At 42.7% G+C, this 71536-nt stretch overlaps 2 protein-coding genes across 2 annotated transcripts; one reads left to right on the forward strand and one right to left on the reverse strand.

Annotated features, from left to right (window-relative positions):
- Positions 1-7283: 7283 nt before the first annotated feature.
- On the reverse strand, positions 7284-8394 carry GSX2 (GS homeobox 2). Its single transcript, XM_037383135.1, has 2 exons — positions 7907-8394; positions 7284-7724 (listed from the first exon to the last, which is right to left on the reverse strand). The coding sequence occupies exons 1-2, from the start codon at positions 8367-8369 to the stop codon at positions 7384-7386; spliced, it is 804 nt and encodes a 267-aa protein (XP_037239032.1). The 5' UTR covers positions 8370-8394; the 3' UTR covers positions 7284-7383.
- A 16054-nt stretch (positions 8395-24448) lies between these two features.
- CHIC2 (cysteine rich hydrophobic domain 2) lies at positions 24449-56118 on the forward strand. Its single transcript, XM_037383148.1, has 6 exons — positions 24449-24759; positions 31879-31933; positions 32077-32232; positions 45691-45747; positions 45914-45973; positions 48932-56118. Exons 1-6 carry the CDS (start codon positions 24641-24643, stop codon positions 48980-48982), a joined length of 498 nt encoding a protein of 165 aa, XP_037239045.1. The 5' UTR covers positions 24449-24640; the 3' UTR covers positions 48983-56118.
- Positions 56119-71536: the final 15418 nt, after the last annotated feature.

Raw genomic sequence — 71536 nt, forward strand, 5'->3', positions numbered from 1 at the left:
CCGTGAATTACAGCTAATTATCATCTGGCTACCAGGCTGCTACTTCTGCCCGTCGATTGGCACTGTTGCCTTCAGAGTATCTTTTTTCCCCCCCTTCTTGTTTCTTGTTTTGACAGTTTAAATCCAGGTCTATGTGACATCGAAAGCTAATAAAATCCTCGTTTCATTGTTAATCTGATTTCATCGCAGTATAGGTTTTTACCCTCACACCTGCGTAGCAGGGTGTAATTCCATTAATAGTAATAATAATAACAATAATAATAAAAATCAACATATTCATTGCGTGTCTTTGCCCTGATGATATATTGTGAGCAGTGTGAGTTGAAAAAGAGCCATTTATTCTCACCGTGAATGAGTCTGCCTGGAACTGAAGACTTCACCTGCCTCCTCAGTCAATTAGGAATGTATCGAAAATTCTACCAGAAAACGAGTTAAATTAACCGTTAGCTAATTTCCTTGTGTCCCTCCTACATAATCCCCCCTTTTCAGCTTGCCCCAGAAATTACCACATGTTGCAAGGTTCAAATAGTGCCTAATGAAACAGTGACTAAATGGTTCGCTCAAACCCGCAGCGAAGCCCTTTCGCTGTGCCTTCAAAGCCTGGGGGGGCTGCAGCCGTCGGGGGTCCCCATCTTTAAAAAAAAAAAAAGAAAGAAAATAAAATAAAAAATCTCGGGTTTGGCAGAAAGGCCTCACCCGGAGGGCTGCGCCCTTCTTCCCCCCACCGCACACCCCCGGGCAGGGGCGCGGTGACCCCCCAGCCTGAGTAAGGCCCCGGGGGCGGCGGAGCCGGGGACTTGAGCGGGGGGCGAGACCGGGAGCGGCCTCGCGGGTGGGAGCACGCGTGGGCTGCGGGGGGTTACACGCAGCTTTATTAGCAGCATCCCCCGTGGGTGCCTTCTCCGAGGGTGCAGGAGGCGGTGTGGCGAGGTGGCAGCGTTTCTCCCCGGCGTTGCGCCATCTCCCCGCCGCTCCCTCGCCAGTCACACGGAAGCGGAGCGGTTTTCCGTCTTCTGCACAGCGGTTCCGCGCAAATTGCGAACCTTGATTTTAGCGAGGTTCCTTAGTTTGAAGACGGAAAGAAACAAACAGCCTCGGATCGGCTATCTCCTTTGCAAAACCGGCCCGAAGGGGAGTTTTGCCCCACAGTTACAAGCTCTTGTTCCTGTCTAAAGCGGCTTCACTGAAGTGTCATCTACTAAAACTCGGTGAATTCCGCAAAGAGAGTAGAGTCACTTATTTGAAACGGTGAGGCTAATACAAAGTCATCAAAGCACTATGGTTCTTGTCTTTAAGTGACAACCCTCTTTATTGAACTGTTTGAAATACGCCTCCTGCTTTTCAATGTCTCTCTATCCATCTTTGTCTGCTCTTCAGAAAAGTAGACAATATAAAGCAAAGCCTGGCGAGCTCCCCACGCTCTGGCTTGGGCAGTGCCAACGTTAGCCTTGAAATTGTCACTCCTTCATTAATCTGAAACTAGTTATTTTTCCAGAGCACACAGCACACGCTTCCGATCTCTTGGCGTTGGCTTCCAACAGCTCCAATCCCCTCGACACGCTGGATGGGGTCGGGGCAGGGGGGAGGCGCGGAGGGGCCGGGAGCCGGCGCACCGCCCGGAGCGGGGCCGGCTGGAAGGCGCGCAGTGGGGCGCAGGGGGGCGCGGAGCGGCTCCTGCGTGAAATCGGGGCTTTCACGGCGCGGGCTGGGCTCGCCGCAGCGCGGACACACGCCCCGAGGTTTCCCGAGCGGCACGTCGGGTTTCAGGCTGTTTGTTATTCCTCTGGCATGCGAGACTCCCGGGCAGCTGCCCAGCGCACGGCTTTCCGCCCCGGCGGGGGTCCGGTGGGCGAGGGCGCCTTCCTAGGGCCGGGATCCCTCCCGGCACGCCGGGACCGGCCCGCAAACTGCCCCCGGGTTTCTCCCGCAGAGCGGCACCGCGTTCGGCCGACGGCGGGGCGCGGAGGCTGCGGGATGCGCTTGCCGCGCTCGTACTTAAAACCGTCAGTTTACCCCTGGACCTTTTCGAGCAGCTGCCAGGACTTTAAATAAATAAATAAATAAATAAGTATAGACACACTCCTGGGGTTTTTTTGGCCAGGTCTCTTTCCCGAAGGTCATCTTCGGGCGCCGGACCCAGAAGGGGAGCGCTCCCCGCCCTGTCTGCGTCCTCCGGCCCGGGGTCCCGGGGCGGTGCCAGCCGGACGCGCCCCTTCCTGGCAGCCTTATCCCCGTGGACACGGCAGAAACTCCCGGGTGGGCCTGATCCTTCCGGAGTGGCCTCGTCCCGCGGCTGAGCCGTCGGCTGAACCGTGCAAGAGGGCAAAGGGCCCCGGGCAGCAGCCGAACTCCGGGCAGCGAGGCCGGCCGAGCCCAGCGGCCAGCGCCAGGCACTCGGGAGCCGCTCCCAGGACGTGCCCCGGCGGGGTCGGCTCGGCGGTGGGGCGGGAGTAGGAAGTTCGAGCAAGCTAGACGTGGTGCCTGGGTATGGCTACCAGGGTGCTGGCGCCGTGAGCCCGCCTCTCCCGGCTGACAGGGCCGACCTCGCTCCGCTCACCTCAGGGCGGATCCGCAGCCGGCCGGGACCGCGGAGCCCTCCGGGCTGGGGGTCCCTGTCCCCCAGGCACGGACGCACGACGAGTCCTGCCACGGTGCCCCGGCCACACGGCGGGTGGGAGCAGGGAGCTGCCGCCCCGGGCTGAGCTCCCCTAGGTGCGGGGCGGAGGCGCGGGACGCCGGTGAGGGGCGTTGCGGCAGGAGCCCCGGGGCAGCCCTGGGGGCAGCAGCGGGGAGCGGCGGTGCCCTCGGCACGGCGGGGTGCGGCAGCCCCTGGGCAAACAGGCCTGGTCAGAGCACGGTAACAGGTTCAAGGAGGGGATTCACAACGGGAGAGGTGGGTGCCGAGGGTCTGATCCCAGCCCTGCAGACCAAGATCAGGGACACTCTTCAAGACGGATGTTTTCCTCCTCCAGTTTTGGGTTTTTTTTTATTGCAAAGACTTAAATCGAATTAAAGGAAGCAAATAAATAACTACGGGGGGGAAGCTTCGCTGGAGGAATGCTATGTTTGCTCACTCAAGCCCCGAAAGGTTACAGAAGGTCGGTAGCAGGGTCACTCGCACAGACCTAACTCGCATCCCTCGTGCGAATGCACGGGGTTAATTGCGCGACCTTCCCCCCGCGGGTCCCTGCCGGCGGGCGGGCTCCGCGCAGTGGCTCTCGGCGGCCCGACGGGGCGGCCGGGGCCTCCCCTTGGGGCCAGCCCACACCTGGAAGCCAGCCGGGACACACACCGCCGCCTGAAACCGCCGCGCCGGGGGACAGGCAGCTCCTCTGCCATCGAGTTAAGCCCAGATGAGTGGCTACAGCAGCAGCGGTCGCAGCTAGCTGCCACACGCTCCTCTTTTCCTGGCCGCCCGGAGTGGGACACATCTGTTGCTCAAAGCACAGTAAGGGCAGTAACTGCAGCTGGAGTATGTCGGGACCGTGCCTGGGCTATATCCGGTGCTAAAAACGGGAATAAGGCTGGGAAGTTGCATGGAGCCTCACAATGCGAGGGCAGGGCTGGAGCAGCAGTCTGAACCTCTGTGAGGCTTCGCTCTTGACCTCTGAAGAGAAGCCAATTTATTGCTCCCACGGGAGTGATAAAGATAAATGCAGTCGTGTTTCTAGTGCTCTCAAACATCGTCATGACAAGTACCAAAGGAAAACAAGAGGGTAGCATTTGTCTCCTATTCACTGCACTTGCAACAAATAAGCCTTGGGATCATGCCTAATGGTAAAAGGAAAAAGCTGTTATCTGGTGCTGTCCCATGTCCCCCAGGCCCTTCAGCCTTCTCTATGGCATCTGTTCCCAGCCCTGTTGGCTGACCATACCCTCTGTGTCAAGGTCTGCCTCTGTGACCATCTTGTTCCCCCTGCAAACATCCTCTTCTAGCAAGATGTTGGGCAAAAGACATCCCTCTGCCCCCCATTTATAGGTTACCTGACTCCTGCCAGACTGGATGGTGGCAGCTGAGGTGTCTCCCAGGTCTGTCCCCTGCAGCCAGCTGCTGAGCTCTGCAGAAGTCGTAGGAACTCGACATCTTGGAGACCCTCACAGAGCTATCATGTCAGCCCACTGATTATTATTGATCACAGGGTTTATGAGTTATGAGTGAATGAGGATAAGTGGCAGACAGATAAACAGAGCAACTGTGTAATCCTTATTTCCTTAGAAAACTAACGATAAGAGGAATATTAAATAGGAAGCTGAACACTGCCTGTCTTGGGCACAGCGGGGTGAAAAACCTGCATTTCACACTTTGCGGGAGGGGAAAAAAATAGAAAGAAGTAGTTACAAAAAAAGAAAAAGAAAAAAAAATCCAACACACTATAACGTCAATTTGCCTAAATATCTAACTGTTGAATGCTGGACTTCAAAACCCTACAACATGTTTACTGCAAGCAGGGTATGTACAACTTCCAGCATTGCTCCTGTCAGACTGGCTTGGATGCCCCAGTGCTAGGTTCAGGTCGAGCTGGTTGTACCAGCCTTCTGAGATGTGTCAAGGCATCATTCCTCTTTTCCAAAATTTTAACATGAAACATTTACTTTGAGATAGAAAGAAACCTGGTAAGGACAGCAACTGTCTCCAGTATAGCTTGTATGTGATAATAATATGCCACTATGCCCTTTCAGCCCTTGAAAGATACAGGCAAACACTGATTACTGCAAGAAATGGCAACTAATTCCATTTTCCTTTTATTTTTATGAAACAGTTAAATACTGCAATGAAGAGATCCCTTCTTGTGTATCTTCTAGAAGCAGAGGGAAATACCCGCTTATTCACTGAAGTGCATATTTCCACAGACTTAGACCAAAAAACAGATACACTTGGCCAAGGAGTATCTTTGCAGTTTCAAAATATCTTTGGGTTTTGCAGTATCACCCAGTGCTAGGCTTCAAAGGCAGCGATGTTTTTTCTGTCCCAGCAAAGCTTTGCCTTCCCAGGCTGCTGCAGGCCTGTTGACTCCCCCCTGTCAACGGATGGGGATGACACTGCCGAGAGGATGGGCAGGACTTTCTGTGATGCTAACATCTCCTCCCAGAGCTTCTAGGTTGGAAAAGACACAGTGGGATTATAGGAACAAGTTAGATACAGGTGAACTGAAGTTCCCTGCGCCCACCTCATCAGATTTTAGGGTAAGAGGAGGCAGGGCCCTCTGTGAGGTCTCCTGGGAGGAAGTTACAAGGCCCACAAGACTTTGGTTCTCTGGTGTCCCCAGCCTGGCAAGTCCAGGGACTGCTACTTGGGTAAACAACATCCTCACCTGCTTAGCTGGGACGTGGGCCGCTGGTCTCTGTACAGGCCATCAGCTGAGGCAGTGAAATGGTTGTGATATGAAGACTGAGATTTTGTATTTGTTTTCCAAGTCCAGAATAGACACTTCGATCCTGCCTTTCCTTTCTCCTCCCACTACGTTGTGGGTACTGCCTCTGCCCCAAGTCCTGCAGCTGGTCCGGACTGTGGGGCAGTGCCACACCAGGTCCTCTTCATCCTACCCCCAGACATGCCCATGCACCTGGCTCCTTCTCCAAGGTGAGCAAGCAGTGAGAGCGTTACAGTGCTGGGCTGCATCTCTCTCCAGTGTCCAGGGTGCTTGGGTTATTCACATTGCAACAGAAACCCTAAGCAGCCTTATTACTTGTTTTCCCACTAGAAGCAGAGCAGGCAAGTGAAATTGGAGACATACCTCTGAGCTGAAGCTCCGAGGTTAGAGATCAAATATGGGAAATGTAGGGATTGCTCAGGGAATTATTTACCAAAAAGGTCTTGCAACAGTTTTGGAGGCTGAAGTCAGAAGTGTGGGCTGGGTTAGTGGGAAACCCACCCAAGGAAGAAGTGTGTGGCAAATAACATAATGTGCAGAAGGCACTTCTGACCTGTTCATGTGCTGTCTGCTGGGCCTGCAGGCACTAGGAAAAAAGTTATCAAGAGGCTCATTTGAGGCTGCACAGCTCCAGCCCCATGCCACTCTGCACCAGCCCCCCGCAAGGAGCTCGGGATGGATGGCCCAAGGCAGAGTGAGGATGGGGCCGGGGGCCGGGCACTGCCCAGCGCAGGCCGCAGAGCACTTCAACCCCATCAGCCTGACCCCACGAGCAGGTTTGCTCTCGGATCTGTTCCCTGAGCTCAGCCAAGGCGCCTGAATGAAAGCAACACCGAGAAGACTGGATGCCGTCCCGGCGCCTGAGGGTGAAAATAGTAATAACAAAATCCCCTTATTTCTGATTAACATCATTCTGGGATAACATCAGCGGAGTTTCAGCCTGACGAAGGGCTGACGGGCGCAGGCAGCCCCTCGGTGAGAAAAGAGCCGGACGGTGCCAGCGGGCCGGGCAGCATGGCCGGGGGGTCCCGGCGCGCAGCCTCGCTGCCGGCAGCGGCGGCCCCGGGCCAGCGGCAGCCGGGTGTCCCGGCGCGGTGCCGCCGGGGAGCAGCCGGGGGAAAGCTGTCAGCCGCGGCGGGGGCGGGCGCTGGCTCCGCTGGAGGGGACACAAAGCTGCTCGGCTCAGAAAAGCCGGCTTCATTTGCATTCCGCTCGGCCGGAGCGGGGTCCCCCACCCTCCTCCGCCCCACAGCCGGCCCGAATCGCAGGGGAACAGCAAGCACGTTCGGGTTAGTAGCCGCTGGCATTTATTTCTAGTCTTTACGGAGGTCTGACACATATACACCAATGCTTTCACCGTACAAAGGACGACGAAGAAACGCACCCCTGCCCCAGCCAGTCCACCTCCGCTGCTTGGACTAGGCTGGCACCTGGGGGGACGCGGGGTGTGGGGAGAAGGAAAAAAAATTAAATTCTCGTCTGATGTAATTTATTTAAATAAATATAAATATAAATTTTATATAAAACTATTCACAAACAAACCGCCATCCCAAACCCAAACGACCGATCTTTATTTCTTATTTTTGTTAAGAAGTCTGTCCAGGAGGTTCTCAGCCCTACGGGTTTTTGTTTGCTTTTCAGTTTTTAATGTCTCGACTTTCGGTTCCAAATACTTTTTTTTTTTTTTCCTTTAAATTGCCTGGTGGGAGGCGGGGGGGAGGCACCCTGGGCCCTGCGGATCCAGTCCCGTGTTACATGTTAGGAAGAGCAGGTGCCCGCTCCTGGGGTTACATAAATAACGTTTTAGTTGAACTCTCACGACTAGAACATTTACATTCCAAAAATATATATTTATCTCTCTCTCTATTACTGCGGAGGGACGAAAAGCAACCCCCCGGCCGCTGCAGGTCGGCGGGCGGCTGTCCCCGGGCTGCGGGGCCAGGTGAGCCACTGTGTCGCCGTCCCGCTCCGGGCTGGGGCGCGGCGGCGGGTGCGGAGCTCCAGGCCGGGCTCATAGCGGGGAGATCTCTTTATCCTCGGTAGCCGATGAGGGGGACAGAGACTCTTCGTCCTCCGACCTGGGGTAATGCCCCTGGCCGGTGCTGCACTTGCAGCCCCCGTGCGAGTTTCGCTGGGTGCCTTTGCCTTCCTTCTTGTGCTTCACCCTCCTGTTTTGGAACCAGATTTTCACCTGCTTCTCGGACAGGTTCAGGTAGGTGGCTATCTCGATCCTCCGCAGCCGGGACAGGTACATGTTGGAGGAGAATTCCCTCTCCAGCTCCAGGAGTTGGGTGCTGGTGAAAGCTGTCCTCATCCTTTTCCCGTTTTGGATTTGGCTGGAATCGGACCCTCCTGGACGGGAGAGAAGCACAAACTTCAGTGGGACGGGGGAGGGGGCGGTGGGTGGGGAAGAGAAACAAAACACTGTCCCGCAGCTTTGCGCCCCGGGGCAACCGCTCTCCCTCGAGCACCCCCGGGGGAACCCCTTCTCCCTCTGCCCCCCCCCCCCTCCCCGGCGGCCGCGGGGCTCCTACCCATGCCGAGGCAGTGAAACCTCCGGGGGTCGCTGACGCTGTAGGTGGTGCCGGCGCAGGCAGGTGGGTGATGCGCCGGGTGGCCCAGGGCGGCGGCGGCGGCGGCGGGCACCGAGGCGGCGGGCGGCGGGTGCTGCGGAGGGTGGTGCGTGTGGCCGGCCCGCGGGCAGCACTGGGCCTCGCCGGCGGCGGCGGGGAACTGGCTCTTGAGCAGGGGGATGGCCCCGCCGCCGCCGCCGCCGCCGCGGGAGGAGTGCAGGTGCGAGGTGACACAGAGCGGGCAGACGCAGAAAGCGCCGCTCTTGCGGGACGGGCAGCCCGGGCCCGACACCGACATGACGAGGGGGGAAGGCATGCTGAGAGGGATGAAGAAGTCCTGGCCGTGGTGATGCTCAGGCAGAGACGGAGCCGGCCTCGAGGAGTCTTTGATGATTAAGGAGTCGACATAGAAAGAGCGGGACATTGCGGAGGGCTGCCGCAGCCGGGGGCGGCTCTCCCGCAGTCGGGTTTTTCCTGCTTGGCCAAGTTGCCACTGAAGTCCTGGCGAGGCGAGAAGGTGCTTATGTTTGAGAGCTGAACAAAAGGGTCCCTGGAGAGGGCTGGTCTTAAAGTCCCCCCGCCTGGATCCCCTGCGCCGGGGTTTTATATCAACTATTTAAACACGTGATGGCTGAAAGCCTCGCAGATCTAAATCTCCCCGGCTTCCCAGGCCGGCAGGAGAGGCTGCCGGAGGGGGGGGGGATGGCAAAGCGGGGGGGGCCCAAAGTGTGCGTGCTCGTCCGCCCGCCCGATGAGTTCAGTCCTTCGCCCCCGCCTCCACCCCAGATAAATTATAGGAGCGGGGAAGCCGGGGAGGGGGCTGCGGCCCCGTCACACGTCGCGCTCGCAGGCACATCCCCCTGTCAACGCACCCGGGGTGTGTATGAGTGTGTGTGTGTTTAAAATCAGTCGGAGGGAGCCTCTCCTGGGGGGTTTACTCCGAGAAGCACGCTCTTTCCCCCCCGCAGGGAGGAAAGGAGAGAGGGGAGCAGGTGATGCGCTGGAACTAGGCGGGTCAACGCGGCGCACACACACACACACACACACACCCCCCAGTAAGGGATCATCCAAGGGGCCGTGACTCCCACGGATGCGTGGGACCAACACCTTTCCCCTGTCCGGCCCTTTCCCTGCACGCAGGACTCCTTCAGGAGGCCCTTTCCGCACCAGAGGAGCCAGGGTCACAGATACAGACATAGATACAAAGTTAGGGATCGCGTGTGTGTCTGTGCACACGCAAGTCGGGTGGGTAGGTTGTGGGGTTTGGGTTGTTGGGTTTTTTTTTTTTTTCCCCCTCGCCCTTTTCACCTCGAGTGAATCTTGCCAAATTGGCAATTACTCCAACGGACAAAGCCTTCAAATTTCTGGACACTTCTCAGCCGAACAGTATCAAAACGGAAAACTTCCAACTGAACTTCCCCGACCGCTTCAGGACTGCAGCGCGCAGTGCTAATGAAAGGCGAACATGTCAGGGGGGGGATTCTTTGATCTCCACCAAGTTTGCTGAAGCAATCACTCAAAGTAAAATTGGATAAACAGCTAAATACTGTCGGTGGCTCCGGAGCATTTCAGATTGCATTAAAAAGCCAAGGTATACGCAGCATATTAAACGATTTTCCAATGACCTGTTTTATGGGAGTTTAAGAAGAGACTTATCGTTAATAGAAGGGCGATCGCGTTCTCGTTTGGCAGATGCGAAGCGGCGTTTAAAACCGACTACGGATCCCATCCCACTTGACTCGGGAGAGGGAAGCGATAATTGTGCTCTAAAGCAGAAAACCCAGAGTACGCCTGATTACCGGAGGCTGGGGAGGGACTCAATAGCCGTAACGTGTTTAGAGACGGTTGCTGTGCACAAGAGCCGGGCCGGGACGCCGACACCCTACCAGCCCTCCCGCGCACCCCCTCGCCTGCGGTTAAACCCCAGGAAATAAAATTGCTGCCCCCGCTTTCGGATGGAGACGGCGTTTCCTCGCCCCGGGACCAGCAAGGCTCAGCGGTGCAAGGGAGGAGAGGGGCCGGGGTCTGGCCCCGCTGTCCCGTCCCGGTCCCCAACCTGCCGCGGGCAGTGTCGCCGTGCGGGGCCCCCGCCCCGAGCGGCCCCGCTCGCCTTTCCCGCCACGTCCCCAAGCAGGCACGATGCAACAGTGTTTTTAGGGACGCTCCCGCACTCGGCGATCCGAGGATTTATGGATGGCAATTAAAGTTTTATGAATTGCAGCTGAGGCTGGTTATGGAGCTATTTGAATGTGATTAGAATTCAATTAGAAAGTGTTTACCGGCCGGCGGGGCTCCGGAGTGTAAACAGACAGCTATTCCAGCAATGCGCTAATCCCGCGTCTTGTGACAACAATTAGGGACTCGCGGGGTTTAGGCGGGTCGGCTCCCACCTCACCTACTTTTCCCCAAACTGCTGCCGAGGGCGCAGCCGAGGCCCCGGGCAGCGGCGGGGCCCAGGACCGCTGCCTGCGGGGCCGCCGAGGTGTGGGGACCGCGGCCCCCGGGGTGCCCGGGGACTCTGCCTCCTGTGCTCCGGTGAGATTTTAATCACCGTCACACTGCACAAGAATAGGCTTTTGCCCGGCTCTTCCCGTTTAAAACACAGCTCATCGGGCAAAGAGTTGAAATAATCTCTGTGTTTTCTTCCTCTTTTTTTTTTTTTTCCCCCCTCTCCTTTTCCCTTTATGAGAGGCTATTCTGGAAATGAATAACAATAAAAAAAATCCCCATCGACCTCAGTGGAAAAAACTGTCTGCAGTGATAGAGTGGATCTGGGGAGGGGGCTGTCGTAAGGGAAGGCAGACAGAGCAAGAGTCGGATCAAAATTGCAATTTGTAATTGTTATAATAAACCAAGTGCAGTGATAAAGGGGGGGGGGGGGGGAGGAGAGGGAAACCCACAAAGAAAAACACACCGCTGAAAGCCAGAGCAAGAAAAGAAGTCATTTGAAAGCAAAGATATCCCAAACCAGGCGGAATGATGCAAGGCGTGCGCCCACATCACATCGGCCTCGTTACAATTTTATTTTTCAATAATTCTGTCCGATAAAATTTCATTGTCCATTAAGTAATCCCCGAAATGAGAGCTCTTATGAGCCTATAATGAGCTCTAATTGCTACGACTGGGAGAGCCACGTGGAAGGATTTAGAAGGTATTAAGCAGTTGGGTACAGAGCACAGGCTGTTACCTAGCCATTACTTTCATAATTCAAGGAGAAAATTAGTCCTTTTAAGGGAAAATCCTTTGATTCCCTTCATTCTGCTCGGGGTGACAGAGTATAGCTTTGTCTGCCTTTAGTTCAAGACAGTGTAACAAATGAGAATGTAACGAAATTGCCCCCTTTTGAAAGTGGAGCAGTTCAAAAAGAACATCAGAGCCGCTCCCCTGGTCCGCCGAGCGCAGGACTGGGTGCTGGTCCCTCTTTTCTTCCAGATGTCTCTAACACCTTTATGTAGAAGAGATTCACGGCTTAAATGACAAAAGCAACTCTTTCTCTTCCCTCCCCCAACCCCCGCAGCTCCCGGCAGAAGAAAAAGCCGTGTCCGCCCGGGGAAAGCGCCGGCTTTCAGCGGCGCATCTCCGCCGAGTTCACGGGAGGAGCTGCCTCCGTGGAAAGCGCCGCAACCGGCGGACACGTTTCCACCAGCCAAAAAAAAAAATAAAAAAAATCCAACCCCCAAACCCCCTCTGCAGAGCAGCCGTGGTGGCCAGCATCGCGCCGGGGGACATGCGGTGGCGCTGGGCAGAGCGCGCCCCGGGCTGGGTCGGTTCCCAGGCGGGAAAGCGCCGCTCGGAATAAAGCCGTGCGTGGGGAGGCGAGGGGCCGCGGGCTCCTGCGCTGTAATCGCATTTATTCGCTAATCTAACATTGATTTCCTATTAGTTTCCAAAACGATCGGAGATCTTGAGGCCGGATTTTGTGAAGCGAACGCAAGCAAAAGACAGGACTTGCCCCCAGCTCCCATTAAGGAGGTCATTATAAAAGCGTGAACAAGTCTATTAATGTTTTATTGAAAGCGCATCGTTAACTTGTATCCATCCTTTTCTGAAAGTGGCATTGTGATATTGCTGTCTGTGGCACATCTTACCCAATATAGCCCGAGATTTCTCCATTATCTGTAACCAAGCAACACTTTCTGAATACCAAAAATTGAAAAGAACCGCTTAGTCTTCAAGAAAGTCCTCAATAATAGTGGAAAAGAACAAAGATCCAGGAGACAACAAAATGCCACAGGGGTGACTTTTCATGAGCAATTATCTCTCATTAATCAGAAGAACAGCTGCAATATTAATTTTCTCTCTTTCTTCCTCTCTTTTCACAGTCCCCAACATTTGAATAATCATAAATTTTGATTTCATGGAGCAGCAACATTGCCAGCGACTTCGAGACACAAGCTACCTACGCAGGGCGCACGCTTTGCACATAGCTCTTATTTTAAGGCTGCCAGAGAATAAAGAGAAGAAAAAAAAAAAAAAAGAGGAAAAGTTTGGGCTGGGTTGCTTCTCCCCCCCGAACCGCCGCCTCCCTTGCCTCGGAGCGTGGATTAAACCAGCAGCCCCTTCCCTCCACCCCTGCCTCTTTCACTCATGGAAAGTAACGGGCGAATGTACCGAGTGTCTGCGCTAGCTTAAAGCGTGGGAGTTTCAACAACCTCGCTGTCCATTTAACTTCCAAACATGAAGCCAAGCGTTGTAGATCTGTCCAAAGAGACAATCTTTGGGCGTAACACGCATTGTGAGACATCAAAAGGCCCTGGCGTTATATGCACTAAGAAGTGCATTCAGCACGGAGGGTGCAATGCCTCCCTTTTCAAGGGCTCAGCCGCTGATTGTTTAACAAGCGACGTCGCTGCGGCGAGAGAACCGCGCTCCTCCAAAGATAAGGATGTAACATTAAAACCCGCTTTTTTTGGATTTCAAAGAATCTAATTAAGGGTAGGGGCCGGCGGCGGCCACGCCAGGGATGGGAGCCGTGGTCCAGCTCCTCGCTGCCCGGGGGGACAGGGCAGAGCCGAGGCCGAGCCCCCCCAGCTCAAACCGCCCATCCCCGGGCACCATCGTTCCCCCCGGCCCCGGTGGGCAGAGGCGCGGAGCCTCCCCGCGGAGAGCCGCTCGCAGCCCGGCAGCCGGCTCCCCCGAGGGGCCAGGAGGTTTGCGGGCTGAGGAGGGGGGAGCCTGCTTCTCCCCCTTCCCGCAGATGCAGCTCCCCGGTGCCCTTCCCCTCCGTGGGAGATTTCCTTCGCCCCCATCCCCGGGCGTAAATCACCCCACCTCGACCTGGCACGGCAGCCCCGCCGGGAAATCGGGTCGTTTCCGAGGAAAGAGCGGGGCTGGCCAAGGCCTGAGGAGCCCCTCTGCACAGGGGAAGGCCGGGCCCCTGGCTCCCCTTCCCCGGGGCCGTTGAGCCCTCCCGCACACCGCCGTGCCCGCCACCCCGGGGCCTGCCAGGGCCTGAGCGGCCGCTGCTTGCTGGAGAGAAACGTGCCCCCTCCTTTGCCCCCTCGCAGCCCTCGGAGAGACGACGCTGCTCCCGTTTCACGTTGTCCGTGCTTTTCACAAAGATTTTTTTTTTTTTTTACCTGATTAGCAGCAGATTTTTATGTGCGTCCTTCAGGGTGGCTGCGACGAGCGGCGTTTGAGTGAGCGCTTCAGGACGCCCCCAGCAGCAGCCTTCACCCCATGCTCTCCCTTTACCGCCTGACTCTGTCTTGTGCCTTTACCTGCAGGTCTGCTGTGTCTTTAATGTAGTGACTGACCAGCTGGCCTTATTCTGCTAGTTTTTTATTTGGAGTGGGAAGTTTCATTACTCGCTTCACAAGGCTCTTCCTAAGTGATTCAGGTCTGTACTCAGATACGTAGGCAGGTATGAGCCTTAATGTGCTCCCTCCTCAGCCCTCTTAAAAAGAGTATCAGCTTGTTGTTAGGTTCCCTTCAGTGTCTGGATGCAAAGGAAACTTCTCGTCTGGGCCTTCTCACCACAGTGAAGCCTACACTGGTGTTCTACACTGTCCTCCTACAAGAGGAGGCTGCAGACAGGTGGGGGCAGGTGTTTCCTCCCAGGTAACAAGCAATAGGGCAAGAAGAAACAGCCTGAAGTTGAGCCAGGGGAGGTTTAGACTGGATATCAGGAAAAATTTCTTCACTGAAAGGGTGGTCAAGCATTGGAACAGGCTGCCTGTGATGGAATCAAGATCCCTGAAAGTGTTCAAAAAACATGTAGATGTGATGATTAGAGGCATGGTTTAGTGGTGGACTTGGCAGTTCTGGGTTAATGGTTGGACTTGATGATGCTAAAGGTCTTCTCCAACCTAAATGATTCTAAGAGATCACAGGTAGGAGCTGGAGAAGGAAATGCCCTGTGAGATTAATGTTATCTGCAGTCTTGTCTGGTATTTCTCTAAGCCTGGCTTTGCCATGTCCCTAGTACTCTTCAGATATGAGGTAACATCAGACCAGGCACTCCAGGCAGTTTGGGCTCTGGTTTCATTAATGACCTTTGTTTAGACCTCCAGCGGCTAAAATTGTTAGCTGCTACAGATAACTTGTATGAAGGAAAGCTGTGATGGTGTATCTTTAGAGGAGATAAAGCTAAACCCCTGCAACAGTCTCAGGGGTGGTTTACGGTGGGAGATGGAGCTGAAACCCCAAGCTCATGTGAGTCAGAACGAGGATTCAAAATGCTGCTGTGGACTCTGGAACATGCCAACCTTGACCAGTTTTGGTTTTACATTGATGTATCGCAAATCAATACGAGAGTGACATTCTGTAGTAATGCAGGCCCCAATCCAGTAAAGAACATGGGAGTCTGTGTAATACTAAGCATCCTACCTCATTTCTATCCTTGAAATTCAACTTTCATGAATTTCGTTCCTTAGGTTGAAGCATTCTGCTTGACAGTGACCAAAAAACAGTCTTTTGAATTTGCTACCAGAGGAAATGCTACTTTTTAAAAAAACAGATTAATGGGAATGGACATTAAACACTGCTTGTGAGAAAAATGAAGAGGTCATTAAACATGTCATATGTTGTAGGAGCTACCTGTTTCACAGTTTGAAAATTGTATGAATTTTGATTTCACTTCATTCAGTCTAAAAAAATAAAATGGCTATAATTTCTTTCCTTTTTCCTGTAATGGAAGTATGGATGTGGGACAGTTCAAGATCTGTTGAGTGATGAAGGAACTATCTAAAGGAGAGAAGATACTCCTCCTGCAGACTCAGGAAGCAGAAGGGAATACAGTTAATGATGGAGTTCCTCAAGGATAAGTTTCAGAAGCAGTTGAATTACTTAATTTGTTTTCTTGGCATAGCCAATAGGACTTCACTATGCATAGGAAAGAGGTGAAGTCACTATCTGTGGAGACTGAACTGTCACACTGGAAGAAGTGGATTCTCTGAGAGGAGGAGTAATATAAGTGCATTGATAAAGCCAACGTAATCTAGGAGCTCCATGGCTGAACATATATCTTTGTGACTGAGGCACCTGGGCACATTAATCCATGTTTACGAAGAGTCAGCGTGTCATGGTCAGGTGACAGGTGTCACAGAACCTAACAGGCAAGGCCATTCCACTAAGGAGATGGAAAACTAAAGCCACCATGCATAGGGAAACCTTGTCTGAGGCAGCAGACAGTTTTCCATGTCCATCTCAGAAAAAAACTAAATCAGAGCAGGTCCAGAAAACAGCTTTAGGAGTATAGTGTTAGAGGAATGTGGACCCTCATGAGAAGAGAAGACCCAGAGAGCGGAGATACAATTGTTGCTTATACCGGTGAGGTAAATATCCACAAGAGAGAAAAGCTAATCCATCTGAAGAAGAGTACCACCACAAGAACAGGCGGATATGCTCTGGCCATGTAGAAATTTACCCTGGAAATAATAATAATTAAAAAAAAGCTTCTAAGTATGACAGAAATGAAGTTCTGAAACTCATTGTGGGGTTTACCAATGGGAGTATGAAATAGAAGTAGTTTTCAGAGAAAGCCTGAGACATTTCTGACTGTTATATAACAATGCCTGAAGTTATGGGATTTTTTTCTGGAGTGAAGACACACACAAAGACTGCTTAATATCCATTTTAACATAGTACTGACTTAAAATTAAATTGTTGATTACTTGAGGGAATGTATTTTCTAATAAAGATGCTGGATTTGTATTCCTAGAAACTAAGGTTTACAGGGCAGCTAGATCATGGCTGGACACAGTACTCTACTGCATCTTCCCTGTCCTCTATCCTATACCATCCATGTTCATTGCCTGATTAGTGTTCTGGATACCAACTCTGCTCCAATAGGAACTGTTTCGGGGTTTTTTTTTCCCATTTTATATTTTCTGTTAAGGTAATGGAAGACAAAAGCCACGTGTGCCAAAATGAAGCGTTTTTTTCAGATGTCAGAATAAACATTGGTCTGATTTTGATACAATCCGGAAACCTCCACAAGAAGAAACCTACCACCTCATTTCTTCAGCTCCCTTTTCAGAATATAGTCTTAGCTTTGTCCAAGCAGCTGTTACATGAAAACAAATCTCTAATGGCTGTGGCTGGAAGCAACCCTTTTTCAGTTTCATCCCTTCATATGTATTTGCATCCTTTATTTAAAATAAAGGAACAAATTCAAAAGTTTCAGGAAGCAGAGCATTGGTGAGATACAGGATAGAGGTACCCTACCTCTTGCTTTGCTAGGAAGAAAGTAACATATAAAAGAAGGACACAATATAAGCATGTCAAAATGGAACCAAAATGAAGACTGTTATTAAACAAATATCAGACAGTTTTGCATAGCCTGGCTCTTTATATTTATAATGAATACATTGTTCAAGCTTGTATTCAAAACTTTCTGAAAAATAATGGAAACAAAGCAATTTCACATATTTTATGATGCTGGGTAAGTATATTATTAGTTTAAAGCTTATTTAGTGTTCAGGCTATGCCAAAATCTAATGGAAAAAGAATGACAGAAGTCCTGAAAATTATTTTATGAGGTTCAGAGCACTATTCTGGTGAAAAGGAAAGAGAGCAAAATGGGGGGTGGGTGGGGGGGGAAAGCAGTATGAAGCTTCTGAAGAAGGAAGAAGTATTGGAACCGAAACGGCCAAGAGATGTAAGCTGGAAGGTATACGTCACAATTTTAAAGTACAAATAAAATATAACTACTATTATACATTCAGCAGATGAAAAAACATCAGCCAAAAAGTAGAGCAGTACTGAAGAATAGCTCAGACTCAAGTGTCTCCACTTTACCAGTCTGGGTTCTCTCTCTTACACTGCAGCTGAGCCAAAGAACTAATATTCCCATTAAAACGTCTGTATGTCTAGAATACAATTAACACGACAGTGTATAAGAGGTATGACTGCCTGCACTTTCAGATATACTGTGAGAGACTTGTTACAAATCAGAGGACGGAAAGGTTTGGGTAAAATACTACTCTCAGTTACAGAGCTGTAAGACAGTTACGCTGCAGCTCTTCTGAATGGTGCGGTGGGAGTAGAATTTGGCCTGGTGTTTTCAAAGGTTAGTTAAACAAAATATGACCTTTTTCAGGCTAGGGGAACAAAAAAGGTCAGCTCATTCTCCAGAGCTACAAAAGGTCTTTCAAGGGTACCAAAGAAATAAAAATAAAAGCCATGATCACACTTCCTAGATGCACACATAGAAACAACATTTGTATGTTAAGGTATCACCCAGTGGGAAAAACCCTGGGAGCTTCCCAATCAATGACAGTCCTGCCAGTAATTCACCCACCATGGGAAAGGTGTACAGATTCAAACAATTTTGGCCAAGGTCCCAGAGCAAGATAGTTATGGAAGTGGGATTTGACCCAAAGTCTCCTATCTTTCAGCATCTTGCAGTAAATAACAGTGTCTTACAAGGGAACTTTCAGAATTGCAGTCTGCTGAATCTGATTGCACTTTAATAACTCCTTGGGCAAAGGATGCCTAATGCAGCTTCCCCATTCCTTTGTGGGTAAGAGTTTATACAGGTTATTCTCCTGCTTGCAAGGACATTGTGTGGTACAAGTTGTCCATTGTGTACAAACAGATCAGTTACCCAAACGTCATTGACTTCATTCTCTGCTGCAGATTAGAACTGTTACTCTAGTCCCTTCAAGGAGAGAAAACAACTCTACTCCAATGTCTCAACCAAGCTGCAAAGAGATTTAAAAATTTGATCCCAAAGGGCATTTGAATCATGTGTGCGATTGTTTCCTCTGCTGCTTCTTCACACATACATCAAGAAATTTTAGCATTCATATGGTGATAGTACAAAGCACAGACGTTCACCCAGCTATACCAGGCCCGATGCTTAGGGCAAGACCGCTAGCAGCCAAAAGTGAACACAAAGAAGGAATAGGATTCTGAAAAGAGGCAATTCCTTTCCAATATCTCTCTTGCTTCAAAAGGAAAGTAAGTTTCTTTTTCAGGCTGCAGATTATTTCCAACCCCTGTGCTTTACCACAGAGGTTGGATTGGTTATTTGTTCTTTACCTTTCTCGAGGACCTCATGCTCTAGGAGCATAATATATTCCACTATAAGTGCTTTTGTTACACTTTAAACATCTCAGAACATCTGTTTTTTTCATGCTTTGTGAATCATGCCTCATACTATCAGAAAGAAAAATATCTGCTTGGAAGCAGAAAAGATGTTATTTTAAAGATGTTCAAAAGGAAATAAAAATGTCATATCTGAAAGAGACAGGTGCTAGAAATCTCTCTTTGCTTATATGCAGTAGTGAATGTATTAGCATGTCCTAATATTAATGAACGGTAAAGTGTTCATCAGAGGAAATCTCAACTGTTCTTGTTTTGATGATTTTAAATGAAAGACATCCTTCCCTGTTCTCTTTAGATCAACATTTGTCACAGTAATTAATGAGGAAGTAATTATAATGCAATTTGTCAGAATAATCTGACAGGCAAAGAATTATGTTCTCAATCCTAAAGGAATACATAGTTCTAGTTTTCCAACAGATTGGGTACATGTGGGTGGCATAGCAGAGGGTATTTGCCTTTAAGCAGGATAAAACTTTGGCACTTTCTATTCTCAAGCAAAAATGGACAGAGGCATTGTCTAATTCTCTAAAATATGTTACATGAAGGTATTTTATCTTAACAGATTAGTAAATCTGATTTTAACTCTTTCTTCATATAAAAGATCCTTCTTTTTATAGTGATTTGCAGTTCAGTTGCATTAGTTGCATCTTTCAGTTGCAGTAGTCACTTGCTGTTTCTTTAAGATGGTGAATAAACAGCTTAGTCATTGGGTGATATTTACCAAGAGAAAAATAACTGTCTTGGAAATAAACTACAAGATGTGGTATTAAAAGATGGAAAAACATAGAAATAAGGAAAAATACATTAAATTACAATCCCTGCTGATGTTTGGGGGTACAATTGTTCACTCCAATAGCAGCTAGAATAGCTCCACATTTGTCCCTGGCTTTTTTGTTTGTTTTGTAATTATTTTTTTTCTAAGATAGAAGTTGACCACAGCTTCACCCAAAAAACAGCATCCATATCTCTAACAGATACAGCAGAGGATTCAGCCCACAGTATTCCTTGATACTTTTCCACACTTCCAACATATATTTGCCATTTTAAGAATATCTTACAACCCTGGAACTTGCTTTTCCATTTGTATGTTTATATGACTGTGTTTGTGTTTGATTTTAGGGGACTTTACGCTTTTGTACTTGCAGCACTGAAAAACTCCATCGTGTCAATGCTACATCCCTCTCACATAAAATGAAAAACAGAGACTTTTTGTGCGTTTCTGTTTAATTGATGTGATTACAGGGGGGAAAAAGAAAAAGCAGCAAGGATTCTGCTATATTAGGTTCTGATATTGATGGGAAGGGAAGAAAGAAGTGACCATACATATTTCCCATGTCAGTGAATCCTACAAGAAATAAACCCCCACTGTCAGGCCTAAAAACAGCCAAGAGTTTATCTTGCCTGTAGGTTATGTGGAACACAAGTAGGTCTTCAAATTGAGCATATGACAAATTCTTTTTGGATTAGGAGATTCTGCCTTCAGTAATGTGTTGTCATGCAGTTGTTGAAAGAGCAGGAGTACCCAACTGCATGCATCCACAGTTTTAACAGACTTACAAACAGAAACTACGAGGACTCTATTCTTCATTTTGTTATATGTAAAGGAAATTCTGAAAAAGAAGGATCTCCTTTTCTTTTTATATGGGATCTATGCCTTCTGCACTTTATTTATGACTTAGAAATCTGAGTCTCTTTCAGAAATACTGTTTTCCGTATAGAGGTATCTTTTGAACTCTCCTCATTAACCTTATACAAATGCAATATAGGAAGTTAGACCAAAAGGAAAACAAAATAAATTCCTGGACAGGAGGAAAAAAGAAAAAAAAAGGTGAACTGGGTCTAATCAACATATCTTTTTACTCTACAAGCTCCCTCAGTTCTGCATCATAAAATCAATAACACACTTCTGATTTACAGGCTTGACACTTTGGTGTCAAGACTTGCCTTTGTTTTTTGCAAAGAAAACTTTGGTTAGTTTACCTGTGGTTTTGCAGAGATTTTTCAAAATAATCATTTAATCAGCAAGAAACAACACAATGAAAGTGGTCAGAGAAACAAATGCAATCCCGTGGCTCTAACAGTAAGTTCTGCTGTGTTATTTGTAGCTACTTGCCTGATCCTGACTTTCCCTTTCTACATTTTTGCAACACCATAACTAAAATCTCATTTTTAGGTTTGGTTTTGTTGTATTTTGTTTTGTTGAAACTCAAGAGGTGGTGGTGACTGATGCCATTATCAGGAATGTTTACATTATCAGTAGCACTTTAGCCAGGCTTGTTGAGAGCAATGGGACATTTAAGCAGGACAGAAGAGCCAACCCAGAGATGGGAGGCTCTGTGCCAAGGCAAGGGACTGATGTAAGAGGAGGTCTCGGGGCAGAAAAAGCAAAGCACAACCTGGTGTGAGTATCCTTGGAGGTTTGCTACAGTTTTGTAGCTTTGCTAAACTCTCTCTGTGGTGTCAACGCATGTATATTATAGACTATTATTTCTGTCTTCCTCTCTCTGGCTTCTGTATCCTTCTATCCTCCCCTGCTTGCCCTCTTCCCTTGCTATCACCACCCACTCTTGTTTTCTTTCTTACTCCCTCTCTTCTCTTAATTAATCAGGGAAAGAAAAAGAGAAGCTGTTCCTGCCAGCTTTGCTTTGCTGCCGAGTGGTGGTAGGAGTTCAAAGAACAAGGTTACTCCTGCACCTGCTGCTTGTTCTTTGATGCCCTGTTGCACGAAACAGTTTCCTTCAGAAGTCCAACAACGTACTAATTAAGAAACGAAAAGACAGGGAGAAACAAGCCAAGGACGGTGGGAGGAATGAGATGAGTGACAGCGGAGAAGATGTTATGGGGAAGCAGGGTGAAGCAGCATTGACAAAGGGGGAACTAGGGAAGAATTGCACAGAAAAAGAACAGGGACAAATGATGAAGGAGAGGAAAATAAATAAAGGAGATGGGAAAAGAGAAAGCGAGGGAAGTGAAATAAAGAGCTACAGAAAAAGAAATGTGACAATGTTTTAAAGTCCCCTTTAGATTACAGCACGCAGTCCTTACAGAGCAGCTCCGAGGACAGCGAGTGACTCAGTCACAGAGTTGTGTGTGGCACCAGTTCTGGTCCACTGAACTGTTATGTGCAGTGAGCAAATCCACTGGGGAGGGCACTGCTGCCCGTAACAACAGCACAGTGCTCTCCAAACCGGGTGTTAGGTCTACTGTCCTTTATTTAGATATAAAGAGAGTAAGTGGCCTAAACCCACAATCAGTACGAGCCTGGCGTTGCTCTCTTTGTTCCCAGGGAAAGGACAATGCACTGTAAATGTGAGAGGTGTCCCACCATTTTGGGTCAGAGTACACACCAGAACAGTCACAAGCAAATGCTGTGATATGAAGGCACAGACTCGGGAGTGTGCGGCTGGTGGGGGGTCTGGCACATGGCAATGAGGTGACAGCAGCGGAGGAGCGACTGTTCGCATGATACTCCTTGAAACAGAGGGGCAGCCCATGGCAAGACCTTCTTCAGTGTGTGGTAGGAGGCAGCTGCACAGAATGGGGAGTTCACTTACTGCCTCTCAGGGCAGCCTAGTACTGCTGAGAAGAGTGCAGAGTGTCGGCGCCAATGAGACAGAGAGACACAGCAATCTCAAGATTAAGATAGTTCATTTCTGCCTGAAGAGCAAGATCCTAACGATGCCCACGTGAGATGATTAAAATGCTACTTAAACTGAATTTTTCATATATGGCTTCTAGCTGTGTACACTTTGGATTTGGTGTCTGTCTCAGACGTCTGACATGCTGAAGTACCTAGTGCTTATCACTGCAATCGGTTGCAATGCTCTGAGCCCACCAGGTGCTACAAAACACGTGCTGAAACATCATGGGCATCTCAACCTAGAAACCTAGTACTTCTGCTTAATATCTGCCACAGCTCTTCATCCGTTAAAGGCTACCACATCCTGAACAGCTGGAAACAGCAGACCATGGAACAGGTATTTGTTAGGTAAGTACAATACACCTAATGCAATAAGCTAGTCAAGGGTCCTGGGACCTTCTTTCTCCTTATCTCAAGCTCATGAAGCGAGCTAACCAAGCATGTCACCCCATGCGGCACAGGGATCTCAGACCTCAAACAGGATAGTTGGCTCCTGCAGCACTGCTACAGGCGCTCAAGTGTGGTGCAGGTAAGCTCACCCCTTCAGTGTTATTTCCAAGATTTCCAGCATGGTGCTGCACAGCACAGGCTCTGATTACATGGCTGCCACTGTGAAACAGTCATCTGAAAACAAACAAGTTACCAAACTCATCTGTAGAGTGAGCTAGCACAGGGAGGCATAGCTTCACTGATACCAGTGGATTTCCTCTTGCTTTTGCCAGTATTAAGTTTGGTCCATTTTCTCAATTTCAGGACTGTTAGACAGAAGCAATGAGTCATCAGTCCCGCTAAATCCAATTTCTGTATGTGACACACATATGCAAGAACGGTGACTAAGTAAAGAAAACACACATAAGCATACTTGTATGAAAGCAAACTATTACTCAGGGGATTCCTGTGTTATTCTGTAGAATTCTGTTATTTGGGAAATGAAACCCGTTGCGAGCAGCTTGTGACAGAAGTACTGTCACATTTTTCCAGTGTGACAGTAAAAGGTGCTGCTTTTTTCCTTCACAGTAAAGACAGCGTCATAGACTATCTCACAACCCACACTGCTTCTACCCTGGTTTTACAGAGCAGTAAGAACCATCACACCTTTGTATATACTTTATTCCTGAGAAATACGCTACAAGGATCATTATGAGGAATCGAGATTAAGCGGCAACGTAGTCTTTCAGAAAATAAGATAATCAGTATATATACTGTGACAAGACAGGAAAAACCTGCAGATTTCAGATGAAAAATGATCTAATATGAGAAAGGGGCTATTGTAATTAAGATGTATGGAGTAAAGTGCTAGAAAAGAAAAGGGGAATGTAGAATTCTCTTCACACTCATGAAAAGCAGATTCAGGCCCAGTTTCTTGACTGTTTGGGGCTGAACCCCATAACTGGCACTAATCTATATGTTAAATACTGCTGCAAGTACATGATCCACTAGTCCACCCTGTCAAATAAAAGAGATCTGCTCTCCCTTCTTAAAATGTCACCCTGCTACTGCTAAATCCCATGTCAGCACTGCCTGCCCCTGTTGTCACAACAGCTGATGGCCCACCCATTGCTAAGGCCATTATGCTTGCACTGGCATTTTCCAGCCTTTGCTTCAGGTTTTGGTTATGACATATACCAAAACTTCAGAGAGAGAACAAGAGTCCCATTCATTTTTAGGGTTTTCTGATTAACTTTCACATATATAGTCCTAAAAGGGGCCACTCCTCTGCAATTTCATTGTTTGTCTGCTCTGTGCTCCCTGCAAACAACGGTCTCGGCACGGTGCTTTCCACAGAGGGCTGAAAGGCTTCTGGGGAGTCGGTAGACCCTGACATCAACAGCACCAAGGGACACAGGAACACGTGGCACTGGCCTTCACCTGGCCGGGCCGGCCTGGGTTATGGCCCACTTCCCTCCCATCCCATTGAACTAAGCCAACGGGCCCAGGGGGCAACCCCCCAGCTGACAGCAGGCGCGCTAAACCCCTTCCTTCTGTTCACTGGTGCCCAAAAAGGGGCTAAAACCAGGGGAAAGCAAACACTCGGCTCGAAGAAGCGAACACCCCCCTCAAAGGCCCGCGAAAGGTCGCGGCCGGGCCGGGCAGGGCCCCGCGGCGGGCAGCGCTCCCGCCCACGGGCCAACGGCCGCCCGCGCGCTCCTCCCGCCTTACATCGGGGCGGCCGCGCGCCCCGCCGCGCTCCGCCCCCGCCCCGCCCCGCGCGGAGGGTGGGTGGGGCGGGGGCGGGGGCGGGGGCGGGGCGGGCCCCGCGGCCGGATGTTGTTGTTGTTGTTCCTGCCCCGCCCCTCGCCCCCTCCCCCCGCGGAGGGTGACGGGCGCTTCCTCGCCCGGAGCCGCCGCTGCCGCCGCAGCCGCCTCCTCAGCTGCCGCCGCGGCTTCGCTGCCGCTCGCCCCGGCACCGGTGCGTCCCCGCCGGCCCTCTCCCGCCGGCCTCCGCGGTCGGACCCGTCGCGTCGCCCCGGCTACTCTCTCTCCGCGGACGCCCGGGCCCGGCCATGGCGGACTTTGACGAGATCTACGAGGAGGAGGAGGACGAGGAGCGGGCGCTGGAGGAGCAGCTCCTCAAGTACTCCCCCGACCCTGTGGTGGTGCGCGGCTCCGGCCATGTCACCGTGTAAGAGCCGCGCCGGGGCCTGCGGGGCCGGAGCGGGCGGTGGAGGCCCGGGCGACGGGACGGTGGCGGCTGCGTGCCGGGCCTGGGGGCGGCGGCGGCCGGGGGCGCCCAGCCGCCGATTGCAGCTTGGGGCGAGTCGGGGAGGTGGGCTGGGGGAGCACCGGGCCGGTACTGCTTCCCTCCTCCCGTTGCCCCCATGTCCGTGGAACTGCGAAGGGGCTCTCTGCGGCCCCGCTGGGTAGCTGGCTGCCGCCTGGGGCTCGCAAGCGGGTGCAAACCTCTAACGAGGTGCTGAGGAAACAGGGCTGTGACTGACAGAGGAATGTGAGGTATTTGTCCAAAATGATGAGCTGTCAGGAAGTAAGGTCCCCGTGTCCCTGCGTATAGCAGGTATGTGCCAGCACATGACCGCCTGGACTATTGCTTAGGGTTGTTTATGTATCTGTTGCCCACTCCCAGTTAACATGTGGCCGCTACTATAGCTCTGAGAACTTTTAAGAAATAAGAGATGTCTGTGAGTCAGATAGGTACATGTAAAGTCATGTTGAGCTGTGATTGATAGGTGTTGTTTCACAGTGTTTAACACGGGAGCAGCTGTGAGTTTTGTTTTGTGCATATTTGGTGTGTCTGACAATCTGGCAGCAAGTGACCAGGAGTTAGTGTAGGACTTCTCAGTAATGTAACAGATGAGTGTATCTTCCCTTCAGTCAGTTCTGTCAGGCTCACTCTTCTGAAGTGTAGTAGTTGTCCATTATGATGTACAGTTTCAGATGCTGAAATATCGACCTGGAGACGAAATGCAGCAGTACAAACTTTTTTTTTTTAGTATTCACTGTTCAGTAGGACTAGGCTTACAATAGAGGCGTGGAAGTTGAAGGTATTGTGGTCTGTTGTTTTGAGTCCCATGAACTCTCCTGATTTTCAGATACTGACCTGTCCAGAAATCTGGGGTTAAATTATATTGGTTTTGTGGCACTTTGGTACCTTACTGCTTTAATACTTGGTTGACATTAAGTAATACTAACAGCTGGGCAGTGCAGTTTGCTGTCTGGTTAAAAACAGGAAGTGAGACATGACAGAATGAGGGAGATTTGGAGGGCTGCAAGGATGTGGATGGGCAAGAGGCTGAGGACACCCCGTAAAGGATCAGAGGCATGTAACTGAAGTGTTCAGCATATGACTGTTTATTGTAAACAGAAGTTGTTACCATCCAGTGACTTCTCTGAAAATAAGCTGGTAGTTGTAGCCTGTATCTGGTAAACAGAGGAAACCCACAATTAGATAGTTTTCATATTAGCAAATGCGAAAGTGTAAAGAACTGAAATGGAGGCACAGAATGGTTTCTTCTCCAATACCAGAAGTAAGTTGTGCGAGACAAGATCAAGGCCCGTTAGTGGAATGTGAAGAAGCTTGCATAGTGTCTGTGACTAGTAAGGGCATTGTGGTTGAAAGATGGTTGCCTCATTAATTGTTCATTAGTGGTCACTAGCTAGTTATTAAGATCTTCCTTAAAATGTTTGTTCTTTAGGTTTTGGATGAGCAATGAAATATGAACATGTACCTCCAAAATCAGGCAGCTGATCTCCATCTACTTTCTTTATTGCACCAGGTCTGAACAGTTCACTAAATAGCATCAGCCACTTCTACCTTTGTACAGCCTATAACTTTTTTTTTGTCATTGATTGAGAAGCTTATTATTAAAAGTTAGATCACTGTCAGAACATTCACTTGGTGGGTTTAAGGAATAGGTCAAGTCCTGTGTATATAATGAATTAGTCTTGCCTGGTGTTAAAGTATGTGTGTGTTTTGAAGGTCTGACAAAAATTATCAGCAGTTAAGCAAATACTGATCTGTCCCTGGCTCTGCAGTTTAAAAAGTTGCTGACTGCTTCTGCAGTGAGTGTATTTGAACAGAAACTCTCTTTTCATAGTCTATTGTCATATCCTTTCTGATCTTACACAGGGGTCATAATGTTCAGTTTGAAATATGTCATTTACGTGACTACAGATTAATGTTGGAAAGATGTTTACTTTTACTTGATTTCATCCTTTCTAAGCTGGGTAGTTAAAAGCAATTAAAGCAGGTGAACATTTTCCAAATAAAACATACAAAGGCCTTGCCTTTCCAGGGTGTGGGGCTTTTGATGAACACTAAGAGTTTTCTTCCAAAGCTCATTGTTTGGAGCATGCTGCACACAGTTCTAAAACTTTTTTTTTTTTAAATGTTATTTAAATAATCAGTTAAACTATTTTCACACCAACAGAGTTTAGATAGCTCAGTAATCAGGAGTAATATTTGACCTGGTTTCTGATAACCTGAGGTGATGAATTCTAATGGCAAGAAACCCGAAAGCTGAGAAAATGTAGAACTTTACATACAACTGAATTGAAAGTCCAAGGTATTTCATGCTTCTAAAATCATATGAGGGTGGAAAGAGAGGTACATGGCGAGTTTGAAATTGTGAAGAGAATATTTGTGGTAATTGTGTCTGATTGTGTTTTTCAGTGGCTGTTTTCTGTGCTTTCCTGTTCCTTGACCAGTTGAGACATATGTGCCATATATATACCAGACTGTATTAGTTAGTAGTACTGGATTTATTAGGTTTTTGTAGTCTTGGAATGAGGGAGAGCTGTTGTGATGTGCTAGTGAATGCCTGTCTGTGCTGTTTGTCGTCTTGGTGCATTGTGTGTTGATGCAAGATAACTGTTTGGAGGGGGAAAAACCCTCACAAAACATATTTTCACCCAAGTCAGTTTCTTTAATATTAAACTTAAGTCTGCTTATACATTTTTGAATCTTACTCTGTATCAAGGACATATGAATGGAAACAGGGTTATGTGAGAATTATGGATGGAGTGTGTCAAGATTTGTGGAATACTTTTTATTTTGTAAGGGTTGAGAACATATGAAACTAAGAGTATGGTTGCAAGCAATGGAAAAATGGTTTAGTGTCCCCATAAGAGAGGACAAGGAGGAAGAGGATAGCATGTGTTTGTGTTAGGAAGATCTGAGCTGCAAGCTGAGAAAAGGTTGCAGGTTGGCTGTGTCCTATACTGTAAACTCCTGTACTTCAAGGATTGCACCTCTCACCGTTTCTTTCTCCACTGTACATAAGGGCAGGAACTCAGCTGAACCTTTCAAGCAGAGTCATGTTCAACAAACACTCTTTCAGGTTCCAGGAAGGTTAAAGAAAGTACTCATGCATGAGGTGAGCATGGATCTGTTGAAGACGTGATACAGACTGGGAAAAGCGTAGAGCAAGCAGAGAAGGGTATGTGTCACTGAAGATGGGAGTATTGTGTAAAAGAAATGAAGTTGCATATGAGGACAGCTGTCTGAGGAAATGCATCTCCAAAATACTGGTTGTTTGATTTTAAGACACTTTTTGCTGCCTTTTTGTTGGAGCTGTTATGTCTTTACAGTGAAGATGTGGTAGTGTTCTGTGGAGTTTCTAGTATTTCAGTTTCCACATTGCAGCTTCCAGTCAAGAGTGATAATACTGAGATCACATAATTACTTACCAAAGCTTTTAATGTATGGAGCCACCCTTTTTTACTGCCTGCATATAGTGACAAAACTGGAACATGGAAAGCTCAGAGTGATAGTGGTAGCTGGTTAAATTAGCTTTCATGTTTCAGTTTTGCTAGCCCACCATGTATTAAGCATCGCCACAAGCCTTGAGTATGGAGTCTCAGTTGCTTGTAACTTCACCAAAGTGTAACTGTATTTGGCCAGTAGTTTCTGTGCCTCACTCTACCTCAGCATTTTTGTAAAATCAGATACCTCTAGAGCCTTTCCAGTAAGGTTGTCTTTGTCAGGCATGACTTTTTGTGGTCTCCATGAATGTTTGCTTGTGTTTGATGAAGCTATCAACATTTGAATACTTTTGGATCATGCATTCATAAAAAAGCGTTGTTTCTGTCCTGCTAATTTCCCAGCCAGTCTTCATCATGAGACTGAGCAGGGCTTTCCTTGGAATGATATACTTTTGTGACTTAACTGACAGCAGGGAGACTTCCCTGTTGCATTGATGTACCTGCTCATGCCCCAGAGTAAAGGTCTTCCTCAGTATTCTGGGTAGAGGGACAGATGAAATTCTGTCTTATATCTTGGTCAGGGGCTTGGCTTCATTTAGTTCTTTTAACAAGAGCTACTTTGGATCAAATTATCTTTGTGGTTAGCCACTCCCTTATTGCTCAGATTTTTATTTAATTCCATTATTCATAGTAAAACTCTTCCGCATGTTGAAGAAGCATCAAGTACATGAAGATCATTCTTTGAAGGGGTATCTCTTTAGACATCTGTCTGATTTGATGAATTAATTACATAGTAAAGGGGTGTCACCTTTTAGCTTTGAGACTTCTGATGGCATCTGTGTATCTTGAGCTTGGAGTCCTTCCCCTCCTTTCTTTTGGGGAAAGGGTGGATAGTCCTCCCATCATGGAGTATTCAATGGGATTTTCAATGGTAGAGGTATGTTTCCATTAAGTATAGTTTTTCTTTGTTCTATGTTGAAGTGGTAAACTTGACACGTTTCTCTGGTTAACAACTTTCATTTGTTACTTCACCAGTTTTGAGGGATTTGAGGGAGTTGCAGAGCTCCTATGCTAATTACAAATACTCAAATATGCTTAGGTGTTAATATTAGGTGTAAATATTATCTTAGGTGTTAATAAGGTCTCCAGGGAGACCTTATTGTGGCTTTTCACTGTATAAAGGGGGCTTAAGAAAGATGGAGAGAGACTTTTTGCCAGGGCCTGTGGTGTCAGGACAAGGGGCAATGGTTTTAAACAGAAAGAGTGTAGGTTTAGGTTGGATATAGGGAGGACCTTTTTTACAGTGTGGGTTGTGAGGCACTGGAACAGGTAGCACAGGGAAGTTGTGAGTGTCCCATTATTAGTGTTTAAGGAAGTGTTTAAGGTCTGGTTGGGTGGAGCTTTGAGCAACCTGATCTAGTGGCAGAGGGTTTGGGTTAGATTATCTTTGACAGTGCCTTCCAGCCCAAATCACTTTATGTTTCTATGATTATACTGCCTGCAGTCAATGATAGGGAGATGACTTGTTTATTTTTCCATAAGACCACGTGTAAAAATCGCCTACAGCATCAAATTCATAAAGTAATCTAGCCCAGCATGCTGTTGCCAACTGTGGCAACAGGCATTGCTACTTACGGGTTGCATGCAAATCTGACTGTTCCTGGTGTCCATTCTTCTTGTATTCTCTGACATCTGCAATTGTGTGAGGTGATGTATACTTCAACTGTAGTGTCTTTTTGTTATGGAGCTTGTGTACCCTCTCCAAATCTGTTGGCATAGTCTGCGTCACTAATCTCAAGTGGAAACAAACCCAGAAGTTTGCTACTTGCAGCATAAAGAAGCATCTTCTTTCATCTGTTCTAAAGAGATCGACTAGTTTCAGTGAGTGCCTTCTGTTGTGGGATTTGGTAATTAACAGTTAATTATTCACTTTATCCACTACCTTCCTGAATCTTTGTACTTTGATCGTATACCCCCTCAGCCTTCTCTTTTCCAAGTTAGTGTCAGCCTTATTAGTCTCCTAATGCAGCTGCTTTATTCTGTTGATTATACTAGTCTTCCTTCTCTCTGCTTTCTCTTAACTCTACCAACTCCTCCATGAAATGTGGATGCCAGAACTGCACCCAGTATTGAATATGTGGGTATACAAGGGTTTTATGGAGAGTCAAAACCATGCCCTCTGTGTTGTCCTTAATCACCTTCCTAGCGGTGCCAAGTATTTTATTGCTATTTCTAGTGGCTGATGTTTGAGAGAATCATGAGTGGTGACAAAAGATCTTTCTCCTGAGCTGTAGCTACCAAACTTTAGTTGAGTGTCACAAAAGCATAGTTTAGCTTTCCCAAGATTCACCACCTTTATCTAGGCAGAAGCTCATCTGTCACCTTTTGTCCACTGGGTTTTGTGAAGCCCTTCCATAGCAGCTCACCATTGGTGCAGCACTTAACTGCCTATTTGATTACTTGGACAAAGTTCTCCATTGGCATGCAGATCATTCTGTTCAGTAAGAAAAAACCCCACAAAAAACCCAAAAGCAAAACCCTGAGAAACATCTAGCTGCTCAATAAACATATTGTCAAAGCAAATTATGCCTTTAAAATCTGCAACTGTCAAGACTCAGATAAGCTTTTCTGCATCCAACTGAGCAATGTGTGATAGGTCTTGCTGCCAGTATTAGCCTTGAGCAGTTTAATTTCTGATTTGTGTTGTTTGTGGTATCTGATAGTAAGACTGCTTTGGTTTATATCAGAAGGTTATTGATTACAACTTAAATTTTACATTGAGTGCTGTTTAACAAATTAGCAGTCACACAGGTTTATTAATGACTTTGTTAGACTGTATAGTCCCTATTAGAAGTTATTGACCAGACCAGATGCCAGAAAATATTCGAATGTTCTTCAAGGTTCATCCTTTCATGAACCCAACCAGCCAGCTGTAAGACAAAGTGAAACTCTTTTAATTTCTAGATCTTCTGCAACCAGAATAGTCAGTAACTCCAGCTCATCTCAGACTGTCTCATAACTTTACATATGTTTCTTTCAAGTTAGTTATCATTTAAATAACATTTTATTAGGTAGTATTTTGTGTTCTGAAACTTTTTTCTGAATTATTCAGTATTTTTTTCTGAATAAACAAGCTGGTATTTATTCAATTGTTATGCTCAAAACTGTTACTTAGCATGGCCTGAGTGGAATAGCACAGGATGAGCTTTTCTTCAAGATATATCTGTACTGGTGGAGGAGGGGCTAATTCAAGCCATGGCCTTAATTTACCTTCTGCCCATAAGTACTTCTCTTCACTTTTCATGCTTGCCACAATTGCTTATAAAGATTTTGCTGAGTTTGGGATGGGTCAACAGTATCAACAGAACTTTAAGAAGACACTATAGGCAAGATGGATTTTAAACTGTATGGTGGTGTGCTTTTGTTTGTTAAGATAATTTTAGGAATTTTAATAACAACCATTTTTTCCTGAAAATAATGTTGTTGTGATACAAATGCTGAGAGTATTATGACGTGCTTGTAACTTGTGGCATGTATTGGAGTTATTGATAATTTTGGTATGAATTTAATTTTGTTTTTGCAGGTTTGGACTAAGCAACAAATTTGAAGCAGAATTTCCTTCATCTTTAACTGGAAAGGTGAGTGTTTGAGAGTAGGAATTTGATATGTTAAGATTTTATTACAAATACAGGAGTTCCAGGTATAGACCACTGTAAAAGTAATAAATAGCACTGCTGTGGGACTAGTTTGTTTTCTGGTTTTTATTTTTTTTCCCTTGTAGGTTGCACCTGAGGAATTTAAAGCCAGCATCAGTAGAGTTAACAGTTGTCTTAAGAAGAACCTTCCAGTTAATGTACGATGGCTACTATGTGGATGCCTTTGCTGCTGCTGCACTTTAGGTTGTAGTATGTGGCCAGTTATCTGCCTCAGTAAAAGAGTAAGTTGAACTATTAATATAATTTTTGATAGTTAGAATTGTACTGGGTTTGTTGCAATTTTTTTGTCTCCCCGACCTTTAAAAACTGTATGCTAGAACTTACTTAAATTAGTTTGATTTCATACATTTTGGTAACAGTTGTCTGTCATGCTGGTTAAAGCTACCAACAGACACCAGTCAGACATTGAGCTTTTAACTGAGTGGTAGTATAGCTGAATATCTCTGCTAGAACCATGGACTGTACAGCACTTACTATTACTGAAGTAGCTTTCAACATACTTTTTTTAATAGCTGCATCTTCTCTGTAATAAGTTGTTTGGGATTATCAGAATCTGACAGTGATTTAGTGGCAGTTTGTTTTGAGAAGCTTCTCGTTACACTGTGGCCCAAATAGCCATATGTTTTTGTTTAAAAAAAATATAAAAATGTAATAATAATTTTTTTTCTTTCTGGGTTTTCCTTTGAAGCTGTAGATGAGTAAGATTTTTTTTTTGTGTTTGTTTTTACACATTAAGAACTAGAAAGTTGTTTTGCCTGTGTACACTTGGCACTGTGTATTGTTCAACAGAAGCTCATTGCATATGCCTGTTTTTCACTTCCTTTCCTTCAGTGCTGTTAATTAGGCTGCCCTCCCATCTCTTCTGTTTTCATGTGTGTAAAAATTGCCTTTAGCTAGTCGTATTTCACTGCTTTGCAAGAAGTCTCTGTGTCTCCCCATCCTCTCCTCACTATTAGTCCTGTTCATTTTTCTGCTTCATGGCAAAGCTTGTGTATATTCTCTCTTGTGATACCTCCTAATGCTGCCAGTTATGTACAAGTCGGTACACTGAACATGGCTTGATTTTCTTTATGAAAGTCCTCATTTTACAGAGTTGGTAAATCAAGGCATTTTGAAAAAATATTTATGGGATGAACACTGATCATAACAACCTGCATGCATTTTTGTATCGTCTAACTTTCTGTGTTAGTCCCTTTGAGTGATTACTTAAGGCTGGTTTTAATTGTATACAAAATAAGGTAGAAAAGCCGCCTGGTAATGTTGTAGTCTGTGGAGAAAAAAATACAAAAATGTTGGCATAAGTGTGAAGTATAGCAGGTTGTCCATATTTAAACTATCACAAACTAGTAAGTTTCCTGTAGCATGGTTGTATGTTCCATAGCCTAAAAGTCTGTTAGAAGAAATAAGAATTTGCTGATTGCCTCAGCAGATGAGTTGGTGACTTAACTAGCTTGCAGAGAAGACTACTGTTCTAGGCATACCTCTTTTTTTACAAAGACAAGGAAAGCTTGCATTGCTACTGTCCATATTTAACTTCAAAAGGAGAAAGCTTCTGGCGCTCTTTAGCTTGACACATTTTTCTCACGTAATATGCTGTTGTAGCAGGAAATGATAGCAGCACGTAACATGGTAGGGACTGATGCCACAAGCCCTCATCTTCTAAACTGGGGCTTCTTAATCTGCTATCAGGAATCACCAATAATCAACTCTTTATCCATTGTTAAACAAAGTCAGAGAAAAGACTTGTAGCATCTGGGGCCAAAAGACAGTGTTTGAAGCTGGGGAAGGAGATTCTGTGTGGGAACCCAGTGAAAGAATGGTTAAAGAAGTGCTTCCATTGGTGTTCGCATGGGATAGGAGTTAAAGTAAGCTTCCATCCAGAAGGATAAATCTGAAAAAAAGAAATAAAAACCCTCAAAACCTGAATACTCTGTTCAGAGGATGCTGGAAGGAAGTTAGTGGCGTAATTGTTGCTGTAATACACAGACTGCATAAAGACAGAAGAGTCTTTGAAAGAGAATAAACAGCAGGAGTAAGGACAGAAACTTGGGGTTGAAGTTCTGGAAGTTATCCTAGAGGTATGGCCCAGACTGTCAGTAAATGTTGCATTTTTCCTGTTAAAGCTGGTACCAGGAGACCTTTAAGGACCTCTTTGCACCTTTTCCTGCATTTAAGACTGGGTGAGTCAGGCTCAGGCTTGGATGTCCAGCATTAGTGAAATTGAGGTTAAGACTCAGCTGCCTAAACACAGTATCTTGTGACACTGTGCATGGCACTGAATACCTTTGTTTAGGAACTGTGGTTATTCTTCCAGAATGAAAATAATTTAAGTCAGTCTGGAGACTTTACATCTTGTGACATTGGTTGTCTGTATCAGCAGGCTGAGCAAATGGATGGCTGCTTAGAGGGTTGTCTGTCAGACAAAGAATCCAGAACCTGGTGCCAGTTGGGCATCTGGAAGAGTATAACATAGAAAAGAATTAACTTGTGTTCCTGAAGACAAACTGAAGGGGATGAGAATGCTTTCCCAAACTATAACTCTTAATCCTGGACCTGGCTAGGAAAGACTTTTTTTTCCTCTGGTAAAGGAGGTAAGGAGGAAAGCTGTGGAATATTTTCTGGGATGTATTTGCGAATTCTAGTATAGGAAACAAGCAGAGGAATTTGCAATGATTCTAGCCAGGGCTACTACTCACAGAAAAGCAGTGAAAAGTTACTGCCACTTGAGTTGCTTGAGTGGGTATGGGTGGATTTGACTTTATTTCTTGGTAGACCCAAATCAGGAAAGTACAAGGTGATTTAAATCCTTTAAATCCCTCTTACCTGGAATTACAGATTTTGTACCCTTTAAGATCTCAGTACTGAATTGCATCTACAAGCTTGCCAGATTTTTCTTTTATACAGGACTTTCTATCAGTTTATGTCAGAGTGCTATGACAAGTGCAGGAAAATACTCATACGTATTTTCCTAGAAGTGGGGAAAGTGAGAGACAGTGCATGGTGTGAATTACCTGCAGCTGCTCAGCAAATTGACAGCAGTTGTAAATGCAACCTGATTCATCTAGGTTCTGATCTGTAATTTGCTTTAGTAGATTCCAGTAGAACTGTGACAAGAAGCAATTTTATAATCTTCCACTAAAAAAATTAAAATATTAAATCCACAGACTAGTTTGATTTGCTGCTAGTGTCACAGTTTTGCTGATATGTAGAAGACTTACTCAGTGTGAAGTAATCACATTTGAACTGCTTGTCTCTGACTTTACTGGGTCTTGGAGTAGGGTTGTGTTGATCAAATGATCTTCAATGCTTTTACTTCTTTAAATGTCCTTTCACGAGCCAAACTTCAGCCATAGGTATAGTCACAACAGCCAGGATTCACTTGAGGAAACAGGAATCCAGGCTGATGTGCCTGTTTCTTCCTTTCAGCTTTTACATACAGTGGATTGTTTCCCACTGGCACTCATAATGTAAAACAATGATAAAAGATTAACAATAAATAAAATATTACTTATTTTACAGTACCTGCACTTGTCTTGGAAGTATTGCCCAGAAAGCTTTGCTAATTCAGCCTTGTCTAAGTGATTCCTAGTGAAAGGACAGTTGGAGCTGGCCTGTTACATCCTTTGCTGCAGCGATCACGAAAGACTCCCAAGACCATATAATTGGCTTGATTTCTGAAAGCAGGATGGGAGTATTCCATGTAGAACTGAAATTTGTGTAGAACATGCTGTAATCACACAATAAAAATAGACAGCCTTCATCTTTGCCCTTTTCTGCTGAAACTAAAAAATCTTTTAGAAACAAAAACTTTTTGTTGCCTATACAGTGAGTTAACAAGTGGGCATGTTTCTTAAGTTAAAGATTTTTATTAAATGAAACAACAGTTTCAACTATACAACTGCTTACTTTTAATACAGCAGAGTAATTTTTCTCAGAATGACCAATTAAGAAATGCTTGTTTTAATGAGGCTAAATCAATCTACCATGTTCTTAAATTGCTTGGTATAGTTTGTAGCTCTTTTTCAGAGAAATATTTTTTGAGGTTCTTGTAGACAAAAAAGAAGCTGCAGCTTCAGAGTGTTTGAAGTTAGAATAATTATCTTTTAACTTTTCTCTGTGTTCTGTATTTTTACTGCTTTCCATTGACTTATTAAATTCTAATGTGGGACTGTTCTCACAAATGTAAATATGAATTCTGAAATTACAGGCAATTTCTGAAAGTTTGTGTATAATGGGAATGTGCTTATTTTTGTGCAGTGAAAAATAAGTTATGGGTTTGTCTCCTTAAATCAGCAGGTGCTTCAAACTAGGAATTTAAGTCAGATGTTTGTAAGCTTAATTGTTAATTATATCACTTTAATATATTTCCATGCTATGAGGGCTTTCCCTTCACTGTATTTTTCTTCCTAGTGCTTTGTTCAGTGCTAGTTTTGGAAGTCTTTGTACAGTATTGCTTCATTCCTTCTTGTGCATAGAGTTTTTTGAGAAAAAGCATGCTACTCTTCACCGGTAGAATAAATGTTTAATTTGATTCAATATATTATTGCCCTTCTCCTTTTATGTGGTTTTGATTTGATTTTAATGAATAAAAGCTGCAAGAAAGTTACAGGAAATAGTTCCTCATTTGCAGATCTACATTGTCGGTGATCATCAGCAGTTTTACTCATAGATTATACCATCCTTTCTGGGACAAGTTCCGGATTGTACACATGAACATTAAGTCTTTAAGTTATTGTTCTTTAAATAAAAAGAATGACATAGTGAATTATAATTCAAAAAGCACTACAGGCTGAGGTGCCCATTTGAAGCCACTCTTTCAAATGAATTGACACTCATTTTCAGTATTAACTAAATGCTGTAGTTCACAGTGTGTAAATAGGATAAATAATTTCAACAGAAACTGTAACAATGAAAGCTATGATAGAATTGCAGTACTGCTAGATTTCTTCAAAGCCAGTATTTTACATGTAAATTGCATGTTTCAGAAGGTTCATGGGCAATCTTTTAAAATGAACAGAATGAGATATTTAATAGCAATCTCTAGTAATACTTTCAAGAGCTACTTTTTTGTTTGTGAATTCACACAAAGCTGATGAATGCTGCTTAAGCCTCATCGTTAGTTGTCACTTACATAGTAGTTTACATTTTCAGAATGCTGTATAAACATAACCTAATTATAACTTCCAAAGTATTGATTAAATTAAATGCGGTAGAGGAGCTGGAATGAATTTTCTTAAATACAGTAGTCTTGCTTGTCAGTGGATGATACTGATGTTAAACTACATTAGCTCAGTTTATTAAAGCTATGAATACATTACATTTATTTTCAAAACTGAAGGAAATGTATATTTTTGTCCTCTGCCTGACTGCCAGGGACTTGGCACTGGAGATGCTCTTAATACCGTAATGCTTTTCTAAGCAGTTCTTCAAGGCAATTACAGAAGACAGGAAGGTGCCTTGTTTTTGAAGTCTTTACTGTGACAATTTACATTGTCGTTCAGTTTGGAAGAATCTTTAAAATTGTACTGTGTTTTGTTGTGTTTATCCTAACCAGAACACATGTAATCTCTATATTGGCTCTAGTCAGCTTAGTAAAACTTTTCTTAAGTAGTGCTTGTATTGTATCAAATATGCATTTTTGACCATTGCCTTCAAATATATTCAGAGGTCTTTTAAAATCATGTCTCTTTTCAGTATTAGCTGTGAAATAAAAGAGCCAGAAGATTCAGATCTGGTGTATTTTTCTTTAAAAATTGTTCACTATGATTTTGGTCAGAAGAGTCACTTAAGTCCTTCAAGTACTGAAAGCTTGTAGGACACTATAAATGTGAAATCATGTGTATAGCTCTGATTTTTTTTTTCCTATGTCTGAAATCAGATTTTGTTTCCTTCAGAGCACCCTGTAAATGTTTATCGGGTTTTTATGTGCTTTCCTAAAGGGTAGAGTAGTGAGCTGGTGCATAGTGAGGTGTGGGAGCAGGTAGTTCTGCCATGTCTTTTAATTTGCAAACCTGTTTGGGTGGGCGGGGCAATAAGATTGGCATGAAAAATACTTACAAATACAAGTAAATCAGAAAATACTAGTTCGTTTCTTTATAGTTCAAATGCAAGTCCGTTAATATTTTTAGAAAAGGTATTTAAAGTTAAATTTGTAATTTCATATATTCTTAATATTTATATTCATCTTAAATGCAGCATATATCTTTGGCTTCTATAGTGAATATTCTAAATGATATTTGAAATATAATTGCATTTGTAATTAAAATTATATCTGTAAACATTCTAATATTAATTCAAATAGTATATGTAGGATTAATGTTTCCATGTTACAGCACCTTTTACATTGTGATGGCTAAGGTATCTAGAGGGAGCCATAGATAATGCAGTGGTTTCATTTTTGTATTGCTTTTCCTGTCCAATTTGACACGTTCCTGAAAAAACAAATGTGAGCTAGTTGAAATTTGCATAGAGCTGTTTTGAAGTAGCATGCTAAAAATTGTCTAGCTAGTTGTCAGATTTGGAAATCAGGTTAGGAAGGGTAATTTTTAGGGTTTTGTCTTTAGCAAGACATCTTTGTAGATGATGCCAAATAGGGAGCATATGCAAACACTGAGGAAAATATTAGAATACAACGTTATCTGAAATTCATATGATAAAATAAGTAGAAAGTACTTCACTGAACAAGAACTTGTTAGTCTATGTTACTGTAAAACAAACAAAACTGGAATGGGATGCTGGGAAGTGTGATGTAGCGATGCTTCTGGGCTGCCTCTTGCTTTTCCTCAAAGTAATCTTGCTCTGAGATGTGCTCGCTTTTTCACTTTATTAAACAAATCAGGGTATAATGTTATTTTCTATGTAAGTGAAGCACTGTCAGTAACTCAAGCACTATGTATACATAAAGTAACTTGTTATTTCACAAAAAGAACCAACCCCGGTAGTTCAAGAAACACGTTGCTGACAAAATAGTTGGAAGGATTGGGGCGGCAGTTCTGTGAAAGAGTAGACTGAAGGAGTTGATAAGCCTTCTACTGTACCAAACATACATGTGAAGTAGAAAGTGACTAGATATTTTCATTTTTGTTCCTCATAAAAATTATTTTTGCTGAATTTTGGAATAAATTGTTGAATTTGGAGCAATAATGATGATGGTAAATATTTAAGTAGCCAGATTTATTTTTTCTAAATTGGTTAACTAGCTACAGGATCAACCTGCTTGGGATTCTGTAATTTTCTGTTTCAATCCTAGATGGGCAAGGCACTGTAGAGCCTGTCCCTTTCAGAGGGATCATCCTCTTCAGCACACACAGTAGTGAAGCGTTGGATTTTACAGGGCCTTCTAGAATTATTTTGTCAAGTTCTGCTACCTTTTGGTTTATTTGGCTGTGTAGCTTCTCCTCCATTCTTGGCGCCTGCCCTTGGACACTCCTAACAGCAGGAGTCAAAGGCTTCCTACATACTAATAAATTAAACCTGGGAACGTTCCTAGGAATTGGTGCTTTGTAATTTGTACTCTTGGAGAGGTCCCTGGCAGGCTCTGAGTCTGTCTTGTGTAACAATTCCTAGGCATTATCAGAATGCACTGAGTGGTTTGGAGGTTATGAAAATTTACTGATACAGATGTAAGCTGCTCTCTGCCAGCTGGCTTCAAGTGAATGGGAATGTTTCTGGGCATAGTTTCATTTGCTAATAGAGATGTAACCTGAGAATCTTCAGTTTCTCCACCTGTGCTGGCCTTGAACTATGTTCCATAGCATACTACTGGATATTTTGGAAATAAGTGATGGAGACCCAAATTAACACGACTGTAACCTTAAAAGAGGAGATGAAGGTGGGATTTTCATCCATGTTCAGTTTATAATTTCCCACAGTGGATGACACCAGATGAGATATTTGGTGGAGATTCAATCCTGTTTTCATCCCTGTTATGGTCAGTTTCATTTTGCATGTTCGTTTTCTGTGGCCCTTTCTGTGAGAATGTCCTTGAGCAGGAGGTGGGCACTTTGGATTGCGATGGCCAGATTTGAATAATTTGTTTGGAGAGAACGAAGCTTCATGGGTTTTGTTTCCTTATAATGACAGAGAATCAGAGCTACAATTAAATCCTAGAATAAAAGTTAGAAACCTTTACTTACAAATTCAAGTAACAACATTCACAGATCAGTTCAACATCTGTCTGCCTGTGAAATGTGTTTTTCCATATCTCAATTAAACCTTCTCAAGGGAAGCGTGTTAATTTTGCTAAGGTTGAGACCATTTCTTCTACAAGGCTTCTCTATGGTGTGAAGTTTCCACAATGGTTGGTTCTAGTTGTTGTCACCTCATTACAGAAAGTAGTTAGCCATACTTACTTGGTGACTTAGCTCTTACAGAACAGCTAAACTATCCAGTGGCTGAAATACCAAGTTAGCATCTTGAGTCTTTTGGCTTGTCTATATTTGAGAGGACATTTATGTATGAGACTTCTGTAATCAACTTTTAGGAACTTTCCTTGATATTTTCTCTCTGCCACATGTTTGTACTACACACCAAAATGACTTTGGAAAATACTTATCTATCAGTTAATATGTTGGTGATAATACTACAAGATGTTCTCCATGGTACTCCTGGATAATATGCATGGAGGTGTATGTTTCTGTGTACCTTTTCCATTCTCCACATGCTTCATGGCTTTAGTGCTTTCTTAAACAGTCTAGAGTTTGAGAATTGAGATAACCAGCGTCTCTGAAGAATAGTCTTTGGCTTAGATACTAAAAACTGTTGCATGCAGTGATGTCAAACAATGCTGCTTTCCTCTATATCAGCAGACAAAGTGGTGGAAGAGACCTTTCTGGAAAGTAATTGATCGGATTTGATTCATTAAACTTTAAATTTATCTCTCTGATGAACCAACCCAGGGTTGAGACCCATACAAATTAGGCCAGTTTATTGATCATGTGAGGATTTGGGACAATATCCTCAGGACTGTCTTTTAGAACTGGAAGTTTCTTGAGCTCAGCTTGATGTTGTCAGTTCTGCTTTAGAATTCTGCTGATTATATTTCTCCTTGCCTGATCAGGTGCTCTGATCTGTGCTTTTGTCTGGGCTCACTTTCTGCCCACTTCTATAAGGTAAGACAAGATGCAGCAGTAGTAAACCTGTTGGACAAGGCAGTTATTTCAGAATTGTACAAAAAGCACCAGAATGCTACATGTATTTCCAGATGTTCTTCAATCCATGTAGAATGGGTTTCACTCACTGACTTGTGTGGATGCTGCAGTGGCTTCTGGGTTGAGCACCCTTACAGTAGTCTCAAATACCCTGGCTATTAATAGGAAAAGTGATGCAAGATACACCTCAGTGGTTGAACAGACACCTTTCCAAACTACTGTATGTGCTGAAGTAGGTATTCCAGGATGTCAGGATCTGAAATCAACTAAGGTTTCATCTTTGTCATCTTTGCCCTTCACAAATAGAGAATTCTTCTGTAAGATGGGAATCTTGCCAATTTGTAGTTTCTGAAGGGTTTATTTGTGATTCAGTTTGTTCAAGGTGAGGACTTCCTCAGCAGAGATAAAGATACATGTAATTCAGTTATGTGTGTTCCAAGTACAGCTTTGGCATTTTCATGGCATTGATACAGGCCTCAGTGTTGACTCAGGGGATGTTCTGACATGTTGAAAGTAAGCATACAGTTGTGTGATTCGGTTATCTTCTAACTGTATGTTTCATTGTTTGTGCTGATAACTAAATTACTTGGGTATAAATTTTGTAGTCAGATGTGTCTTTGGAGAATGAACAGAAATTACTGCTTCTATCATTTCTTTTTGATTGAGTGGAGATGGTATAGTTCAGACCTCTGATAGGATCTTTTGCCTTTCTTCTATGGGGTATAATACAAATTCTGGCCTTATGAGAGTCAACAAAAAAAATCTGCTTCAATTATTCTCTTTGTATTTTGAAATTTGAGCACAAGGTGTATTTTTTCAGAGCACTATTCAGAATTATTAATACTTGATTGTACTGAAGTTTTGTATGAAGGAATTTGAACATCTCCACATACTATTTATTGGACTAATGTTGCACTACATGAACATATGTTTTGGAGTTCTCACATGAGAAGTCAAAGATGAAATACATGTACGGGGAGATTCTTTTGTTGTTCCCAGAGAACTACAAATAAAATTGATGGTGGAGGATCCTGTAGTTAATGTCCATGTTGTTTCCTCACAAGACAACAGGAAGTACTCACATTAGCACTGCTTTGGGAGTCCTGTAAGATCCTTTTGTTTAATACTCTACCAGTCATTTACTGATTTACAGTGGGAGTTGAGGGGGCTTTGGCTCATTCAGTAGTTTGGTTTAGTGTAGCGTGCATGTTCCAGGTCATGCACTGCAAGAGGGGACCGTGTGGCTGCACAGCCTCCCAGTCCAGATCATAACTGCATTTGGAATTGTAAGCTAACTTCACTAGACACTGCAAAGGTGTAACAGAAAGGTCTTGCAGTTGGTTATACAGGTAGCACGCTATTTGTATTAAATACTGCCTTGTTTCTGCATGAGAAGTTCGTACTTCCTTTTTTTTTTTTTTTCCTTCCATGTTTAAGGGCAAAACTGTATTTTACTTTATTGGGGACAATAAGCGTTGGTGAGAGTGTATTCTGAGTTGGGCTCTTTTGGTAGCTTGACTTTTCAAAAAGACACTGTCAAAAATCTTTAAATAATGAGTTATTTTACAGGAATGTTTCATTAAACATTGCATCTAGATAGTTGATTGAAGAGGTCTGTTTTGCAAAATTCTGTGGATAACATTAAAGACTATCTGCTTTTTATACAGAGTGTGTTACAAAGCATACTTTCTTATCATTGGTATGCTAAAAGGCGTACTTGAATTGCAGTTTTAGCTGCTCAAATTTTGGATTGGGTTTTTTAAGAAAAAATTTTTAAAAGCTGGCTAGTATTAAATCTTCCTAATAAGCAAGTCTCTCTTCCACTTAATTTGTGCTTTTGTTGTGGCTAACAAATAATTTGCTGTATGGGTTTTTCTGTACACCATTGATAGAATATATAAGCTTGTCATCCTAGTGTGCTGGAAATGCTACACTCAAATCAAGTGTTCCTTTCTGGTTTTGTATATCCTCACCTGCTCCTCACTGTAAATCACTGAGATGTCAAGAGCAGTGATTAATTAAGCTGCACGTGCAAGTGCTTTTTTTCACCTGTCAAGTAGGAAGAAAACTTACTATAGTGAATTGTGCAATGCTGTTTAAGTAATTTCTTTTTATTCCAGGCTCTGAGGTTTGCAGAAATATTTTACAGTCTAATTTTCATTAACATTTCTGTATTGATAGTATGGAGTGATTTGGGACCTATGACTACCCCAAATTATACTACAGGAAGGATTGTATTTAAGGCTCTGGGAACATAAATAATCGTGGTTTCAAGGCTGCATGCGTTTTTATCTCATGCTAGTCAAATGACTTTAAACTGGCTTATTTAAATAAACCAATTAATAGTACGTAACTACCTATCAATTTCATATTTATGCGTATGTATTGCAATATATATGTAATTTTATTGGAATTTGAAAAGCTTGGATGTTTTCCACACTCCTTGGGGCAAACAATGAAATTAAATTGTATAGTGATCTTAATCTATTATTAAAAGGTCCTGGAAAGGAAGATTACAAGGTAGATTCAGGTTTTGAATCAGTTTTGCCATTGGTTTAGCAGCGGGTGGGCAGGCAGATGCCTGCTCAGAGTAGAACCTATTGCCATTTTTCACCATTGATAGAGTAGCCTTTCAGAGTCAATGAGCTCTGTCAATGTGAGCTTGTCAAGGCTACAACTTCATAGACCTGAGAGGCGGTTTGAGAGGTCAGCCCTTTTCAGGTTTGCTGTGATGCAAATGAACTTTAATGCTTAAACAACTATTGGAATTTTTATGTCTGCTCCTTGTTCTTTTTTCTTCACAAAGTCATTGACGAGACATTCAGTGCTTTTTAAATTGGAAGTTGCATTGTGCTAAAGACCTAGTACAGATTTACGGAGGGCTGAAAGCAGTTAGATCATGTTCTTTTCATGGTGCGATTAGAATCAAATCGATTTCCCTACAGCCTTCAGCATTCAGATGGCAATTTTAACAAAGCTTGGGGGCTAGACAAGGGACAAAACGACTGAACTGAATGTTAATTACACTCTGCAGCCTTATTTTCTTTTGATTTGGAGCTGACTGGCAACTAAATTAACAAAAGTGTGACCATAACTGCTGCCCTATTTTCATTTAAAAGGAGAGCAGACTCTAAAAGGCTATCTTTACAAAGAAACAAGTGAGGTCTACTGATTATTGTTAAAGGGCACTGTCTTTAAAAACATAATAATAACAATAACCCCAAAAATACTCAGTTCCCAATTGATGTGATAAATTAGGCACTGGCACACACACACCTTCTGATAATTCCTTGACTTGTGCTTTTTAAAATAAAACATAAAAAAAATTCAGTGTAGTGATTACTCATAGATAGCAATGATCTAATTTTTAATCATGTGACCACAGTACGTGCTTAGATGTGTTTCTCCACAACCACTTTGATATTAAACTAGAGAGAAACTGATGTTTGAATGGCAAGATGTTAATATTTGGTGGGAAATGAATAATTTGCTGTCTAATTTTTATTTTACTCAGACATTCTTGTCTCTCATGACAGCATTTAGTTTGATTTGTTAAGGTTCATTTACAGTACTTGTATTTTGTAGTAGTAACAGCAAGATGCTTTCTTATCCCTTCCCCTCACCCCTCTCTGCCTTGTAAGGGAGCTGCAGCTGCACTAAGTTGTATTTGATCCTTGTCATTGCTCTGTCCTTTTGCACCTGCAGCTCTGTTGGTCTCATCATAACACCTGGCACCATGAATTATCCTCTTTTTATTCAGTCAGTAGCAAATCCCATTTAGAGCTAAGCAGTGTATATTCTGGCAGTCAAATGACCATAAATGTCAGTATGTATTTCTCAAATGTAAATATAATTGAATAATTATATTCCAAATACTGTGAAACTTTACAGCACAGAATGTCCTTTAATACTAGCATGAACGATCTTAAAAAGCTGTGCAGAACAGCTTTCAAGACTCTCTGAAGTGTCAGGTGTAGACATAAGCAGTAAAACTGCTTTAGGATCCTGTATGTTGGGTTTGCTCTTTATACATCACACATTTAGTAACACTGATTTGTGCAGTTTACTGTAACTCTGCATTTCGTTTTCAGTCTCTAAAATCTGGATATAAAAGTAACAAAAAAATTCTCTTTTGTTTGCAGTATTCCGTATTTATACTTGACCTACAGCACTGCAAAATAGTTTGCAACATTTGCAACATCCATATAGATGGATACTGGGCGATCAGTGTTTCTGCTTTGATACTTGGATCACTTCAAAATTTCCGTGGTTTTAAAGTTATAACTGCTATAAGATCCAGAAAGCATATAGTTTTTGTTCCAGAATGGTTGAACATAGTTATTTGGGCGTCATAAAATGTTGTTTCTGTTCTAGTTACTATTTAATACCAAAGAAGTTTTGATAGTACTACGGACCACCCTGTACTCAGTCACTGTCCTGTACCTCTCTCCTTTTCACACAAAAGCAGCTGCAAAACAAAGTTTTTCTAAAACCAGTCAAGAGTAAAATTCTTTCTCATTTGTCTTCCAGACACGAAGATCGATTGAGAAGTTATTAGAATGGGAAAACAATAGGTTATACCACAAGGTGAGTGCCGCAGGGAGCAGCTTCGTACTGTTGGAGTTTGAATTGCACAGTATGGAAACAGATGCTTTTGTTGAACAAAAAATATGAAAGGTGGACAAATGGGCTAGTCTGTGTGCTGCAATAAAATACAGCTCATTTTTCTTCTTTTTCTTTCCTCCTTGTCTAGCTGTGCTTGCATTGGAGACTAAGCAAAAGGAAATGTGAAACGAATAACATGATGGAATATGTAAGTTAAAGGGCTGTTTTGTGAGTTTCTCTATTAAATGATCATTTATTTTGCTTCTGATCTTATTCTTTTCATGATTATTAATCAGTAAAGGTGTCAGGAGCTTAATCGCCTGAGTGCAAGGATTTTCTACGGTTCACAGATGCATGGTTTCATGTGCAGGACTGATTTATAAAGTTATGAATGACTTGAAAACAAGGCTTCACTGTGTTCTGAAAAATAATAAATTAATTGCCAAGATAAAATGGCTTGAACATGTGCTGATGGAGTGTGAAATTTTAGATGCTGTATAAAGAATCACCACAACTTTGGTTACGCAGCAAGTCAGATATGGCTGTTTTATATAATGTTAATCAAGTCTAAAAGTATGGAAGAAGACCTTTCAACTAAGCTGTTGGAGCTTAAGAAGCCTTTAGCCTTTTTAGATTTTAACTGCCCCTTACCTCAGCTGTCGTGAAAGTATCTTTATCTCTTAATTGGTGTCACTAAAATATTTTTAAGTTAGTCTCTGGAGTTCTGACTTCAGTCTTTGACTGAGACTCCATAAGCCCTTCTTGGAACTATACAGTGAGAAGTTATAAGTGGTTTAAAATGAATGATGTCCAATGTGGGATTTCAGTTTGTTTAGCTTGCAACCTTCTTGCTATTTTTGGTGCTGTTTTTGTTTCCATTTTCAAAATACCTTGGCAGTACATAAATAGGATGAAATTAAGCTGTTAAAATGTAAGAAACATTAGAATTTGTGTAATTTCTTTTAATGCTCTAGGAAATAGGTGGCAGGAAGGGTTAACTGTTTTAAAATAAAGATTAGCCTTTGAGAAATATCTACTGTATTAGTTCTAACATATCTGTGATCTTTCATTACATGTTACTTTGTCTGTTCTTCAAAACAGCAAAGCTGTCATGCATATAAAAATTTTAAAATTTATTAAATAGTTGGAAACGATACTAAAATATTTTTTTTAATCTTCCCCTTATCCCTGTTTCTACATTAGACCTTAATTCTAGCCTGAAACATAAGATCTTTAAAATGCATTTTTTACAGTGATTATTCAGTTCACTGAATAAGCAGACTTTTTGTAACATCTGTTCTGCAAAATTTTTTGGTTTAGTTGTATGAGATGTGACTGAAAATGGAATAAAGCAAATGTCAGAAGGTAGATTAGAGCTTTAGCTAAATTAAGGGTTTTTAAACTTCACTGAATTTTGTTTTTCTGAAGGAAAGCATTGTCACATCCAATGTTTTGCAGATTCAATTGGAAAAAAGCCACATACTATGTTAGTTTGTAAATGCTGTGGCCCAGCAACATTTACAGATGAACATTAATGCTATTAAATACAATTTAAAATCAGTTGACCTGTTTATAAAAGCATGGGCATATAGTTTTACAGAATAAGGATCAAAGATTTTATTTGTTGTTTGTGGAATGTCTAATACATTAACTCTGGATAAATTTAATGAGAAAATTTTTACAAAACTTCTCTGTACCATTTTATCATTTTCAGTGAACTGATTTGCTTATCTCTTAAAAACTGCCCTTAAAGTTGTGTTCGTGATTTAATTTTAAATAATAACACTTATCCTCAGGTTTTTAAAAACAGGTGATTTAAATTACTCTTGTACCCAAAACTTGGTGCTTTGCCAACTTGAGATTTGAAATCCACTATTGCAGACATTAAATTAAGTAAATAATTACATAGGTGAAATAAAGACAAGATAGTTTTACACCTTTGGCGTAAACACAGTGTTCCAGCTTTACTTCTTGCTTCCTTTTTGAAACTTTGCCTGAATATCAGAAGCCCTGGTACTTCTGAAGCATCCAGTGGTTGACTCATGTCAATGATCAATGAATTCTGAGCAGTTTGCATTGCTGCTGAAAATAAGTCACTTCTGAGTATCTCAAAAAAGAAACTTATACACCTGGTTTTGATATACATTATTTCAAAAGTGTTTGCCTTGGAATTAAAATCAGAAACTGACTTCTTTTCTGATGTTCAGTATGCTATCGGAGATAGAAGGGTTCACTCTCTAAGCAGCAAAGTTGTGTTCTCCTTTACAATCAAAAACATTCAAAAATTTTTCAGACCTCTTCAAAAGGCAAGTTCCCCTTACAAGTAAATAAAATCCTTAGTTATGTCACCAGATGCACTTATTTGTTTATAAATACAAACATCCTGCTGTATTACGACTCTCTAAAGAAAGAAAATGCAGAGGTGAACATTTTCTTCAAGCTTTCTATTTAAAGTAGGATAAATACTTGGGCAGTATTCTGGTCTGTACCCTACCATGTGTACGTAGCTCAGAAACACATAGTTTACATTTGAATCAGGACCCTAAGAATAATCATACAAAAGCATTAGTTAAGCTTCTTGTTAACTACTTGCAGATTTGTTAGATACAGGAACTTTGCAAAGGTTAGTACACTTTCTATACAAGTTTGGTACTATAAACTTGACTTACCTACCTTAAGTGGAAACAATTTTGAAGTAAAGGGACTTGCATGTGTAATTGAAAATTAACTTTACATACATTGTGCTTTCTGTGTTTTGGTTTTTTTAAATGAATACATTTATCTCTTTCATAATTTTTCCTAATAAAGTAATTTAATTATGTTAAAAAATAAGTACTTATTAGCTTATTTCAGTTTGTTTAGATGTGTTAGGTATGGGTAGGCAAACTTTTCCAGTTGAATTTGGTTCTTTAAGACTTCTGTTTTTTTGCCCCAAAACAATTATATCAAACATGACTTTTCTAATGGTTTCCTACCTAACAAGAGCACTGTGGTCTCTGATAGTCATTAAAACTTGATGTACTTCAAAAAACTCCACAACAACAACCAAACAAAAACAAACAAAGCGAAACAAAACCCAAAGCCCACCTAGCAAATTATAATTGTGATAGATAATAGGATTGCTGCCATCTTCCGTTTAATATATATTTGTTTTCTTTTTATACAGGTCATCCTTATAGAATTTTTACCAAAGACACCGATTTTTCGACCAGATTAGCATTTGATTTATTTATAGAGACTTATTCAAGTATGTTGTCTTTCCAATGGTGCCTTGCTTGGTGCTCTCCTGGTGGTGACATAGCATTGGTTCTACAGAATCTTGTGGTGTTTTCATTCTTTTTTTTTTTTTTTTTAATAAGAGCGTGTTCTAAGTGCATTTGGTCAAATTCTGCAAAGTAATTTCACACAAATGTTAACTACCACTTAAGTTATTGTTACTTTTGCTACTTCTGTTTATTCATGTATCTTGATTTTCAAAGTCTTTTATATGTGTGCGCGCGTGCGTGTGTACATACATATATATTACTATAAATACACAGCTGAAAATGGTATACAAGTGAGCAGGTATTTTTTTATCCCAAAAGACACAACTGATTGACTGTACATTGTATAAGTCCTTTTAATCATTCATTTACATGCTGAAGTACCTTCTAAGATCTTCCTAAACTTTTGTCAGTAACTAGTCAATTGTAAATGTTCCTATTTCTTTTTGGGATATCAGCTAGCCTCTTCCAACAAAAGGAGATGAAGTTCTTTTTGGAACCCAAATGTCATTGCATTAGTAGAAATCTCTGTGCTTTTCATGAAGAAGTCCTGTCAGCTGGTTCTGAAAAAGTTCTAATTTAAAGATTAAAAAAAACCACAACAAAGCAGCAAAATAGAATTATTTTACTCAGACTAGAAGAATGGCTGAGGCAATTGCATGCATCTGGTTAGTAGAATTAAAGTTCACAAAAATATATTAGTATTGCAGTTTATAATGTAGCTGTCTTAATTCAGGCTAAGGCCATGTATCAGCTTTATTCCTACTGTTTACCAGGTCCTGTACAGGAGTGCAGAAGGATTTGTTTTACTAAAACTTACTGTCCAAGACGACCTTTCAGGGATGGGATTGTGTTTTTTTTTTTTGTTTTAAAGCCACATAAACAGAAAAGAGTTACTAAAGAAATCTTGAACAGTACAGTTCCAGATGCAAATGCAGATGCTGTGTATTAAAAATAATCAAAGCAGGGTACACTGGGCAACAGTGTAAGTTTAAATGTGTTAGATAATTATTGCACCCTTGCTTCTGCTCATTTTGGTTTACAAAGCTTATTTTCTGTGCAAGTATAATAATTTTAACTGGATATATGGTGTATGCTTGGGTCAGGCCAGTTGCATTTTGTTGTCTTCTACTTATATCTTAGTTGTACATATCTTTACAGGTAGTTTTTTTTTCTTTTTATTGCAACTCAATCATATTTTTAAATTTGCTGTAGGTATCTGAAATTACTGTACAGGAACATTAATGTAAGTTAAGATATGTTCCTTGTACAGTTGTGGTAGCAAGCAATAATGTGAATATATGAAAAAACAGATATACTCTGCTTAATATTTGTATGAATGAAAAGTTGATACCACTACAAGAATAATCTCTTTTTAATCTTTTAAATACAAGTTTTATTTCAAGGTAATGTATTACAGATACCTTGATGCTGTGAACTATTTTTCTATATCTTCGAAATATTTATTCTCTGTAAAATATGCTCTAGTGAGTATTATATTCCTAAATTGTTGATAGTGGGAGTGGTCTAGAAAGTTTTAAGTTTTCTTAAATCTAAGCCTTCTGTATCTGTTCCCAAAATTCATCCTTTGCTCAGCTTTTGTCTGTGGATTTCTCTGTTCATTTTGAAAATAGTTCAGCCATGCTTTTCATGGAAGCTTACAAGTGTGTTTCTTTGACTTGATGGAATACGATTTTTAATTAACAAATACCGGTTTTGTGCTGCCTCAGTCTTCTGGGTCCCACAATGGTTTCTCCTTGCAGTAACTGGTTATAATTTTTTTTAAAATCAATTTCAGCTGCTTCTTTAGTACAAACCTGGCTCTGCAGCATTCCTCCTCTCATCTAGAGTATGAATTATAATCTTGGACCAGTTTTGGGGTATGAGGGAGGCCAGAAGCCTAATATTGATGGCAGCTGAAGTTGTGGAGGCTGGAGGTGTAGGGGAGGGGTTGAAATTAAACAGAAATGATAACTGGTGATAAATACTGATGACCAGAAACATACATTAATTTCTTCAAGTGTTCGTTTTCAATAAAATGAATATTGAAACATATAAGGCCTAGATTTTACTACCAGAATTCCCAGTTGACTGTATAGATAGGTCATGGATGCAGTTTTCCATTGGTAGTTCACTAGCATGGAGGGATAGGATGGATATGGCTTGTGATACATTCATAGCAGCACCGCATTCAGCGTGAGCTCTTTGCCTTAGTTTACTACTGAAACTTTCCATACTACATTCTATGACACCGCAACTACCTTGCCAGCAGCACCCAAACCTACCTACAGTAAAGCTAATTTGAGCACAATGTGTGCTGAAACCAGAGTAGTGAACAGTGTGGCTTACAGGTTTACAAAGAGTATCTTGTTAGTAAAGCTTCCACATAAGTGGTAGTACTGGTTAAGATCCTGTCAATGTTTAGGTGCCTCTGCAGTCATTTACTTGGTTAGCAGGCATTTTCTGTATTTTAACAATGACTTTCTCTCTGAGAATTCTAGTATAGGGGTGCGAAGTAGACCTCTGAGCAAATAAAAAGTTAAATCCCTTAGTAAGGAGGATAGACTAATTGCCTCTTAAAGCATTTCTGATATTTTATTAAAACAATGTCTCTGATATAAAGTAAAACCAGGAAACCTGAGAAACTCTGTGTGTGTGTGTGTCTATCTCTGTTTTGCTCAAGTGTTAGTCCTCTGATGAGGTGGAACCCTCACCTAGTAAGAATGTTAAAACATTTTCATACAATCCCTTTAGATTCATTAATTATAACGATAGAAATTGATCATGGCAGGAACTTTATATCATAAACTATTTAATGCCTGCAGCAGTCATCAGGATTTTCCTTTGATGTTGTTTCTAAAATACTAAATTATTTATTTTGTGTGCTAGTGAGAGCACGTACATTACCTTTTTTTGTCCAACTTGCAAAGAATGAAGTTGCAACAGTTTGAGCAGGCCGGAAGCTATGGTAGGGCTTACAGGACACAGTCTACGCTGCTGAAATAAATATTACATTGTACTAACTTGTTCAGCTTCTTGCAACTCAACAATTCCTAGAAATAATCTTTTCTATTTCCAGTTTCCTTGAACAGTAAGGGTTAGGTACCCACTTGATAATAAGCATTTAACAAATGCTAATTATGTCTGTCTCACTTTAGCCTGAAAAACTAATGCTGAAGGCACCAATGATTCCCTGTTAAAGTTAATTATTATTTTTAGATACGCTGGCCTTTAACTGGCCAATAAAGATTGCTTTCTTACTCTTTCAAATCTTTTAGTGATAGGTAGTGATAGGTAGAAATAAGTTCTGGGGCAAAAAGGCTTTTTGTCTGACCCTACATGAATAATTCTGTAGAGCTCATCTGGTGTTAAATAACTATTTGAAGTTTATACTAGGATTGGCAGACTTCACCAGAAATTAAAATATTTATGGAGATAGGTTATAGGAAGTCAGTAATTTTTTTTGGTAATAGCTTAGTAAGAATCATTTCAATAAACTATGTATGCAAATCCAGAATTTCCCATGATACTCAAAAGAGTAGATTGTAAAAACTTTTTACAGTACTTAGATGTATATTATAATCTCTGTATCAATTTCTTAAATGATACTTTTTTGTATATATCAAGACAATGGTGTTTAAATATAATACTCTGTCTCTGAGGTACATGCTTGCTTAAAACTAGTTTTTCATTCTTTTTCTAAAAGTCATTATTTAGCCCTGAAGATTGTAGGGAAGAGCTTTAAAATGCAATCTGTAACTTCTCAGAAGTCAGAAGGCAAAGAAAAAGAACTTGTCTTTATTCACTTCCCTCCACTCCCCACCCCAAAGTCTTAATTTTAAATCAGTCCCCTTGTTTTGGGAGCCCTAGCTTATGGTTTTTGAGCAGCTGGCAATAATGCAAATTGTCCACCAAAAAAGCTCCATTTGTATTCTGAACAATTTAAAGAGATCACTTTAACTGAAGAAGCAAAAGCCTTGTTTAGCAAAGAAAATCCCTGCTTTTAAATTCTCCCAGCACTGCTGTTGAGTAATTAAAAGAAGGATCATGATGACCCTACATTAGGTCAAAATCCAGATGATTTTATGTAAAGGAAATGCTGAATTAGAGAGGTCACAGAGTCCCAAATGTCTTGGATTCATAGTAGTGACTTATTAAGGATAAGTGGTGCTGGCTAGTTTTGTATCAGTGACTAAAATAATTTATGTTGGTCTTCAGCAACCTTGCTTATGAAAAGAAAGCATTTTAGAAATAAAATCTCTATTCATCACTGCTAATCTGCTGTAATTTCTGTGCTTCTCCCTAAAGCCACATTGCATTTCCATCACAAACAGCTAAGTGTATGATCGTTATAATGCCTTTAATAGCCATATTGTAGGTAGAAATATTAACTTCTCAGGGACTAATAGGAAATATGAAAATGGAATTAATGAGCTGAATGCCTATCTGCACGAAGGCTTACTTTGCAAATGGCACCCCACAAAGCTTCTGATTGTATTATGCATGACCATTGTGAATGTTATCAATATACAGCTATGAGAGCTCCCTTCACCCTGTATTGTTAGGCTGCTGAATGTTAAAAGTATGTTGGATAAGGATAAATGAAATTTTTTTGCTGATTTGGATAGAGTGATTATTTCTAATGGTGCTACCTTTTTAATTCCTGTGTTTATTCTTTGTAAAGTTCTCTCTGTAGGCTGGGTGAATCAGGGGATACTGGTGTACTGACAAAACAGTATCGTTCTTAAGGAAGTGGAAAAATTTTGAGGGGAGAAGTATGTGAAGCAAAAAAATTCACTGCTGAAATCATGCATTTGTTGTTCATTAGTTACAGATAGCTACTTGGGTTGTTTTGTTGGTAACAGTATTTTGCAGTTTATTAATTTTTGAACTTCATCTTTTTGCACACTGATGTTTCAGTCAGCATGGACTGAATTAGAGACTAACCTTGAAGACTTAAAAAAACAACCAAAAAAACCTCCTTGCATGAAACTTCATATGTTGGCAGTTGTGCTGGTGTATGTATCTCTACCATGTGACACCTGGGTAATACATCTTTCATAAACTACATTTTATTGTTCTCATGGAAGAAGTCCTTTTAAAATATTCCTCTGCTTTGTTTAGCTCATATTACATTAATAATTATTTTTTTGAAAAAAGACTCATAAATGCTTGTTTCCTCAGAATACAATGGACCATTAGGAAAGGTTTAGCGAGGCAAAAGATGAAATGTAGGAACTGGAAGAAGCAACATCCAAAAGACTGAATTTGGGGATTAGGTTTGGAATTTTGACTTTGATGATAAATAGCTTTGAACTGAACGAAATGGTATGGAATAACGAAAAGTAAAAGTTAGCAATCCATTTCAGTAATTTTGTAGAGTGTCTTAATTTCTGTTACATTTTTTGATTTGAGTAAGTGTGTTATTGATTTATTTTGGTTATGCCTGAACTGATAGACAATTCTGCTATTGTGCTGATTTTGAGGTAAGCTTCCTTCTAAACTCAGCATCTCTTAGTTGAAAATATCCAGACCAAAACGGAATCGCTGAGAGCTGCCCAATGAGTAGAGGACAGGCTCTTCCTAAGCTGGAGCCTGTAATGCATGGCTGATTGTTTCCAAAGAAAATTCTTGACTTGTCCAGACAGCTCCTGGCATGTGACAGTGTATCTAAGGCCCAGGAATAGGATCCAGTTAGGACAGTTTAGGTTCAGGTAAGTAAGAGAGGCTTTTGTAGTTAGTGGCAGCTTTTATGGAGAAGGGAACCATTGACAAGTGCTCACTTTTGGAGGGCAGATAGTAGATTTTTATAATGTTTATTGAAATATGTTTGCGTGTTCTCCCCCTTCTCTCCCTGCCCCCCCCCCTCCCCGCACCCCCTTAAAACTTCATCATTGAAGGTTATTTTACCTCATGTTGAAAACTAGACTTGGTAGTTAGCTCATTTTTTTTCTGTTACAGTTCTTTTAGGTTTGGGAATCCATTTTTTTAAATCACATTTAGAATTTTTTAAAAAAAGTCAGATAGCCTCACAACTGATAATTTTTAGTGGCTCTATGTTTAAACTTGATCTCATTGTACCAATATAAATATCTCACTCATCCACTCTAAATGTTTCTCTCTGATCCTTCTGTGCTTGCAACAGGCTTTCTAACTTGTTAGGAGTGCTTGCAACAGGCTTTCTAACTTGTTAGGATATGCACTGTACCTCCTTGTTATTGTCAATGAGCAGTTTGGTTTAGTGAGATTACAAGGAATGCAGAGTAGTTCCTGATTTGAAGAGTGTAACTTGGATTCTTCTTTCCATAAAAAAACCAAACCTGAGTGGCAATCGGAATACAAAACTAATTCCAAACATAAATTTTAAGAACAGTAAACGACAAAACAGTGCCTAAATGCTGTGTGCTAAATTTGTTCTGTCTAATTCATGTTGCTTTAAACGAATTTGCAGAGAATTGCATAGGATTGTGTGTGCTTAGGAAAAATTTGTTAAATGTCTGAACCAGTAGCGGTAAATAAATCACTGAAAGGATGTTATCTTTCAAGAAGGTCAACTTAAAAAACAGTGTTTTGGACTATGTTAAAAATCCATTTCAGGCAGAAAATGCGTAAGCAATAATTCAACTTAGAACTGGATATTAAGGAAGCTGCTATTTATAGAGAGGCTTGATGGTAATTTTGCCTGTTGGGCATCTCCTCTCATCAAGAGTTTAGAAATACAGGGTTGCTGTGATTTCCACTATTGTAACATTCCGCTTCAAATATTTAAGTCTGGGTGGGAGACTGAAAGCTTAGAGGCCAGTACTGTGTTCACACGGTGCACGGCATTGGGAGGAGAAGGTAGGAAGAAAAGGATTTTTTTTTTTTTTTAAAGGCTGCACAATTGTATATATGCATATTTAAGAGTATTTAACCATGTCTGCTAAATTACTGAAGTTAATCTATTGTTGAATTATAGAATATTATTTAATGCATCCACATCATTTTTTCCTGACCTGACCCAGAATTGGAATGGACTCCAAAATTTTTTTTAAAGCATTTCTTAAGTTGTATGTATTATAAACAAATAAAAGACTTGTTAACCAATCCACTAAGCCTTACTGGTTTTTGTCTATCCAGTATGTTAGGGGGTGGGGGTGGTAGGGAGGGGAAGAAAAAGAAAAAACCCCGAAACTTCTGTGTTATGATACAATGGTGTCTCCTAATTTTCAGTTGATACTTTTGGTCTGAATTGGGGGTGGGTGGATTTAAAACGATTTGGAGTAATTCAGGTGACTCTGGGACTGGAGTTAACCAAGTTTAGAGGCATTGCCTGCCTTAAGTGTTTCAGACTGGCTTTTCATTAAGTCCACATTTAGAGTTCTTTAAGCTTTTCAAGCCCTACTGGTGGTAGAATTTATTATACGTATCACCATTATGGTTGGATAGTAATGTTGAAGCTGTGTATATGCTTTTTGTAAAAAAATACAGTAGGGTTCTGAGATATACAAGATATACTTTCCATCTAGTTAAGGCACACCCCATTTATTCAGAAAGGAATCGCCGCCATCTGTGTAATTCCCGCATCTCTAAGATGCTCGGGTCCGAAGGGCCGGTTAACCCGAACCTTGCGAACAAAGGTGTGCTCCGGGGACCGTCTCGGTTCTCTCAACCCAGCCGCTTTCCTTTGCGTGGAACATTTTACAGCTCTTCGGTTACCCTAGCACGGCGATCTGAACAGGCTCTTCATAACGCGCGCTGTCTGTGCCCTGTAACGTGCGTGCGTGTGTGTTCCAGCGGGGCCGTGCAAAAAGCGCGGGCGGGGCGGGCGGCGCTGCCCGGCGGTGCGGGGCGTCCCGGGTGTTGTAATTCGGGCTTGCAAAGCGGTATGATACAATGTTACTGAGCAGAAAAGCGGACGATAGATTTAATGTAGCCAATTGTGTACTTCTGAAAAAAAGAGTAACTGTTCAGTGTGAGTTAATTTTGGATTTTTTCAGCATCTTTCTTTTCGGCTTTGTGCCGCATTCTTCTAGACAAATGCGTATTCCATGTGGGCCACTGTTCTGCTAAATGCTCTCAGTTCTCCTTTTGCAATCAAGATTATGTTGCTAAGGAGATTTTGCTTTTATTGGTGCCATTGATTTGTGTTAATACGTTTTGAATACCTCTCGGTATTCTTCCGTAGACAAGGCCAAAAGAAAAACTTCCCTGAGTTTCCCAATTTACATTACAAATGGAGCGGTGGTGTAATGAAGCCGATATAAAGTGGGCAGTTGAAAGGGAACTAAAGAAGGGCACTCAAGTGAGAAATGAAGAAATGTGCCGAGAGCGGTCTGCGGGCCGCCTCCGGCCCAGCTGCGGGAGCGGGCCCGGGCCGGCGCAGGGGCAGCGGGGACGGCCCGCGCCTCCGGCCGCCGGACCACCCACCCGCCGCGGCCCGGCTCCGTGGATTACGCCGCCGCTTCCGACCGGCCGCCACAAAGCGCGCCCCCCGCCCGCCGTCCCGGGGCCCTCGCCCGCCGCCCCTCGGGGCTGCCGTGCCCGCAGCCGGGCCCCCGCTCCGCGGGCAGCCGCCCCCTCGGCGGGAGGCGGGAAGGCTCTGGGGCGGCGGAGCGTGGGCTCGGCCTCGGCGGGCCGCCCCGGGGCCCAGCGCCCGCCGCCCTCGCACCCTCCGGGTGGGCGCCCTCGCACCGGCCCCGCCGCCCGGGCTCTGCGATGGGGCACGGGAGCGCAGCGGGACCTGCTGTGTCCCTGTGCCGCCGGGGCCGGGCTGTGGCCGGAGCCCGCCCCGGGGCACTGCCCCTGCCAGGGGCGGCGGGGCTGGCCAGGCACTGCCTCAGCCTTCCACCTCTGCCCGCGCGTTAGGAACAGACAGCCCCCCGGCCCCAGAACCAAACCAGCCCACCAAACTAAAAAGAAAAAACAACACTTTAAATTAACAAAACACAATTTGAGAACACCCAAAGCCTTTGAACTTTGTGCTCGTAGATGACTCCGCTGAGGACAAGCCCCAGGAGGACACTGGGCCTCCCGCCCTCATGTTGGTGATCGGTGGACGGGGACCTCCCCTGGCTGCTCTCGCTCTTCCGCATTACACGGGCGAGCTCCTGAAGGACTCAAAGACCTGGCACGAAAAGATTATTCAAAGAACATTCACACCAGAAAGCCAAAGACTGTTCCCATCTTCTGGGATCTGCCATCACAGAAACCTTCTGGCTGCGGTGATCTAAACCTCTGCCCCCTGGTTGGTGTCAGGATGGCATGGTGAAGGCCTGGGTCTGTGTCCATGAACAAGGTACAGGAGCCTTTGCTGAGCAATGTCTGTGCTTGCAAAGCGCCTTGGTGGTTGCACTGCAGATATTCAGAGGTGAGGACTTCTGTTGCCTAGCCCTCGGGTGTCCCGGGGAAGTGCTGTGAGCCCTGTGCTAACCAACCAGCTGGGACAATAACTGGTTTCGGCACCTGCTTTAGGTTTTGGTTTTCCCCTGACGTGGGGAGGTGAACCAAAGTCACAGTGTCGCTTGACTTCTGATCCAAAGGAGCAAATGTGTTTCGAGATGGAAAGGGTTGCTCTGCCTTTTGCATCAGGACCAGCAGTCTGCTTGATGTTGTATACTGCTTACTGCGAAAAGGTCCCGTTGCACTTATGTAGGCTCGGCTTCTTTCTTCACATTGCTCCACGTTGTTCAAGCCAGAGGTCTTCATTCTCAGACTGTTATTCACGTTATATGTAGCATAAACTTTCTTTCTGGCACTCTCACTCTCTGCAGTGTTAAGCTCCTGCCAGTAGGATAGGAACTCAGGCTTGCTGAATAGATGGGAGGAGGAAAAAAGCTCAGCCTTTCTACCTGTTCTTCTGCGTGACCTTCTGAAGACTCCAGGTATTAAATGACTTACTCCTGTTTGTGTGCCTTTGAATATCTGGATCTTGAGCGGTATTTCATAAGGAGAGAGAAATGTGTAAGGATAGCTATTCTATCTAAATTATGCAAAATCATTTCAGCAGTAGGTTTTACTCAGGACTTTGTGCTATTCTGCATTAATTTCACAGTTCTAAGTGAAATCCTTCATTGTGTTTCAAAAGCACGTGCCCAAATGCATTATCTTTAATATGCTTTTTCATACCTTTTCCAACACAGTCCGTGGAAAGTGCCTGTTTTTATATGAGATGAGTTTTTCAGGTTAATGAGGATAAGGCACAGAATTCCTACCGTATTGTGTGCCATTGAATATACAGTAGAAATAAATTAAGAGAGACAGACAGTGTTTTAAAATCCTCTTTCATTTAGGCATTTTGTTTAGCATTCAGAACACAGCCACATTACATGATTAGCTGATTTTAATGAGTGTCCTCTAATCAGTTAAATGAAAGTGTGTGGAAAACCTAAAAAGATTACTTTATATTTGTGGAAACAGTCTGTTTACATTATTATACCTCAGCTAAGAGGATACTTGGCATGTATGATGCATCTAAGAGAAAAATGTGGAAGGCCAAAGAGACCTTGAAGACAATTGGATCCAGCCCATTCTCTCTCTCCTCACAATGCAAGCTCTGATGACTTAGTATTTTAATTAATGTCAACCCTTACCATCAGTGCTCATGGGAACAATCATTAAACCAACACAAAAACATTTTAAATGGCTGGCAACCTACCAGATACTGAGCTAAGCATTCCCATGGTAGAGTGGATGGTTTCATAGCCAATTCAGCACTGGATTAAATACGTTCTCTAATAGTACTGGCTCGAAAGGCTATTATTTTTATACTAAACAATGCAGTATGGTTTCTAAGTTCTTCTATTTTAAAATGTTTTTATATTTACTTCCCGACACTGGTATCAGTGTTATTTATATGGATGTGGTTGAATTTTACTCTTTGTTGTTACTAAAACTTGTTTTTCCTTTTCATCCTGTTCCCCCCATTTTTTGGTTTCTTTGCCACTAAACCAAAACCATATTTATTTTTTTTCTCTCAGGTAATTTGCATGATCACACACAGCCTAAACCAACAGTTGGTTTCCTACATAGCTCTAAAAATTGCTGGCTGAGTGAATTTTAAAATTGGACAACTTATTTTTGGTTTTGTATTATGTTACTTTTGCACGGTAGGAACTGGGTCATGCCTCTGCCTACCTAGTAGGTACTCTGCTCTCCTCACCGCTGCAATATTTGCTTGCCAAATGTACTAAGTAGCTTGATCTTTCTTATTCCTCGAAGGCCTTTTTCCCTCCTCCCATCTTCTGTGTTTGCTGTTTGCTCAAATTGTTTAAACGTGGAGCTCAATGACAGGCTATTAGCGCTGACTGGAGCCACACATAATGTGGCCACATGTTGTGTAAGCTTCACAACTTGTCTGCTAATTCGCCTCAGGCCTGACCTGAAATACCCTTGCTATTCTAGCTCTTAGCCCTTCCCCAGCAGAGACAGACACTCGTGCTAACTCACATTATGACACATCATGCATTGACTCACATAACAACACATCAGTGGGGTCTGTGATTCGGGGCCAAATTCTGCTTTGCTTTCTGCCGGACGTAGTGCGGTGGGAGTCAGTGAATCTGCCTGAGGAGGGGAAGAGGACAGAGCCAGCCGTGTTGTAAGGATGGGGATGAGGATGAGAACTCTTCTCACTTCTGGTGCGACCCGTCAGAAGTGAAAGCCTGCGGTTGCAGTGCATCCGGCAGGCAGCGTGAGAGGCACTGCTCTCCTCTGCCCACAGCTCTGTGAATCCCACTGATGGCTCCCTAGGGAAAATACAATTTCCATAGAAAGTCCACAAGTGATGAGGAAGGAACATGGCAGGGGAAGCACAGGCTGGCAAGCGGAGAGTGTTCTCGATTTCATTCTTGTCATTGGGATCTCTGATGCCACTGTGTTGGGTACAGGAAGGACGGAGGGTTTAGTCAAGTGGTCAGAAAAAAGGGCAGCCCATTTAGGAAGAAGATGAGGCTAATGAAATACATACTGAGAAGTTCAGAGCATTTACTTCTTAGAAGAGGCAATTTAACTAGAAAGTAAATGAACGTGGAAGGATCCAAGCAGTAGAAAGTGAAGAGATCAATGCAGATGTATAGCACTAGTATCCAAAAAAGAAATTAATTGGAGGAATGAATTTCAGATGATGAAGTAAATTGATTAGGAAGAAGGGTGCATGGTAGATTATGGTAGGCTATGGGACTGACGGGTTGATGCAGCTGATCAGAGAATGGAGATAAAGAAAGGAAACCTTAAAAAGGCTATGGAAGCCCCAACAACAGTGTACAAACTGTTTAAAAAGACTAGTAAAGCCAAGAACAGACTAGGAAAGGAGAACAAGAAAGCTTTGGGAGAGTGGAATTCAGGAGAACATGGAGAAGTATGTAGTGAAGTGTAGTGAAAATTAGTGAATTATGAGCAAAGGAAGACAGACAGTACAGAAAGAAAAAATAAGGGGTAATTCTGAAGACCAGGAGGGAAAGGATTTAGAGGTGAAAAGGGGAGAGCTATGTGAATTGAAACTGGGGGGGGGAAGAAATGAGGTAGTCACAGAGAAAGGGGGGGGGGGGGCGGGAAAGGAGCAGAAGGAGTATACAGACAATGTACAGTCTGTGTACAACCTCTTCAGGAATATTTTTAAACCTTCTAAAATATGGACAGCTTTGGAAACAGCAAACCTGATGACCGTCAGCTCTGTTTCAGCATATCCATCTTCATCCTATAGAATGAACAATTGGGAAGCTCCTTACCATTCCCATTTAATGAATGCACTTTCACACTCATGCGGTTTTTAAGTTACAGGAAGAACTCTTGCCCCATTTTATTCTTTCTGCATCCTGTCACCCTGAAATGCTTCCAATATTCAGTCCCCCAACTATCTCAGAGATCGAGACCCACAACATGCTCTTCTGCTGTGTTCTCAGATCCTTGCTGAGCTTTTCCTCATTCACAACCTGAATTCCCTCACATGGGGAGATAGGAGTAGCAGGGGAGACTGCGTTTTACCCTTAATAAGCTGCTACAAACATCCTTCCCCTTAAACCGATTTTTTTCCCTAAAGATGAAGGGTTGTTTTTAAAAGCACTGTAATGATCTAAGTTTTTTTTCCCCCCTTCAATTCAGTTTATGACCCGTATTACAAACATAGCTGTAAAACCTTCAGTTGCTACAATGTCCAGAAGGTCTCTGGCAAAGTCATCATCTGTTTCATAAAGGTGAAATTTGCTGTAGACAGATGAATAGAGTTTCTTTAGCTGAGGCATATAATTAGACCAACAGAATTTTCATGCAAATTCCTCCCGTAGGAATAATGAACAAATATACAGAATTTAGCATGCCATGCCAGACCACGGGCTAAGGACAGATGTTCAAAGGATCTGTAAAAAATTGAAGCCAGGCAGCTAAAACCAATTTAAAGTTCATGTAACCAAGTCTGTGACAAAGATCTAGCCTTTTCTTGAAATGCATCTATGAAGTGTGTGGTGCACTAGTTTGCATAGCAAATAGGTGTTTGTATTTATATAGTGAAGCTTAAAAGTTCAAATTAGGATAGTAAGCTTGTTTCTCTACGTGCTGTACAAATACGTGTGCTAGAGATGGACCTTGTTTGAAAGAACATGCAAGTAGTTAAACAAAAGAGGCAAACAGAAAAGCTGAATACAAGCAAAATATCTTGTTAGTTCCCTCAGAAATAATGGTGCTTCTTCATCATTTCCCCCTACTCATTTCAACCGCACCAAAGCTAGGTCTGCCTGTCACTGCTAATGCATACCAAGCGTCCCCTGTCACCCCCACAGCAAGGATTTAGTTGGGGGGGAGGTGTGTGTTAATCAACAGGATTCTTCTGTGGGGCTTTTTGTTGTTTTTTTCTCTCCTTCTGAGAAGCGATTGTCTTTCTCAGGTCTGGTATGAATAAAAAGAAAGAGTAAAACTGGCATAGCTGACACAAAACCCTCAAGACAATTTGGTTTTCTTCCCAAAATACAAGGCATCTCACCCCTGAAAAGTTTCACTACTGGCTAGCAGCATATAGATGTCTTGCTTTTCCCCATTCAGGTTAGCTGAATGTTAAAACTGATTTTCAAAGATTCTTTTTCTTTCACCCTAGTCAGCAGAGAACTGACTCAGCATCCCAACAACAATGCATTTAGAGCAGGCATTAGTTTTGAAAATGTTGTTTCAACTCTGTGAGAGACCATGGCAACAAAGGTAGGATGAAGACCTTTGAAGAAACTTTGAATACTGTTTAGAAGGAGAATGGATAGGAAAACAGAGGGAAAGAGAGTAGGATTCTTCTTAGTGATTTGCTTCTTAGTGATGCTACCATTTTAAAGGGCAGTACTAATTCCTATAATACATTTCATTCCTGGGCAAAGAATGTACCGAAAAGCCCCAAATGAGTGCCACTTCCCATTGAGATAATGTCTAGGGTTGGACTGAGGGTTTTTTCCCCTGTGTTTGTTTTGACAAGTAGATTCTTTTGCTTTATCTCTCTTAAACAAGAGAAGTTTTAAGGCTTAAAGATTTGAGCTCTCTGAGAAATCAAAACTTCAGTCTTTGAGATTGTGCTAAGTATATTTACTCAAGATTTATGACAAATCCCACAGAAGTAAGGAGAATGCTTAATACAATTCAAATAGGCTGGAACTTACCATCTAAATAAGGACTAATCTACTGCCTGCCAGTGCTTCCCTAGGAAGAGACACCACCACTCCCAGTGTAAAACAAAAGAGGACTTTAGGGAAATAGAAAGTCTGTAAATCCTCATAGTCTATTCATGGGTTGCCTCCTTTTAACTGACATTTCAAAAGTTATGCCCGCTCATGACAAACGCACTTTTCAGATTTTGGAAGTTTCATTCTTTTTATGATTTTCAGTCCATGCTAAAAAAATCCTATAATACTTTATCTTGCTTTAGCTATAAACATGGAAGAATTCTGATCAAAGGAGACTATTTTAACAGCTGTCTTTCAAGACAACACATGCAGCTTTCTTGGCAGCTTCAGCTGGTAAGGTTTGAAGAAGACAGAAGTCTTTGCAAAGGCTTTGCATGTTTGAGGTGTCAAAAATATTGAATATATTGCCTTTGCTTAGTGCTTTCTGGGTTCTCAAAGCCATGGTTAGGTAATAAAAAAGCCCTGCAGCGGGAACCCTTAATTTAGTTCAAAGAGATCAGAATGATTGCTTTGTGTTTTCTTTTTTTTTTTTTTTCTTTTTCCTTTTTTTTCTAGTATTCATAATCTGCCTTATCCAGATAATTTGTCAGCAGAAATTGAATTTTATTTTCTTGGATAAATATGGTCTGGGATTTGTTACAGGAGGAAAGGAGGGACTGTTGCTCTTTTTGCCAAAACAGAGAAGAGGGACTCCCCTCCCATTACCTTTTCACAGCCAGGGAAATGAACACTTCCATTATGCTGGACAATGAAGAGCAGAAGTAGCAGGTGGTGACTGCTATTAATCAGGAAGTTAAGTAATAGCTGTACTTGAGCACTTTCTAAAGGATTACTGTTTATGGGAAGATTTGTCCCCTATCTGGGCACCATTGGAAAGAAAACAGAGAAAGATGAAAAGATGCCTATTAGTTACAGATTTTCCATCCCCTCCCCAGCTCCACACACATGTACACACACTGCCTGCTGCCCTCCCTTTACTGCCCCAACCTGTTCTAATGACTCCAGCAGACAACTGGTAAACCCGTAAGAATAGATCCTTTACTTAATCCTCTCCCTGCTCTTACTTTCCTGCTTAGAAAAAGGCCAACCTTTGCCTCAGCACACCGGCTGGTGCCACTGCAAGCTCTCGCTTGGCTGATCAAAAGGAACATTGATTCCTCTGGGGTAGGCTTATAAATCTAAGTCCTCTACTTGTAACAGCACTTCCTGGCAGGCAAGGGGAAGGAAGCAATTATTGCCATTTTTACTCCAGGAATTACTCATTTATTATCTGACAGATGCCAATAAAGAGGTGTAGATTTGCCAAAGAGATGTAACCATATGTCCCAAACCCTTCTCCGTAAGTCTCTAAGCTAATTCTCCAATGTGAAAAGAATCACAATGTGAAAAGAATCACAGTCACAAAATGATTTGGGTTGGAAGGGACCTTCAGAGCACTTCTAGTTCAACCCTTCTGCCATTGGCAGGGACATCTGTCACTAGACCAAGTTGCTTAAAGCCCCGTCCAACCAGACTTTGAACACTTCCAATGATGGGTCATCCACGGCTTTCCTGGGCAACCTGTTCCAGTGTCTCACCACTTTCATCAGAAAGGATTTCTTTCTTATATCCAATGTAAATCTACCCTATTTCATGCTGGTCCCACTGATCACCAAATCTTGTCGGCTTCATTGCTGAAGACAGGAGGTTTCCAAATCCTCAGGTAGGTCACAGTTTGAGTGACATCATTACAAACCTTTAGTTTTTCTGTCTCTCACACTTTTCTCTGATCTTGAGTCGACAGTGATGTGTCACTCAGACATACAGATGCAAAAGCAGATCAAATTTGATATACAAATCCAGACCCCAGAACTGTAGAAGTCACAAGCCTCCTGAGTCTCTTAATGTCTCACAGGCTGCCGTTGGGACCCAGGGGTGGATTAGGAACCCAGGTACTTTGCTGAGCCAAGACCCGGCAGCTGTTCCATTAAGTTCATTGCTTTTCACGCAGGGAGGAGAGTGATAGACATGATACAGCACTGCTCCACATCTTGCCAAGGAGAGGCTGGCTTACATATATTTTGTATGCCTTCTTGAATTTGTCCACAGGTCAAAGCTACCCCAACAGTGTTTGCTTTTTTTGTTGTTTTGTTTTGTTTGGGGGTATCTTTTTAGACTGCGCTATGTAGGGCTGACATTTTAAAATTTTTGGATCAAAACAGGGCATGTCATTCCTTACTATGAACTGCTGTTTTTCAGGTCTCCCTTCTGGACTAATGCAATTAATACAAGTTAGGTATGACCCCTGGACCTTGCTATACTGCCAGCATGTCCTGGAAGCATAAAAGAATATCCTAAAGATCACCAAGTATAGAGCCCTCTGAATTTACCACAGCTACTGTAGGACAAAACCTTCTTTTAAATACTATTTGCTCCAGCCATTTCAGTACCACTGTTTGCTTTCTTATCTGTTGACATGGTGGCTTAGCTTCCTCAGAACATTTTTGTCTGAAAGATCATTATTTTCTTTTCCAGACATCCCATGAACAGACCAATTGTACTTCATCAATTTTAAATTTTGACCATCTGCCAATTGCTTTCAAATCTAAAGCCAATCAAAATTTAAGGAGATTCAGAAAACAGTGAAAGAGGAGCACATCCACTTCAAAAAGGTTACCCAACTGTTTGTTGTTGTTGTTTCATTTTGTCTCGGGATTTATAATGATGGCTTTCAGCATCTTGGCTCTGTTTATGTGTCCTTGTTTAAAAGTCAGGGCTGTGCCTGCCCTTCTCCAGACTACAGGCACACAAGTGGGCTGCTGTGCAGTCCATCATTCGCATTCGAGCCTCTGCTGACTCCAGAGTCCGGTCTGATGAATAATTGCCAAGAAAGATGCCTTCTGCATTTATGCGGAGGGACTTAACTTTCCCAGCTACTGATTAGCACAAATAACAAGGCTTGGAAACACCACATAACGTCTATGGGGTTTTGTGGGCGTCTAATTTTGCTTGGTTTAACAGACTACAGACAGGCCTGATAGCTGGTTACAGGTATTTTACGAGAAAGACTCTAACCTAGCTGCATGTCAGGAAACTAATAAATGCTGCTAGTACCTAGAATAACTAAGGTCCAATGCTACTTAGCTTCTCAGGACTGAAATAATTCATGCTGTAACACCTCTGACCTAAGTATGATCCCAGAAAGATGAATTTGTTGAAGATTTCTTCTAAAAATCAGAAACTTCAACAGAAATCGTAAGAAACAATGTAAAATCCTATTGCTGTATCTCAGATTTTCAGGCTGTGCTGCTTTACTGACTGCAAGGTCTATATCTTCTGAGGCCATCACTTGCATGAGCACATGGTCATAAAGAAGCCTTGTACCAGTAGGAGATGGGAGCAGATGGTTTCCCATTTTACGGTGACACCTTGATTTCTCTGCTCTCCCATATTGGCATCCTACCGAGAAATTGAAAAATGAGTGCTTCACTGCAATGACTTGGGGTTGGTTTTCATTATTCAAATGAAGACAAGACTGTTTCATATGGACAGCTTTGATTTTTTTCAAAGCTGCTAGGTTTTGTACTTGTGATCACTTTGTTATATACCAAGCATTTCAGTGCTATTCACTTGAGACTGAAAACTTTAAAAAAATACTGGGTTTTGAAGGTTGAAAGAGTTACTTTCCTCCTTCTATCAACAATAGGAACAGTTTGGAAGGTATTTTGTCTGTAGAGGAAAAAACAAACAGTAAAATGGAGTTGCTGCTTATGTAAATGTAAGACAGGCTTTTGCCATATTCTTCGTGTTGAATAAAAGAATTTGGCAACAGACAAAAGACTACCATTACTAGTGGTTTACTAATTAACAGAACAGATAATGAATGCTGCTGTTACTACAGTGGTCGAAGGTGACAACACAGACTTAAGGGGTTCCTTTTTGAGGCCACAGGAAATAAAAACTAACTGAGGCAAATAGGTTCACTCTGGCAAGGCAAAAGGAGTGCTAGGACACAGTCTTAGCTCTGGCAAGCCAAGTTTTATACACAGAAGGCAGGCATGCATGCTGAAAGAGTGGGATCAAAGTGGAAAATTACATTTCAGCAGTCAGCTTAAGCCATAAGACTGCATCTGTGTCCTTTGGGGGAGGAAAGAACCGCATACCACTACTTTTCTTCTGCCAAACTTGAAATGAGAAATGTTGCCCAGGTGCCAGTGTCTAGAGGAGGATTTCCAGGCTGTGAATCTCAGCCTCAGAGAGAGGAGATGAATTCAAGCTGCAAGGAAGACCCTACATCTCTGAGAGGGCTGAATTGCAGTTCTCTGGTGTTCCCAGGGTGTTGTCTTCAGCTTCTCTCCAGTCAGTGTGCAGGTGGTTGCAAGTCCCATTCAGGTATTCCTAACTCTCCCTTTACAATGTGTTACATTGTTTTCTGCAGGAACTATGGTGTCTAACTCAGGAATTTAACTCTGGAAAACATAAGCTGAAAGTTATGAGTGGCAATGAAGAATGTAACCCTTGTGGTTCAGGCTATAAGCCAAGGTAGAACTACTGTGACTGTACAAGGTTCTTTTTCCTACGAAATCAGTCCAAGTCTCCTTATTTTTTCTTAGTATTGAAAAAGTTTAGAAGAGAAATAGTGGAAAAGTACAAAATACCTAGCAAAGTGAAGGGCATATGATTTTAGTTATAGTTTATTTTTTGTTATAATAAATTAAATATAAATGATCACAAAGTACCTCCTAAGTATTCCTATATTTAAATTGATATTTTGTGGGATGTCATTTTGAAGTGCTAAGGTGAAAAGATGACTAACGTTGTGAAATGGTTAACATCGTGATTTATATAGGTCTAAAAAACACCCAGAAGGAGACAACATTTTTCATAGAATTAATGGACCTTTACTGGGGGTAAAGAAGCCTGTCTTTCTCTTCATGAGGCTTTGTGTAATGCGAACAGATTTTGTATGGACAAGGCAGACTACTGAAGGAACAGAAAGGTTGGGTTTGTTTTCTTTGGAAGAGTCAGTTTTAGCCTGCCTTCAACAGAAAACAACAGGATTGTTTGGGCTCTTGTTCACTTATTTCACTGCTGGGGTTCTATGCTCCTGCATACCCTTCCTTCTCTATCGCTGTCTCTCAGGCTGTTGATAGCTTCATTAAACATAATAACAGGGTTTAGAAAAAATAGTGGTGAAGTACCAATTGCAGGAAAACCCAGATTTGAATTTGTAATGCTTCAGGCAGCGCAGGGTTCTTGTCAACTGCATTGCCAAGCTAACCAATAAGATACAGCTTTTAAGGTTTAAATGCAGGGCTATTTGTCATCAATATTCAGCATATCTTCGTTAAGTGATGTTTACAATGCTGTCTGGGAAAGTACCTTCTAAAGTAACTTTATAAACATATTGATAGTAACTATATGAGAAATCTTACCCTGCTTTTACTTTGTGTGAAGTACAAAATACACGTTTAGTTGTCATTTAGGTAGTTATGAGTATGGCATATCTGACGGTGATGTACCTTGAGGCAAGCTGTCATTAGTATCCACACACTAGAAGAAGAAAATGTGAATCCTCCACCTATAACCTTAATTGAAGTTAAAGTTTGCTAGTCTGCATGGACCACCAGTATCATCCAAAGCAGAAAAAAGAAACAAATGTTTAAGCCATTGAGCATCCCACCCACGCTTCCACTCATTAGTTCCACTCAGCCTGTACTAACACTGCAGTTGTGCATCAGTAGTGCACTACGACCATCTGGCTAACCCCAGAGAGACATGTGGGCAGCTTATCTTCAAAGATGAATACTGGCTTTTAGCAACAGTGCTAACAGCTGTATCAAGCCAAAGAATGGAAAATAGATCTCCTAAGTTCATCTTTTTCCATAAAGTACGGAATGACCTGGGTTTAACAAGTGCTGTTTTAAATGAAGACACTTAGTCAGATTTCCATGTACTTCTCTGTTTCTCTGTAAAATGTGCTGTACAGCTGATTATACTTAAAGAACATCAATTATGGCATGAATCTATAGGATATATTAGCAGATGGATATTTTTTCCTTGCCTAGTGGAAATGAGGAATACTCTATGGAGATGAAAGTTACCTGTAACAGTTGGTAGGATCTTTAGCTTTCTCTTCCTAGTAAGTACTATATAATTACCGTGAGCTGTTTGAAACTTTTTTTGGAGATGTCTCCTTTAATTCTTGCAAGTGTACATCTACAAAATTTTATAAGATAGCTTTAAACAGAGAGGTAGAGTATTTTTATTTCAAATCAAGGCCATGTATCCCATCCAGCAATCAGAAGTGTTGCGTTGCTTCCTGGATTACTCGGTGTCTTCCCTTCCTGCTTACCTGTTGTGAAACTAATGCGTTCCAGAAAGAATAGAGTTACTTGAGCATCTGAATTCCTACAGGGAGCATGAAGGTGAAGTACTTTTTAATCGTTTTGACTCTACAAATGATGCAAAACCAAGTCCATGGAGGAAAGAGATATTGGGAAGTGTGCTGCTTCATTCATCACCCAAAGAATGACTCGTGCATCATGCATACAAACTGAGATTTGATTCCTTCTGCCCCTTGGCCATGATATTGTTTTTCCCCGTTCATTTAGTGTGAAACAGGAAATGACTTGTCTTCTCCCTTAACAGAGCACCTTCATGTTATCTGCTTTCTTAAATGATTCCATAAGATCAATTCTCCTTATGAAAGCGTAGCCACAATAAAGATGCCGAATGCGTACTTAACACTAGCAAAGAATAAGGATCATGCAGAATAGTCTTATTTAAAATAAAAGGAAAAAAGCATTTCACTTTTCAAAGGGGAATCACACTATTATCTGCATATACATATATGACTGTGGTATCATATGGTCCTGAATGGATTGTAATGCTGTGAAATCACAGTGGTTTTACAGTTACCTGGCCAGCTGTCTTACAGAAGTGTACATACAAATATATAAATGCTTTTTGTACAAATGATATTTCCAGTGACAAACTTGCAAAGAGATCATTATACAGGCAAGATCACTCCCTGCACATAGCCAAGAGACAGAAAAAGATGATGATAAACATTCATAATACTTTGCTAAGCAATTCTTTTCATCTCAACCCATTCCCTTTCTTCTAAGCTCCATTATTAGCCATACACATGGCAACTACAGATATATGACTGTGTGCTAGGAAGATAAAGGGCAGGTAGAAAAAATTCTTCTGATCTTTTCTTATCCCCCCATCTGCAGGGTGTCCTGGAAGAAGCAGTGGAATAAACAAAATATACAGATCTACCTCCGGACTGCTTTTTTGTAGTCATGACTATCACCAGGCTCTTGCTGGTGTTTCCCAAAGAAACTGTGCCTAGCCCACATGTCCAAATTCAGTATCTTCTGCTGTGATCACACTTTTTTTTTTTTTTTTTTTAAACCTGAGGATACTGTCCCCCAACTTTTCAGTAACTAACCACAGGGCCTCTTGGACAGATTGTCCAACTGTCACACTGACAGCCTTTTAACTCTACACTTTTCTCCAGCATCACTTGCTCTCCCACCAACCCTAACCCCACTTCATCATATAAGACCCTGAGACCCTCCCTCTCCTTGTTTGCTTTGTAAGGATGAATCGAGAACAGAACCCAGCTGCTTCTCATTTCTGAGGTAACTGACAGCATTTCTGCAGCTGCTTCAGGGATGGGCTGAGGTTTTAAATGGCTGGTGGTAGGGGTGGTTTTTCTTTTTCTCCTGTGCTCGGTTTCTGATGTCGTACACTGATGCCTACTGGCAAAGTGTCTCACTGATGATGTGAAAATACCTTGGTCCTAAGCATCAATTCTTTTTCAGAAAGGAGGAAGGGATTCGTTACATCTGCAGCAGAAAAGGTACAGGTTAAGGGCTGGGGTTT

The sequence above is a fragment of the Falco rusticolus genome, chromosome 1, assembly GCF_015220075.1.
Source record: "Falco rusticolus isolate bFalRus1 chromosome 1, bFalRus1.pri, whole genome shotgun sequence".
Taxonomy (NCBI): domain Eukaryota; kingdom Metazoa; phylum Chordata; class Aves; order Falconiformes; family Falconidae; genus Falco; species Falco rusticolus.

Coding starts and splice junctions, on each gene's coding strand:
- CHIC2 (XM_037383148.1), top strand. CDS start 24,641: ATGGCGGACTTTGACGAGATCTACGAGGAGGAGGAGGACGAGGAGCGG. Junction 24,760..31,878: donor GGCTCCGGCCATGTCACCGT/GTAAGAGCCGCG, acceptor TTGTTTTTGCAG/GTTTGGACTAAGCAACAAAT. Junction 32,233..45,690: donor TTATCTGCCTCAGTAAAAGA/GTAAGTTGAACT, acceptor TTTGTCTTCCAG/ACACGAAGATCGATTGAGAA.
- GSX2 (XM_037383135.1), bottom strand. CDS start 8,369: ATGTCCCGCTCTTTCTATGTCGACTCCTTAATCATCAAAGACTCCTCG. Junction 7,725..7,906: donor GTTTCACTGCCTCGGCATGG/GTAGGAGCCCCG, acceptor TCTCCCGTCCAG/GAGGGTCCGATTCCAGCCAA.